We start from the raw sequence: 71,186 nt of genomic DNA, 5'->3' as shown, positions 1-71,186 counted from the left end.
TGGCAGGAGGGTGTCACCCGCACAGGACACATATCAAATGAAAGAGGGGGCGCAGGGCTATCAGAAACAGCCGGCGGAGGGAGTCGCGAGACCACCCCACTGGGGGATCCACACCCCGAAAGTGATGAAGGTGGCGCAGATAGAGCCAACAGAGCCAACAGGACAAAATAAATAGGCTGCATTATGCAGCACAGTTGAGAAAGTGCCTTGTCCCATATACTGATGAAGTATATACAGGATTTGAGAACAAAATTGTTTCCGGCGGTGATATTTGGGGGATTTTTGGGGACGTCACAGGAAGTGCTGTGAAGTCACTTCCTGTTTCCGGCAGTGGCATTTGGGGGAAATGATGTCATTTGGGGGAAGTGATGTCACAGGAAGTGATGTCACTTCCCGTTTCCGGCAGGTGACGTGGGGGAAATGATGTCACAGGAAGTGGTGTCACTTTCTGTTTCCGGCGGTGGCATGACGTCACCGGAAGTGACGTCACCGGAAGTGACGTCACTTCCTGTTTCCGGCGGCGCGTGCGCACACCCCTACCTTCCCCCCCCCAAGGTGTCCCTGGCTGGCCTTCAGACATTATGGTCACCCTAGTGATGTGACATCACCCTATGGGTTGCTCAGTGCTTGCACAGGGGACCACCTTCACTTTTAGATGGGAGCAGGGCTTTTGGGGGGCAGGAACACACAGGAACACAGTTTCCGCTGGCTTGGTGTCAGGGGGTGTGGCCTAATATACAAATGAATTCCTACTGAGCTTTTCCTATAAAAAAGCCCTATGTGAAACAATGGTGACATCAGGGGTGTGGCCTAATATACAGATGAGTTCCTGCTGGGATTTTTCTACAAAAATAGTCTTGGATGGGAGTAACTCTGCACTTGATTGCATTGTAAATCAGCTGAAATTGCTTTATTGCTTAAGTATAAGAAACTCAGCCTCAACCACACTTCTTCATACTAAGCTCTGCACTGAGGCTCCGGGGAGGAAGACTGAAGGTTTTTGTCTCACTTCCCCATCAGATCTGACCATTGTGTGCGTGTTGCCATACCACATGCCACAGTAATAACCTGCCTCATCTCCAGCCTGTGTGTTCATGATGGTTAAGTAGCCAATGTTCCCAGAGGTTGAACCAGTGAACCGATCTGGGATCCCATCTCCCCTGCTGCTGGTACCATAGAGGACAAATCGAGGGGCCTGACCAGCTCTCAGTTGAAACCAATAAATGGTGTTCATGCTACTGCTGACGGTGCAGGAGAGTTTAGCTGTTTGTCCCGGAGACACAGACTGTGAGGCAGGCTGAGTCAAAGTCGGCTGTGGAGTGACACCTTGACAAAAAGAAAAAAAGCAGAAACTATGATCCAAATCCATTTTCTGCTCTCCAAACATCACAAAATTCATGTTTCAGATATCAATCAATCACACCTTTATTGGCATAACCAAAAGAGATATACAGAGACTTGTCAGCCAAAATAGTCAAATATGTCGGTTCAAAGTATAAAAGGCTAAAATAAGATTAAGAATCACAATGTTTCAGATATAAAATATGGATTGCTTTTTTGCTGGACCACAAGACTGTGAGAAATGAACTTCTCAGACCCCTACCTGAGCAGTAACTAAGAAGTACAAGGCAAATCAAAGTGTACACCATGGTGAGTTCTCCAAAGTAGTTTCTCTTTCAGACAATCAGACCAAATGTTCATCCCTCCTTGGTTAAATCCTCCAGACTTGAGTAGGTCAGCCCCTTTATGCAAATATGATCTAGAAGAAGAAGAAGATGAAGATATTGGATTTATATCCCACCCTCCACTTCGAATCTCACCATCTCCTTTATCTTCCTCCCCCACAACAGACACCCTGTGAGGTGGGTGGGGCTGGAGAGGGCTCTCACAGCAGCTGCCCTTTCAAGGACAACCTCTGCCAGAGCTATGGCTGATCCAAGGCCATTCCAGCAGCTGCAAGTGGAGGAGTGGGGAATCAAACCCGGTTCTCCAAGATAAGAGTCCGCACACTTAACCACTACACCAAACTGGCTCTCATCTATGATGAACGGCTTGCTAAAAGCTTCATTATCTGCCCAGAGAATTATGTGACTTTCTGGCAAAGTCTATAAAGACAAATTTGCATACGGGGAATTTTTAAAAGTAGTGCAGGCAGCATTAGTTTTGTCTATGATAGAAATGAGGCTGTATTAGCATGATTTGCTCTGACTGGATAGCCCAAGCTAGTCCGATCCTATCAGATCTTGGAAGCTAAGCAGGGTCAACCCTGGTCAGTATTTGTATGAGAGACCATCAAGGAATACCAGGATCACAACGCAGAGGCAGGCAATGGCAAACCACCTCTGAATATCTCTTGCCTTGAAAATGCTATGGAGTCACCATACATCAGCTGTGACTTATTGGCAAAAAATAGTATGATTCACAATGCTAAAGGTTGGTGGAAGATACAAGCAACAGCTATTCACAAGCAGTGACTCCTTTCTGATCTGAAACATGTCACTTGTAATCTGGAACAGCAATTAGGAAAGTAACAGTTAAAGCAAAACTTATGTTTGTGTGTAACATTCAAATCACAGAAACAGAACCTCATGCTCACTTGTAGAAACAACTAGAAGCATTCCTCTTAAATTTGGGAGTTTACAATGGAACTACTCAGAGCCTTGACCCATTTGAATAACAGAGATGAAAGGGACAAAGGTTCCATCTTCTTTGGCCTGTGAGTGTCTCTGTATTGTGGTTCTCAGTCTAGAGTTGGAGAGACCAAATTACTGCAGAGTCTTGGCAGCTAGCTCGATCTTGTCAAATCTCGGAAGATATGCAGGGTCGGCTGTGGCTAGTATTCGGAGGGATGCCCTCCAAGGAATACCAGGGTCATGACGCAGAGGCTGGCCATGGCAAACCACCTCTGAACGTCTCTTGCTTAAATGACAACTTTAGCTTGCCACTTAGTGGTGCAACACTAAAAGAGTTAGAACTTCTGGCTTCCAGACAAACGTAGGATCTCCTGGCTATACTGCACACAACAATAACAACAATTTTGCCTGGTAAATAGCCTCACACTAGGCTTCTATTAAAGGGGTAGGACTTTTTTTCTGTAGAAAGTTGGCCTTCTTATTCTGTGGACTTCTAATCTGCTCTAGCTGTTGTTATGCTTGGTTCAGCTCTCCAAGGAGAAAGAGGGAGCATTTTTGTCTTAGTTCCTCATCAAATAGCACCACTGTGGAGTGGGCTACCACTGGGCTACATGTAACAGTAATAATCTGCCTTGTCTTCAGGCTGGGTGTTTGTGATGGTAAAATAACTGACACTCCCAGATTCAGAGGCAGTGAACCTGTCTGGAATACCATCTCCTCTGCTATAACCTGCACACTGTGTGAAGAAAGGTCTCTGTCCAAACCTCTGTTGAACCCAGCAGATATAGTTTTTGTTACTTCTTGCAGTGCAGGAAAGTTTAATCATTTGTCCGAGTGCAACAGATTGTGATGGAGACAGAGTCAAAGTTGGCTGTGAACTGGTACCTTTACAAAAAAGAAAAAAGAAAGGAAAACTTGTGACTTTGATTCACTTTGTCTCATTTCAACCATCACTGTAATTCTTTATTCTCAGTCTACACAGAAAATATTCATAGTTTTCTTCTCACCCTATGTCATATTAGGCTTACCTGACCAGTAACTGAGAAGTGTGAGGAGAAACAAGGCCCAGGCCATGGTGAGAGTTAAGTCTGAAGTTGTGAGGGAAAAGTGTGTCTGGCTGGGACCTTCCCCTTCTTTCTTAAAAGCCCAAATAACAAAAGAATGATACAGTCATGCAAATGTCTTGGCTTTACTAATAATGGCACCCTCCAATGAGGTACGACACTCTAGCCACTTTTTTTTTTTTTAGAAGCCCCAGCAGACATACACATGACCAGATCATTGAGAATCTAAGGTGAAGTTTCTGCTTCTCCAATCAACACAGGATCCACAGGAGAACGGGCAGGGCAGACTTTTTCAATGTGGAGGTTTTCTAGATATCATTGTCACTGCCAAGTTCCAGGAAAGTAGTTCCTGGCAGTCCCCTAGTTTGAATCATCAATGTTAATTCTCTGAAGCCATATTTGATTTTCCACCTCCCAACAGTTGGGCGCATGCTCAATGAAAACCCCGCAGCAGGAATCACCGTGTGATTGCTCAGCAACTGAATGAGAGCAAGATGACTTTGGATCTACTTGATCAGTTGTGCGGATGCTCCAAGAAAAGAGCGTGATAGCATTCAATGTCTGATCATTCAACAACAGGATGAGATCAGGACGAGTCTCATTCCTGGATGCTCATCTGATCGGCCCTGCATCAAATCAATATTCAGTGGTTCAAATCTGAGCACTGCATGCCCGCTTTTAATGTGACATGTGACCGCACGCTATGTATGTTTCATTCCGCTCTCTGAGGAGAAAGAAGGGTTTTTTTCTCAGTTCCTCATCAGGTTTTACCACTGTGGAACACCCTACACTGCCATACCATATGTAACAATAATAATCTGCTTCGTCTTCAGGCTGAGTGTTTGTGATGGTTAAAGTACCAACATTCCCAGATTCTGTGGCAGTGAACCTGTCCGGGATCCCATCTCCCCTGCTACCACCAGCACACTCTATGAAGCGGGGTCTCTGTCCAGAACTCTGTTGAACCCAGCAGCCCCCAGTTTTGTCAACGCTGACAGTGCAAGTAAGTTCCACTGTTTGTCCAGGAGACACTGACTGTGAGGGAGGCTGAGTCAAGGCTGATTGTGATCTGGCGCCTTTATGAAAAAGAAAATAAAAGTGTTCAGAAATAATTCCAGCTGCATTGTGTCTTTATTATAATTGCAAAATAGGAATAGCTTTGCTGTAAACCCATCTAAAAAGAAAGCCCTGTACCCTTACCTGACCAGTAACTGAGAAGTGTGAGGAGAATCAAGACCCAGGCCATGATAAGAGTCAAGAGTACGTTTGATTGTGTGAGGGGAGAGGGAAATGTCTAGCTGAGACCTTCCCCTTCTTTCTTAAAACATCCCAAGGACTGAGGAAGAGCTCCCTCATGCAAATATTTTCACACCCATCAGCTTGAAAAAGAAGATATTGGATTTATATCCCATCCTAAACTCTGGATCTCAGAGCGGTCACAATCTCCTTTACCTCCCCCCCTCCCCAAACAGGCACCCTGTGAGGTAGGTGGGGCTGAGAGAGCTCTTACAGCAGCTGCCCTTTCAAGAACAACTCCTACAAGAGCTCTGGCTGACGCATTCCAACAGCTACAAGTGGAGGAGTAGGGAATCAAACCCGGTTCTCCCAGATAAGAGTCCGCACACTTAACCACTACACCAAACTGGCTCTCTAATAGAAACAGGCCCTTTCCAATAAGGAGATGCTGACATCCTAATCAGGCCAATGATCTTTCTAACAGGACTCTTGCAAATTTACGTGACATTTCTACCTAAATATGTATTCCTTGAATGTTTCCTTGCATTGTCAAGCACAGCTCTCCCCGCACCACCACCAGTTGCTTGATATCCAAGTTCAGACCCAGCTGGGGAAGAGGGCGAAATTCACAGGCAGGAGTTCCCACACTTGCCAATTCCCACATTCAGCTCTTCATACGTTTGATGGGGAAATGGTTTGGGTGAGGGAAGAGTTCAGCTTTTATTCCCATCAGCTGATTCTCTCCTGCCACTGCCCCTTCCTCTGCATTAGGATTACACTTAAGGGATGCAAAGCTGGGAATCTACAGATCAAGATCTGACTCAAACCATCCCATTCATAAATCTCAAAACTGCCTTGTATCTGAACAGCTTCCCTCCTCTCCACATTTCAGAACCATCCATAACCTTCCACTCAGAGTTTCAGAAGAGTTCCATCATGCTCTAGGTCTGGGGTTAATGATTGCTAAGATCCAGAGATGTGCAAGGGGAAACATGAACTAATAATGCTGTTCTGCTTGCACTTGCCTCCATTTATCATAATGTGCCCTAAAAGTGTTTGACATATGTAAGCAGGCAAACAGTTTGAGATACGTTGTTTCACTTAACAGAGTTGGTATACAGGGCTGGCCCTAGACTATCTGGCACCCTGGGCAAGGCTAACTTCTGGCAACCCCCCTCCCCCCCCACTGATAACCAATTTTCAAAAACAGATGAATTGTGGGAAGAATGGAAAGCACAAAACTTGAACTGACCAAGATAGCCCAGGCAAACCTGATCTTGTCAGCTCTTGGAAGCTGAGCAGGGCCAACTCTGGCAAGTATTTGGATGGGAGACCTCCTTCACTAAGTCACACGTGGAACACTCAATTCAGCACCCCCAGAAGACCCAGCACCCTAGGCAATCACCTAGTTTGCCTAGTGGAGGGGCCAGCTCTGTTGGTATAAGGCAGTAGCAAAATATTGTTTTTTAGCCATAAATAAGCAGACGTTTTTAACAAAGTAGAGATGGTTAATAAGGGTTAATAATGCCATTTTTAAGGTTTGACATTGGTGGAATTTGAATATGAGAATGCTATTATGGAGTCAGAAATTGTGGACTGTGACTAGAGATTTTATATACTGTTATTGCTGGTCAATTGCCCATAATAAATTGAAATTGGAATTGGGAAAAAAATCTGTTTTTAAGGTGGTTGATTGTTTGTTTCAAGGCATTGCTTGTGCTGAGACCCTAGTGCATGAGGAAATCTTGCAGCGGCCATGCAGTGTAAAACAAATGCATGAACTGGGGTGGGAGAGACCTCCATGCATTGAGCTGCATGTTTGTGCAGAGCTTATGCATGTGAGAGCAAAATGTTGATAGCAGGGGTCATTTTGCAGAAAAATAGGTGGTGGAGCTCATCCAGGGATTGTTATGCAGCTGCACCTACTATTCAATGGGCAAGGTGGGAAGGAGGAGGGGGAACCCTCAGAAAGGTTCAGGAGCTGTGCTCCAGTGAGCTCCTGCTGAATCCAAGGCCTGGTTGATAGGTTGTTTGCACACGTATGGGGCATCTCTTTTGCAAAAACAACACATTCCAACTTTTTTTTTAAAGGCACTTAAACCAGACTTCTAGCAACTGACCCAACGGTTTTTTTAAATATATATATAGGGCTTTTTTTGAGCAGGAATGCAGTTCTGGCTGGCTTGGTGCCAAGGGGTGTGGTCTAATATGCAAATGAGGTCCTCGGTTTTTCCCACAAAAAGCCATATACAGAACAGTGGTGACATCAGGAGGTGTGACCGAATATGCAAATGAGTTCCTGCTGGGTTTTATATATATATATATATATATATATATATATATATATATAGTCAGAATGGGGAGCGAGGGGGCTCCCAGCCAGATGTTAGCTCTAGTTAATAAAGCATCTGGATGGAAGTATGCAAGCAACTTTCCTGCCAGCTGGAATGGAAACAGAGTACTGACTTTTGACTTTCTCAAAGGGACCGCAGGAAGCACAAATATGGGTAGAATATTAGTGATCCTGGATCTGTTTATTCACGTCTATTCTGCCTTTCCTCTAACAGGCTTGGGAGGAAATACATCATTCCCTCCCCCATTATCTTCACAGCAACCCAGTGAGGTAGGCTATGCTGAGAGAGAGAGAGTGACTGGCCCATGACTGTGCTTTGAACTTCACAACTCAGGGGTTATTTCAGCCCAGGTCTCCTTAAGGTTGGCCGAAGATTTCTGAGGTACAAAGCTGCATCAAACTGACAGGGTTTCATCTCTGTGCTTGAAGGAGCTTGAAGGATGAGGGGAGAAATACATATTTTAATAGTCAATTTTCTGCTTCACTTCATGCCACAGGTGCAAATCTGGCAATGGCTGTCTATGATAATTTAACTCTAACATGGACCAGCATCTCCCCCTGCAGGCCAAAGTGGAAAGAAGAGCAAGCATCTTTTATAGAGCGTACTCCACACAAACAAAATTAGCGCTTCTCAGTCCGACCTCCAACTGCAGCTACCAGGGAGGCACCCATGTGCTTCTCGATATACACAGTTAACACGCTGTGTGAATAGGACAACGCATGTATTTTCCCAGGTTTGGTGCACACAAATAGCATACCTACAATATAATCTGGGTTTCTTATCTCATATGCCAAAGTAGGAAAATGTGACTAAGTCGCACAAAATGTTGTGCATGTATTGGAAGGATAACTAGAAGCATATTCTCCTGGTAGGCAAGGTTGGAGTACCAAAAAAGAGCTGACTGAAGAGAGCTATTCACATTGTTGTCAAAGTGCTAATTAACCAAAAAGGAAATAGCCACTGAACTGAGCAGCTGGAAAGATCATGCAAATTGGAACTGGAACAGTAGAAAAAACTTCTGTGCAACTTGTAAATTGGAATTTTTTAAATTATTTATTTTCATTCATACCCCACCTTTTTCACTGGGACTCAAGGCTGAGATACATAAAAGTTACTCTGAAAATTTGGTGTGACTTAAGGGTTTGTTTCTCAGAAAAGAGAAAAGAAATAGAAATTGAAAAGAAATGGAGATATTCAAATTGACCCAGAGTGTTCTTGGAATCAGCTCTGATTCTTAAAAGTCAGTAACAGGGCTGTTCCCATATTCCAGGGGTGGCCAACGGTAGCTCTCCAGATGTTTTTTGCCTACCATCAGCCCCAGCCATTGGCCGTGCTGGCTGGGGCTGATGGGAGTTGTAGGCAAAAAATATCTGGAGAGCTACTGTTGGCCACCCCTGCCATATTCTATCATGGTGTGGTGGTTAAGTGCGCGGACTCTTTATCTGGGAGAACCAAGTATGATTTCTCACTCCTCCACATGCACCTGCTGATGTGACCTTGAGTCAGTCACAAGTTCTCATAGAGCTGTTTCTCTCAAGAGCAGTTTCTGTCAGAGCTCTCTCAGCTCCATCTACCTTACAGAGTGTCTGTTGTGGGAAGCAGGCCCATAGCCATGGGGGGCACAGGGGCATGGCCCCCCAACCCCCCTTGGACCTTTATGGCCCCTCCTTTCCCTGGCCCCCACTCTCCACATCACCAAGCCCAGCTGCAGCGCCACCTCCTTCAGGAACTCGGCCCGCCGCTGCTCTACTCCGTGCCACCCTCCCCGTGCCTTCTGCTCACTGTGCTCCGCATGGGCCGCCCTCGCCCCCAGAGCAGTAGGGACCCATTCCCTCCCCGGCAGGGCTGCACACACACAGGATGCTCCAGACCACGTAGCCAGTGGGGGAGAAGCACGCCTCTAGCCACCCGGCCGCCTGGTTGCCTTGAAGCCCTGAGTAGGTGGTAGAGGTGCCAGCCTCCAGGCGGGACCTGAGCAAGGTTCCCTGCTGAATAGTGGGCGCACATACACAACATTCCCTTTAGTGTTGGTGTTCCCTTTAGGGTTGGTGGGTGAGTGAATGAGTGGGCGAGAGGAGGGAGAGGTGCCATGCGGAGGGGGGCGGGGTCACCAGAGCGGTGGAGAGAGCGGGAGCTGCCAGGGGGGCCCTCCATCCAAAATTTTTTTTCAGTGCCTCCCCCAACTGGAATTTTCTGACTATGGGCCTGGTGGGGAGGGGAAGGGAAAGGTGATTGTAAACTGCTGTGGGACTCCTTCAGGTAGTGAAGAGTGGAGTATAAATCCAATCTCCTCCTCCTCCTTTTTCTTGGCAGGTGGATTGGTAGTCTCACATAAGAGAAGGGAGAGACTGGATGACCTTTCTTCCTTCTATCTCTATGATTAAACTCAGAGATGAAATCTAGCACTTCAGTTCTTCTTGGCTCAAGAGTAGGAATTTTTGCACCATTTCATTATCAGGTTTGAGCAAGACAAAGCATCTTACCAGGGGTCAGGCAGCAATTTTTCTGCAGGGCAGTTTGGCCAGGGACCCTGGAGGGGTTTTGCCATCTTCTAGGCATGGAACAGGATGTGGGGGGAGGTACTTGTGAATTTTCTGCATTGTGCAGGGGGCTGGACTAGATGACCCTGGAGGTCCCTCTCAACTCTATGATGTGATGACATTGAGCATTAATAATCAGCTTCATCTGCAGTCTAGATTTAGTGATCGTGAGTAGGGGATGCTCTCACATTCAGAAGCAGTGAGCCCTATGACTGCTCTTCTCTGCTGCCATCAGCAAGAAGCAAGGGGGCTGTCTAAACCTCTGCTGTTACCTCTGAATGTTGTACAGGCTACCAAATACCACACCCCAAAATGCTGGCAACTGACTTAAAGATTAAAAAAAAAACCTCTGACCAACACAGGATCTCTTTTTCTTCTCAGTTCCTAACCATACTAATAGTCTTGAAAATTAATATGCTGGATTTATGGAACTCAGGTAACTGTGGAGCAGACAGAAGAGGATGGGAAACAGTCTTGCTTCCACCTTACCATAGAAGGTAGAATCAGCCAGAGATTTCTTGTGGAGAAATACTCCAGTCCACAGAGATAGCCCTTGGTTTTTTGCATCAGTTGATCAGGTAAGACAGCAGAGTGAGTTGGCCCTTGGATACTGTAAGAAAAGAGAGTTCTCATTACAAGAACCACAAATATTATTGCCCTGTCCATATCCCAGACGACAGCCTGTGGGGTGCATGGTCATGTTAGGTCACAAATATCTACATGGGCCAATACTTTGGGGACAGGACTATAGTATGTCTCTGATTTATTATTATTATTATTATTATTATTATTATTATTATTATTATTATTATTATTATTATTATTATTATTATTATTATTATTATTATTATTATTATTATTATTTCCTTTTGATTCAGAGCCCAGTATGTAAACTCTCTTGCATTCTGCTTGTGCCAGTCTGTCTTCTGGTCTGCGTAGATTCTTCACTGTGTCTTTGGCAAAAGGGGGATACCCCTGCATCCAGCAAGGGGGTAGGAGCCTTTCTACTCTTTGCAACTCTGTACTTCAAACAGCATTCGGTACACAAAACAATTGAATGGATTTCCTCACCCTGGGAAGGAGGGTTTTTGTCTTCGTTCCCCATTAGATTTCACCACTGTGATACTTCCAGTTGCTGCTATCGTACCACATGCCACAGTAATAAACACCCTCGTCTTCTGCCTGGACATTTAAGATGGTCAAGTAGCCGACATTCCCAGAGACAGTTGCAGTGAATCGATCCGGGACCCCTTCTCCCCTGCTGCCACCAGCATAATGGAGATAGCGGGGCTTCTGCCCATCTTTCTGTTGATGCCAGTAAATTTCGTACTGGGTACCACTAACAGTGCAGGAGAGCTTGGCTGTTTGGCCCAAAGACACAGACTCCAAGGCAGGCTAAACCCAACTCGGCAAGGAAGTGACACCCTGACAAAAAGAAGAAGCAAAAACCATAAACCTGCAGTCCTTTTCTCTGAGACACCACCACAGCAATTGCAATTGCGCAACACAAATAGTGTTGCTGTTGGTCCTGAATGTACTCTTTCATACCCTTACCAGTGCAGTAAGTAAAAAATGCGAGGAAAAAGAGATCCCGGGCCATGGTGCAGTGGGAAGAAGTCTGAGTTCCAGAGGTGAAGATGCCTAGCCCAGATCCTTCTTTCATTCTTTAATCCCTCCGGAAGTGAGGAATTGCCCCTCATGCAAATTTCATTGCAACTATTGGCCTGACTACAAACAGCAAAACACCAATGAGGAGATGTGGTATTTGAAGCAGGCTCAAGCTTAAAGAACAAATTTGCATGAAAGAAATTACTTAAGAAGAAGAGAGAAATGTTTGGGAGATTTCTTTGCAGAGATCATTGATTAAGTTTGCCTTTTATACTGAATTATTTACAAACATTTCTTAGGTCCCTGTTTTTTGGATTTTCATGAAAGCAGCCTGCCTAAAAACAGCTGCAGCTGTGCTCTCAAGACTGACTAAAGTCCTTTTTAAAGGAGGATTGACTAGCTGGTCTTTGAAAGCCTTTCCTATCCAAAGCTGGCTGCAGAGTAAAAGGAAATAGTGCAATCTTCTTCTTCTTCTTCGCATTTTAATGTGTGTGTGTATGTGTGTGTGTGTGCCTGCACCTAGAAGCCATAGCAACCTCTGGTGGCTGACCCCTACTGGGGGCCTGAAGGATATTCAGAGAGGTGACTGAATAAAGCCTGTCCCTGTCCTCTCGATCTGGTATTTTAAGGAAGTCTCCCATCTAGCTACTAAGCACAGTGAACCCTGCTTAGCCCCCAAGATCTAACATGCCTGGGTTATTCAGGTTAGGGTGGATACAGTGCAGTCTTAACAGATATCTGCTTCAGCATGGGCCCTGGTAATGGTTAACAGCCCATGCTTGCCAGAAGTGGAGTCAGCAAACTGAGCTGGTACCTTCTCCAGGGGTGCCACAAAGGAATATAAAATGTGGGGCCTACGTAGCTCTTTGCTGTCACCAGTGAAAGTTATATGGATTACCAGGGCTATTTCTGTAGAAAAAGCCCAGCAGGAACTCATTTGCATATTAGGCCACATCCACTGATGTCATCATTGTTTCACACAGGTCTCTTTTGTATAAAAAGCCCAGTAGGAATTTATTTGCCTGTTAGGCCACACCCCCGACACCAAGCCAGCTGGTGATTTCTGAGAAAGTAGGAAGGCCAAGGGGTAGGGGAATGTGTATATTTCTCAGTAGTTTTATTATACAGTAAAGAGACAGTTTATAATATATAAAACAAAACATAACAATACAAGTTTGATTAACAGAGTTCTTTCAGCATATGTGTTCCTCACTGAAAAATGTAGCCACTTCCCCAGCGATCTGGGTCAGAAGGCAATTTTTCTACAGGCAACTTTGACCGGGGATCCTGGTGGGGTTTTTCTTCCATCTTCTGGGCATGGAGCAGTGGTCACTGGGGGTGTGGGGGGAAGGTATTTGTGAGTTTCCTGCATTGTGCAGGGGGTTGGACTAGAAGACCCCGGAGGTCCTTTCCAACTCTATGATTCTATGATCTGTACATTGCCCCCAGCCAAAACCAAACAGGTTGCAGTTCCATATCATGCCACAGATGTGTGTTTGGCAGGAGATCTCAAAAATTATTTAATTCAAAGCAGCGGTTGTTTTATAGAAAAATAGGTGGCAGAGCTCATTAGCATAACTCATTAGCATATGCCCCCCCCCAGCCAAAAGCAAACCGATGCAAGAAAGGAGAGCCCTGGGCAAGCTAGGCATCACTCACCTGCGGCACTCCTTGGCTGCCCCCCCCACACACAAGTCAAAAGGCCAGCAAGCTACCCACCACCCAAAATCACATAAGAAGTGGAGAAAGGATGGTGTGGGCTTCTCGAGTCCAGGGGTTAATGAGGGCTGCTGGGGGTGTAGCAAAGCTCCTGGTAGCTGGCTGGCTGCCCGCTCTCCAAATCCAGGGATTGTTACACAACTGCACCTACTATTCAATGGACAAGGTAAGGTGGGGAGGAGGAGGGGGAACCCTCAGAAAGGTTCAGGAGCTGTGCTCCTGTGAGCTCCTGTTGAATCTGAGGCCTGATGCAATGAAAGGTGGGGGGAAATGGACCATGCATTTTATATGCGAAACCTAGTAATGTGTAGTAATCTCATTGGGGTCTATTGGGTGAATGTACCTGCCTGGGAGATTTGTATGAGGTGGCCATTCAATCCCTTACAATGCTCCAATTTAAATGGCCTTCAGCACAGACCATGCTGATTTTGGTTTTCCAGGGCCCAGGAGGGCAACTGAAGGTTTTTCTCTCAGTTCCCCATCAGAGTTTGGCACTGTGTAACCTGCTGCCAGCCCACGAAACACAGTAATAATCAGCCTCATCTTCAGCCTGGGCATTAGCGATGGTTAAATAGTAAATGCTCCCAGAGCCGGACTCAGTGAACCGATCGGGGATCCCTTCTCCCCGGGTGCTGCCATGGATGACTAAGTGAGGTCCCTGTCCAAGTCTTTGTCGAACCCAGTGGAAGGTATCAACACTTCCACTGACGGTGCAGGGGAGTTTAGCTGTTTGTTCTGGGGACACAGTCTGTGAGGAAGGCTGAGTCAAACTTTCCTGTGAATGGACATCTTTATTTTAAAAACAGAGAGAGAGAGAGAGCAAGCAACATGAATTAATTTTCTACATATTCACAACACAAGTTGTTTTTTAGTTGGCTCACTCAGTGTTTGTACTCCCTATGCATACCTGAAAAGTAACTGAGGAGTTAGGGTTTCTCCAGTAGAACACAGCACTTGAGCCCGAAAGATTCTACAAACCCTAATGATGTTACCAGCCGTGAAAACCTGAAATCTTTGATAACTGAGGAGTGTCACCAGAAACAGGGCCTAGGCCATGGTGGAAGTCAAGAAGAGTTTTCAGTTCCCAGTAGAAAAGATATCCAGTTGAGAATGTCCTCAGGCTTTCTTGACCCCTCTAGGGACTTAAAATGGGCCCCAGCATGCAAATGTCTTCACAACCATTGGCTGTGCAAGAATAGACCTTCTCTAATGAGAACATGTGACTTCCTATTCAGACTTATGGCCCGAGAATTAACTGCACAGCATTTTTTTTTCTTATGCTAGGAAGTTTATAGGGCTACTAACTCTGGATTGGAAAGTAACTATACATGAGCCTTCTCTGTTGCACACCCCACCCTGCAATTTCAAGTGAATTTGAGGCAACACATTTTAGTAGCCTTTGTCATCTCCTGCACCCACACTTTTCTGCAACAGATGGAAATACACCTTAGGATCCTGCCAGAGTTTCTTTCCTCTGCTTTCACCTTTCCAGAGGGGCTTCATACTCTGCTCATGACACCCTCTGAGGTGTATTGTGCTGGTAGGTCTGGATCTGGCCATGGCTATTTATGGGGCCACCTCTCCCCCTATGCTCTGCCATAACAGATTTGCTCATTGGAGCTGGGTCTTCTGCAGGTGACAACCTGCTCAAAGGCAAAATCAACAACTTCCTGTACATGAACCTTCTCTCTTGTCACCCCGACCTTGAGAAATGGTCTTTCTGAGGAGATCAGGAAGGCTCTTACATGGCTTTCCACAAAACTATGCAAAACAGAATTATTCAAGAGGGCTTTTCTACAGAGGCGATAGACTAGCACAGTATCAAAGGATTCATAATGTCAGTCAGAAAAAAATTACTAGGGACTGTGATCTATCCTACTATATAAAGCTCATTGGAACTAGGATCCTGCTGTGGAATTTGCATCATTTAATGTGTCATGTTAAAGCTTATGCTTTCCTTCTGTTTTCAGTCTTCTGGTTGGTTCTACAACCCTAATCCTATTGCATTGTTTATTGAATCTCCGATCTGTCCATTGTATGGACTTACTCTGTGTAATCCAAGTGAGAAAGGCAGACAATCAATCAATCAATATTGGAAGGATGTTGGTGCCTGGGAGGAGGAAGTGGGAACCAACAGGCTTTGTCTCCTTGTAAGGAATCTCTCTGATTAAAGATGCTCCAGCCGTGGATCAAACTGAGCTCTGTCGTTATACTTGGCTCCCCTCTCGGAGGACGAACGGAGAAAGTTTTTGTCTCAGTTCCTCATCAGGTTTTACCACTGTGAAACTTCCACGCACTACTATCATACCACATGCCACAGTAATAATTGGCCTCATCTTCAGGCTGGGTGTTTGTGATGGTTAAAGAGCCGATGTTCCCAGAATCAGATGCTGTGAACCTGTCCGGGACCCCATCTCCCCTGCTATAACCTGCACACTGTATGTGACGGGGACTCTGTCCAGATTTCTGTTGAAACCAGCAGATATAGCTTTTGTCACTGCTGACAGTGCAGGAGAGTTTTACTGTTTCTCCAGGAGACACCGACTGTGAGGGAGACTGAGTCAAGGTTGGTTGTGAACTGGCACCTTTATGGAAAAGAAAAAGAAAAAAAAACCTGTGTGTTCACAAATAATTCCAGCTGCATTATGTTCTTACTGTAAATCTGAAATAGGAATAGCTTTGCTGTAAACCCATCTAAAAGGAAAGCCCTGTACCCTTACCTGACCAGTAACTGAGAACTGTGAGGAGAATCAAGGCCCAGGCCATGGTGAGTCAAGAGTGAGTTTGAACGCTTGAGGGAAGCGGGTCACTAGCTGGGACCTTCCCCTTCTCCCTTAAAACCTCCTCAAGGACTGTGGTACAGCCCTGGCATGCAAATGACTTCACACTCATTCAGCTTTAATAGAAGCAGCACCCTTCCAATAAGGAGGTGCTGATGTCCTAGTCAGACCAATGGGACATCTGCAAATTTGCATGGCATTTCTACCTTAATACCTTTGCATAGGTGCAGGGTTGGATTAACAGTTGGGCAAAGTAGGCACTGGCCTATGGGACCCCTTGTCTATAGTGGCCCTGGGGCAGCTTTCCCCCCCACTTGCAGCCCTTCCAGCCTGCACGCACAGCCAGCAACTGAGCCGCTCTTTGCCCTGCTTACATGGTGTGGCTGCTGGCATTGTCTCCAAGTTTGCCTCTCTCTACTTCTCCCCCACAGCTTTGTTAAAGGGGCTTTTGAGAAGGTGACTGCAAGTTGCAGTGGGGGCCGCAGGCAGCGGCACGGGTGCTCCAACTCTGAGCTAATTTGCAAGGGAGACCCCAAGATTTTGACTGCCTAGGGGCCTTCACAGGGTTTAATCCAGCTTCCTCCCTGTTGTGTCCTAGGCTCAAATGGGAGAACTGTTACTTTTGGAGGGAACTGTTACTTTTGGAGGGAAGCTGAACAAGCCAAAGCTTGTACTCCACACCAGGGTTCCAGAGAAGGCCTAAGCGTGCCCAATCAGGGAAAGGATTGAAACATAAGTAGCCAATCAACAGCTAGGCTCATACTGTACCCTGATAGGCCCTTAGGCCCCTGTAAATAGCCAATCCATGTACATAGTTAAGGACCAATCAGAAGGGGGCAAGAATTGTATAAAGGAGCGGGAGGTTTGAATAGAGCTCAGTTTGTGTTTGTGTTCCTGAAGTAAAGCTTGCTGAAATCACTCTCCGACTCTGGTCTCTTACTGCGCCAACCCCAGTACTTTACACTCCCCATCAGTCATTTTTTACCCTGGTTCAGGCCCACCTGGGGAAGAGGCACTATAAAAGCTGAATTTATGGAAGATGAGTTATCAAGGAGAAATTACTGACTAAGAGAGGGTTAGTGGTCTATTTCCCACCAGCCTCTCCTCTGTTGCAAAGGCCCCTTGAACAGCATCACAGGTAGAGATGTGGACAATTTATTAATCAAGAGAGCACCTTCCAGTCTGGCTGTTTATTCTCAAACTTCCAAGGGGGTGTCTGTGTGTGTGGCACATCTTCTCTTTAAAGATCAATACTATGTGACGTGTTACTCCCCCACTCATCCCAAAAAGATTAATTTATGGTTTGCTGAGAGGAGTTTATGGGGAGTGGGATAGGCATGGGGTGGACACCTCTGTGCACAAGTCTACATTTTACTTCAACTGTCGTGTGGAACACATGGAATCCCTTTGATTTTTTTCCATGGTAGACAAGAATACTCACAGACTAGTGAACAGTTCTGGTGTGCTCTCAGGTGTCTGTGTATGTCAAACTTTGCTTATTACTAGCTTTCAGATACGTTCAGTGTTCACGTCAATGGAAAGCTGCTTCCAGTGTCCCTGACAATCAATGCTTATTTCACAGGAGAGAATTTTGTTAAAATGAGACTAGTCAGAAGGAAATGAAAAGAATTAATTTAGAGAGTCCGGTCCTTCCAAGTCACCTAGTCGGTTTGGTGGAGTGGTTAAGTGTGTGGACTCTGGGAGAACCGGATTTGATTCCCCACTTCTCCACTTGCAATTGCTGTTGGCCTTGGGTCAACCATAGCTCTTGTAGAGCTGTCCTTGAAAGGGCAGCTTCTGTGAGAGAGCTCTCAGCCCCACCCACCTCACAGAGTGTCTGTTGTGGGGGAGGAAGATAAAGGAGATTGTGAGACACTCTGTGACTCTCAGAATCAGAGTGGAAGATAGGATATAAATCCAGTATCTTCTTCTTCTCCTCCTTCTCCTTCTTCATGAGATGTACACCATATTTTCAACAGTAAAAACCGAAGCAAAGAATGCATTCAGATATAATCTGCCACCTCCGCATCTTCAGTTATTAATCTTTTCATTCCTTTGTCAGCCAAAGGCCCAACTGCCTCCCTGGCCGATTTCCTCCTATTCTTCTAATTCTCATCCTGCTTTTTCATAACTCAACTTGCTTTTGTTTTTGCCAGAACCTGAGTTGGATTTTTTTCCGTTCACCTCATTCATGACAAACCTTCCACTTTTTCAAGAATGACTTTTTGTCTTTTATGGCTGCCTATCCCACAGATATCCTTTTAGACTCGTGATTCTTTTCCTGACTGAAGGTTTACATTCTTATCCGGACCTCAATTAGTGCAGTTCTCTTTTTTTTTTAAATACTAATTTTTTATTTTATTGTTCTGTTTAGTCTGTTACATCAAATATTCGTAGCTATATACATTTCAGTCTCTCCCTCCCTCCCTCCCTTTACTCTTAGTCTTTTCGCCCCAGGGCCCAGCCATGGGCACAAAGTCTTAATCTTCCACTGAATGTCTTTTCTTCCTTCTTTCAATATCCAATCTAGGTAGGTCTTTCATCTGGTCTTGATTCCATTAGATTTCCCTTCCCATTTTGCCTCTTTGTTGATTGACGCCACGATGTCTGACTGTATAAATTCAAACAGATAGTTGTGCCAGATTTCTACTGTCCATTTACTTTTGCCTTTCCAGCCCAGAGCTATAACCGCCTTTCCCACCAATATCATAGCCTTAGCTAAATTTTGAATACTCCTATCCATTATCGGGCCTCCTATTGTACTTAACAACATTAAAATCTATAGTTAGTGTTATATTGCATACTTTTCTAATAATTTCGATAATTTCCTTCCAAAAGGTCTTTACTTCTGAACATTCCCACCACATGTGTGCATACCAACCTTTAAAATGTTTACAGTGCCAGCATAACGGCTTAATCCTGGAATCATGAATTAGAGCAATTCTCAATCATTTCTAGGCAACTTAGAAGGACTGGACTCTCTCAATTCTTTCTTTTAATTTCCTTCAGAGGAGAGTAACTCTGTACAGCATTGCACTTTAGTATAGAATGCGGCTTTGTAAGTTGTAATATGGTGTGGGACTAGCCTAGGTTTGAGCTCTGAGAAAGTAGGAAGGCCCGGGGGGGGGGGGGGAATATATGTATCTTTCTGAACAGTTTTATTATACCATCAACAGACTGTTGATAAATGAAACCAAACAGAGTAATACATGCTTGATTAACAGTTATTTTAGCATACCTGTTCCTCACCAAAAAATACATCCACTTTCCCAGAAATCTGCACAGCAACCCCCGCCAAAACTAAACAGTTTGCAGTTTCATATTGTGCCACAAATGTGTGTTTGGCAGGGGTTCACAAAATTTATTTAATTCATTGAAAGGTGGGGAAAGATGGACCAAGCATTTTGCATGAGAAAGCTAGCAATGTGTGGTGATCTCAATGGCGCCTATAGGGTGGATGTTCCTGCCCTAGAGAAGAGATTGGGCCAAGGTGGCCATTCAGTCCCTTCCAGTGCTCCAACTCACTGACCAAGCTGTGTTTCATAGTCATTTTGGTTCCCCAGGTCCTGGAACAGCAGCTGAAGATTTTTGTCTCAGTTCCCCATCAGAGTTCAGCACTGTGTAACATGCTGCCAGCCCATGCAACGCAATAATAATCAGCCTCATCTTCAGTCTGGACATTAGCAATGGTTAAATAGTAAGTGCTGCCAGAGCCAGAAGCAGTGAATCGATCGGAGATCCCTTCTCCCCGGGTGCTGCCATAGATGACAAAGTGAGGGCCCTGTCCAGGTCTTTGTCGAACCCAGTGGAAGTAACTTCCACTGCCAGTGCAGGGGAGTTTAGCTGTTTGTCCTGGGGACACAGACAGTGTGGCAGGCTGAGTCAAACTTTGCTGTGAACTGACACCTTTACAGAGAGAGAAAGAGAAAGCAAGCAACATGAATTAAATTTATTTCTGTGCTTTTGTATATTCACAAATTGCTTTATACTTGGCTCATGCAGCTTTAGTTCTCCATACACATACCTGAAATATAACTGAGGAGTGTCACCAAAAATAGTGTCCAGGCCATGGTGGAAGTCAGAAAGAGTTTTCAGTTCCCAGTGGGAATGTCCTCGTCCTTTCTTGACCCACAGAGGAACTTAAGAAGGGCCTCATCATGCAAATATCTTCACAGTCATTGGCTCTGGAAGCAACAGATCTTCTCCAAGGAGGACACGTGACATCCTAGTCAGACCTATGGCCAGAGAATTAATTGCATGATATATTTTTCTCCTCTGCTTGGAAGTTTCCTCACTTTGTCAATAACAAACAAGAAACAGAAACTTGCAGTTTCAAAAGCCGGCAGGGCACTAAGTACAGAACAACATATAGTTTTGGAAAGCACATCTGCGGGTTCTGTGGGGCAGAAGAAATTGCAGAGAAAGATCTGCAGGCAGGACTTGGAAGGTTCCTGCCTTCCCACACTTGCCGGTTCCTGCATGCAACTCTTCCTATTTCTACTTACTTGGCTGTCTGGACTGTGAGAAGTGATCCCCTGGATGACATGCTGGTGGGGGAATTGTTCTGATGAGGGAAGAGTTCAGCCCACATTCCCACCAGCTGATTCCCCACTGCCACCCTGCCCTCCATCAGCCTTACAGTTAGGAATGCGATGCTGGAAATCCACTAATCGGGAGCTGACCTCAACCATCCCTGTTCATGAATTTAAAAAAAAATGTCCTGTATCAAAACAATTTCCCCCTGCTCTACATTTCAAAACTGTCAGAAGGCTTCAGGTCTCATGTTGTATCCTGGCACTTTGCTGTTAGGTTTTCACACTGCTTTTTCTTTTTTTTTTAGCAGGAATGCACAGGAACACAGTTTTGGCTGGTTGGCATAAGGGTGTGTGGCTTAATATGAAATGAGTTCCTGTTGGACTTTCTCTACAAAAAAGCCCTGTGTGAAACAGTGGTGGCATCAGGGGATGTGGCCTAATATGCAAATGAGTTCTTGCTTTCTAAAAAAAAAGCCCTGGTTTTTCATTTAGCTAGCAGGAGGGGCCAAGGAAGCAATGTGCCTGTCTTCAACTTATAAAACCACCCCCTGTAGAAAGGTCATCTTTGGATTATTAGACTTTGTGATTCGGAGAGGTGGAACAGGTTGGGAGAGAGCCAACAGTCAAGCCCAGCGAAGATTTAGCAGGGATCTGACGGAAGAGCTGCAACATACCCATCCAACGGTTTTGAGTTTTCCAAAGGAACTCTCTCAAAAATGTGAGTGGCTGAGCACAGAAATAGTCTCCCATCATGTAGTTGGGCACATCTGCATTTTAAGACATTGGTTTTCAGGGCTGAGAATGTGTTTCAGAAGAGTTCCATCACACTGTAGGCCCATGGCAAATAATGGCTAGCATCCAGTGAGGTGGGTGTGCAAATGTAGACAGCACAGTTTGGCTTGTACTCGCCTCCATGTATTTCATAGTTTCCCAAAACGGGTTTGCCCAAGAGGTTGTATAAGCAGAAAAACAGTTTGGGATACACAATGTTTTACATAACAGAGTTGTTCGAAGGTGATGGTGGTAGTGGTTGCACATGAAGAGATCGTCCAGGGAATCCAACCCAGTATACTTGTATATAACTAAGGCATAGATTGGCATGGGAGAGACCTTCATATCCTGAGCTGGATATTTTCACATATGTACGTAAAACCAGAATTTTGATAAATGATCTCTACATTCATGGGACATCCGTTTTTCAAAAATTATCTAGACCAAACAGACCCAGAAGGTTAAGAAGAGGGGTTCCTGGCCAGATGTTAGCACCACAGTTCTAGATAATGAAGCATCTGGACTGAAGTATGAAAGCAACTGTTGGTCCAGCAGGTCTAGAAATGGGCAACCAACTTGTGGCTTTCTCAAAGGGACAGCAGGAAGCACAAATATGGCTAGAACATTAAGAATCCTGAATCTGTTTATCCCTGTCTATTCTTCTCTTCCTCTAAGGATCACTGGATGGAATACTGCATTCCTCCCACTTCCATCTGAGCCCCACAACATTCCTATGAGGTAGGATATGCAGAGAGAGAGCTATACAGCTTGAACCCTGGTTTCCCCAGTGCTAATCTGTCATGAGACTGGTTGAGAAGAAGAAAAAGAAGAAGAAAGGGAGGAGGATGGATTTATTCCCCGCCCTTCACTACCCCAAGGAGTTACAATCTCCTTTCCCTTCCTTTCCCCACAACAGACACCCTGTGAGGTAGGTAGGGCTGAGAGAACTGCTCTTGAGAAAACAGCTCTGTGACTGATTCAAGATCACTCAGCGGGTGCATGTGGAGGAGTGGGGAATCAAACCCAGTTCTCCCAAGTAAGAGTCCTCACACTTCAAGCTTAATGAGGTACGAAGTTGCATCAAGCCAAATGTGCTTGCCTCTGCACTTGAAGAAGCATGAAGGACCAGGAAAAAAGAAACATGTTTTACAAAACAATTTTCTGCTGCACTTCAAGCCACAGTTGCAGGATGGGCAAGGGTTAACTGTGAAAATGCTAATGTGGAGCAATATCGCCCCCTGCAGAGCAAAGCTGAGAAGAGCAAGCCACCCTGGTAGCCGGCTCTCCATTCAGACACAAAATTAACCCTTTGCAGTCCTGCCTCATGTACCAGGAAGACACTTTGTGCTTCTTTGTATGTGAAGCCAACATGTTGTGCAAACAGGACAGCGAATGTATATTTTCCCCAAGCTTCAGCAAACATAAATAAAATATACACAAAATATCAAATCATGAAAATATGCCCATTGACTAAGTCTCACAAAATTTAAGTGCGTGTATTGGGAGGATAACTAGAAGCCTGCTCTCCAAGTACACAAGGTAGGAGTCCCAAAATCATATTGATAGAAAAAAGCTACTGACATTCTTGTGAAACCAGTCTGCAGGGATGGCAGGTACTTCTACATCAGCCAGTGGGGTGAGAAATTGGACACTGGGATGGACCTTGACACAGGAGGAAAAAAGGAGCTCTCATCATAGGAAGCACAAATGCTATTGGTCTGTCTATATCCCAGGAGACAAACTGTGGGGTTACATAAGGATGGTAAGACAGATTGTTTCATTAGTGACAGTTGGTCTTACGAAGGGTGAAAATAAGAGTTTCTGTACAAGAAAGACTTCCTTGTATAGAGGGGTCTGCCTATCTCTCTGTTGATACCATTAAATAGTGTACTGGGAACCACTAACAGTGCAAGAGAGCTTGGCTGTTTGGCCCAGGGACACAGACTCTGTGGCAGACTGAACCCAACTTGGCAAGGAAGTGACACCTTGACAAAACGAAGAAGCAAAACCCATAAACCTACAGTCATTTTCTCTCAAACATCACCACTTCAACTTCACAAACATCTTTGCTACTGGCCCTAAAATTGCTCTTTTGTGCCCTTACAAGAGCAGTAAGTGACAAATTCAAGGAAAAAGTGATACCAGGTCATGATGAAGTGGAAAGAAGTCGGAGTTCCAGAGATGAAGATACTTAGCCTGTAGAAAGAAGAACTTGCTTCATTCTTTAATCCCTCAGGAAGTGAGGAATTGTCCCTCATGCAAATTCCATTGCATTCCTTGGCTTGACAAGAAACAGCAAAACACCAATGAAGAGCTATGGGGTTTGAGACAGATGCATGCCCATGGAACAAATTTCCATGAAAGCAACTCCTTTAAAAGAAGAGAGAAAGTTTTGGAAGATCTATACGTTCTATTTACAAACGTCATTAGTTCTGGTCTTTTTTATTCAATTATTTTTAAAATGTTTCTTAGCTCTCTGTGCTCAGACATTCATGACAGTGGTCTGCCTCAAGACAACTGCAGCTGTGCTCTTGTGACTGACTGAGGTCCTTTTGGAAGGAGGACTGAGCAGCTAGTCTTTGAAAGCCTCTCCTAGCCAAGGTATTCCCTTTTGGGACCATTGCTTCAGATCAAGGGGGACGCAGGGGTTTAGGGTCCCCAGCATTCTGCACAGTCTCAGAGTCTCTGGGGTTCTTTGACTTGGTTGACCCTGTTCTCCATCCCTTCCCCCAGGACCATGCCCCCCTCATCCCAATGGGACATCTGCGGATTTGCATGACATTTCTACCTTAATAACTTTGCATAGATGGTTCCTTGATTTGTCAAGTACAGCTCCCCGCTCCCCCATCAGTCACTTTATACCAAGGTTCAGACCCAACTGGAGAACAGGGACCACAAAAGCTGAATTTATGGAGGATGAGTTACCAAGAAGAAATGATCGACTAAGAAAGGGTCAGTGGTCTATTTCCCACCAGCCTCTCAGGGCTGTATTAACAAATAGGCTGAGTAGGTACTGGCCTATGGGCCCCCACGCCTTTAGGGCCCCTGGGCTGGCTCCCCCCCACCCCCCAGTTTCCCCCCTGCTTGCAGCTCTCCCAGCCTGCATGCACAGCCAGCAACTGAGCCGCACTTTGCCTGACTTTCCTGGGGCAGCTGCTGCTGGCATCATTGCCAAGTTTGCCTCTCTCTGCCTCTCCTCCAGCTCTGTCAAAGGGGCTTTTGGGAAGGTGCCTGCAGGCTGCAGCAGGGCCACGGGCGGTGAAGCAGGCACTCCGACCCTGAGATAATTTGCCCCGAGATTTCGACTGCCTAGGGGCCTTCACAAGGTTTAATCCAGCACTGCAGCCTCTCCTCTTTTGCAAAGGCCCCTTGAACAGCATCACAAGTAGAGATGTGGACAATTTACTAATCAAGAGAGCACCTTTCAGTCAGACTGTTTATTCTCAAACTTCCAAGGGGTGTGTGTGGCACATCATCTCTTTAAAGAGCAATACCATGTGACAAGTTACTCCTCCACCCCAAAAAGGTAAGATTAATTTATGGTTTGCCAAGAGGAATTTATGGGGAGTGGGATAGGCATGGGGTGGACACCTCTGTGTGCATCAATGCACAAGTCTACATTTTACTTCAACTATCTTCTGGGACAAATGGAAATCCCTTTGAATTCTTTGCGTGTTGGACAAGGATACTCACAGAATGGTGAGCAGTTCTGGTGTGCTCACAGGTGTTCCTGCATGCAAAACTTCGCTTACTACTAGCTTTCAGATCCATTAGCTGCTTTGTGAGATGTGCACCACATTTTCAAGAGTAAAAACCAAAGCGTGAAACATATTCAGATATAATCTGCCACCTCCTAATCTTTTCATTCCTTTCTCAGCCAAAGGCCCAACTGCCTTTCTTTTCGATTCACCTCATTCATGAAAAAACCTTCTACTTTTTCAAGGCTAGCTTTTTTCCTTTTATGGCTACCTTTACCTTTTTATCACAAAGATATCCTTTTAAACCAGGGGTGGCCACACTCTGGCTCGTGAGCAACATGTGGCTCTTTCACACATATTGTGTAGCTCTCAAAGCCCCCACCACCCCTTTGACCAGCCTGGAGAAAGCATTTTTTCTCTTTAAATCACTTCTTCTAAGCCAGCAGCTTAGAGAATGCATTTAAATTAAAGTTGCTTTCTTTTCACCTCTCCTTCTCCCATCTATTTACCTCCTTCCCTCCCCCCCTTTCCTTCCTTGTGACTCTCAAACATCTGACAGTCATATCTTACTGCTCTCAAACGTGTGACATTTATTCTATGTGGCTCTTACATTAAGCAAATTTGGCCACCCTTGTTTTAGACTTTGTGATTCCTTTCCTGACTGAAGATTTACATTGTTATCTGGACCTCAATTAGTATAGTTCTAACTCATTTCTTGGACTTGGAAGGACTACACTCTCTAAATTCTTTCTTTTAATTTCCTTCAGACTAGTCTCGTTTTACCGAAGTTCCCTCCTTTGAAATCAACATTGATTGTCAGGGACACTGTGGGCAGCATTCCGTTGACATGAAAGCTGAACTTAGTAGCACTGTGGTCAGTGCTCGAAACCCTCTGTCACTTGCATCTAGTCTTGAGCCCCTCTGAGATGTGGGGAGTACAAACCAGAATTTAGCATTAAAGATCAGGGCTTAGGGACACTAGAAGAGCAATCCTACGCAGAGGGTCTCCAGCCTGAGTGCATTGATGTAAATGGGCTTAGAGTGGAGTAATTCTGCAGGGGATTGTGCTTTAGTATAGAATGAGGCCTTGTAGGGTGTAATATGGTGTGGGAATACCCTGGGTTTGAGCTCTGAGAAAGTAGGAAGATCCAGGGGGAAAATATGTGTATCTTTCTGAACAATTTTATTATACCATTAACAGAGTGTTCATAAACAAAACCAGAGTAATACATGCTTGGTTAACAGTTATTTTAACGTATCTGTTCCTCACAGAGCCAGTTTGGTGTAGAGAGCCAGTTTGGTGTAGTGGTTAAGTGCGCGGACTCTTATCTGGGAGAACCGGGTTTGATTCCCCACTCCTCCACTTGCACCTGCTGGAATGGCCTTGGTTCAGCCATAGCCCTGGCAGAGGTTGTCCTTGAAAGGGCAGCTGCCGTGAGAGCCCTCTCAGCCCCACCCACCTCACAGGGTGTCTGTTGTGGGGGGAGAAGATATGGGAGATTGTAAGCCGCTCTGAGTCTCTGATTCAGAGAGAAGGGCAGGGTATAAATCTGCAATTCTTCTTCTTCTTCACCGAGGAACATCCACTTTCCCAGCGTTTGGCAGGGGATCTCAAAAATGATATAATTCAAAGAAAGGTGGGGAAAGATGAACCATGCGTTTTGTATGGGGAGGCTAGCAATGTGTGGTGATCTCACTGGGGCTTATAGGGTGGATGTTCCTGCCCTGGAGAAGAGATTAGACCAAGGTGGCCATTCAGTCCCTTCCAGTGCTCCAACTCACTGATAAAGCTGTGTTTCATAGTCATTTTGGTTTCCCAGGTCCTGGGAGGGCAACTGAAGGTTTTTGTCTCAGTTCCCCATCAGAGTTTAGCACTGTGTAACATGCTGCTAGCCCATGCAACACAGTAATAATCAGCCTCATCTTCAGTCTGGACATTAGTGATGGTTAAATAGTAAGTGCTCCCGGAGCTGGAAGTAGTGAACCGATCGGGGATCCTTTCTCCCCGGGTACTGCCATAGATGACGAAGTGAGGGCCCTGTCCAGGTCTTTGTCGAACCCAGTGGAAGTAACTTACACTTCCACTGACAGTGCAGGGGAGTTTAGCCGTTTGTCCTGGGGACACAGACAGTGTGGCAGGCTGAGTCCAACTTCGCTGTGAATGGACACCTTTACAAAAAAAAAAATGAGAGAGAGATCAAACAACACGAATGAAATTCCTTTCTGTGCTCTTGTATATTCACAAATCGCTTTATAGCTGGCTCACGCAGCATTTGTACTCCCCACACATACCTGAAAAATAACTGAGGAGTGTCACCAGAAACAGGGCCCAGGCCATGGTGGATGTCAAGAAGAGTTTTCAGTTCCCAAGACAAAAGCTTTCTACCTGGGACTGTCCACAGCCTTTATTGACCCGCAGAGGAACTTAAGAAGGGCCACATCATGCAAATCTTCACACTCATTGGCTCTGGAAGAAACAGACTTTCTCCAATGAGGACACATAACATCATAGGCAGACCTGTGGCCAAAGAATTAATTGCATGGCATTTCCCACCCCCTGTGCTTGGAAGTTTCTTCACATTGTCAATAACAAGAAACAGAAACTTGCTGTTTTCACATGCATTTGAGCAGGGCACAGAGTACATTTGTTGGTTCTGTAGGGCAGAGGACGTCTCAGGGAAAGATCCACAAGCAGGACTTGGAGGGTTTCTGCCTTCCCACACTTGCCAATTCCCACATGCAACTCTTCCTATTTCTAGTTACTCAGCTACCTGGGGTGTGAGAAGTGATCTCCTGGAGGACATGCCGGTGGGAAATTGTTACAATGAGGGAAGAGTTTGGCCTCCATTCCTACCAGCTGATTCCCCACTGCTACCATCAGCCTTACAGTTAGGGATGCAGTGCTGGAAATCTACTAAGCAAGAGCTGACCTGAATCATTCCTGTTCATGAACCCCCCCCCCCCCAAAAAAAAAAAAGTCCAGTATCAGAACAAGTTCCCTCCACCCTGCATTTGAAAACCCCCAGAAAGCTTCAGGTCTCATACTTTATTTCAGTACTTTGCTGTTAGGTTTTCATTTTGCTGGCAGGAAGGGCCAGGGAAGAAAGATGCCTGTCTTCCAAGACCTCAGATTCAGCAGGGGCACACAGGAGCACAGCTCCTGAACCTTTCTGAGGGTTCCCCCTCTTCCTCCCCACCTACCTTGTCCTTTGAATAGTAGGTGCAGCTGCATAACAATCCCTGGATTAGAAGAGTGGGCAGCCAGCCAGTCACCAGAGGCTTTGCCACACCCCCAGCAGCCCTCATTAACCTCTGGAGAAGCCTGCACCACCCTTTCTCCACTTCTTATGTGATTTTAGGCAGCGGGTGGCTTGTTGGTTTTTTGACTGTGGGGGGGGATGGCCAAGGAGATCCCCAGGTGAGCGAGGCCTGCTTGGGCTGGCTGGATCTTTTTTCTTGAATTGAGTTGCTTTTGGCTGGGGGGGGGGTGGCATATGCTAATGAGCACCACCATATATTTTTCTACAGGACGACTTCTGCTGTTTTCCATTTATAAAACAACCCCCTTTAGCAAGGTGATCGTTTTGGATTGCTAGACTTTATGGCTTGGTCAAGTGGGACAGGTTGGGAAGGGGCCAATAGCCAAGCCCAGCAAAGATTTAGCAGGGGTCTGCCAAAGAACTGCAACATACCCATCCAACAGTTTTGAGTGTTCCAAAGGAACTCTCTCAGAAATGTGAGCGGTTGAGCACAGATATAGCCTCCCATCATGTAGCTGGGCACATCTGCATTTCAAGACATTGGTTGTCAGGGCTGAGAATTTGTTTCAGAAGAGTTCCATCACACTGTAGGCCCATGGCAAATAATGGCTAGCATCCAGTGAGGTGGGTGTGCAAATGTAGACAGCACAGTTTGGCTTGTACTCTCCTCCATGTATTTCATAGTTCCCCAAAACATGTTTGCCCAAGAGGTTTTATAAGCAGAAAAGCAGTTTGGGAAACACAATGTTTTACATAACAGAGTTGTTCTAAGATGGTGGTAGTGGTTGTTATTGTTTCCAAAGCACTGCTTGTGCAAGGCTCCTAGCACATGAAGAAATCATCCAGGGAATCCAACCCAGTATACTTGTATCTAACTAAGGCATAGATTGGCATGGGAGAGACCTCCATATCCTGAGCTGGATGTTTTCACAGAATATATGTACGTAAAACCAGAATTTTGATAGATCATCTCTACATTCATGAGACATCTGTTTTGCAAAAATTACCTAGACCAAACAGACCCAGAAGGTTCAGAAGAATGGTTATAACAAAGAGGGAGGGGTTCCTGGCCAGATTTTAGTACCACAGTTCTAGATAATGAAGCATCTGGACTGAAAGGTGCAAGCAACTGTTGGTCCAGCAGGTCTAGAAATGGGCAACCAACTTGTGGCTTTCCCAAAGGGACAGTAGGAATCACAAATATGGCTAGAACATTAATGATCCTTCCTTGGAGGCTCTCCTTCCTTGGAGGTTTTTAAACCAAGGCTAGATGGCCATCTGACAGCAATGAAGACCCTGTGAATTTAGGGGGAGGTATTTGTGAGTTTCCTGCATTGTGCAGGGGGTTGGGCTAGATGACCCTGGAGGTCCTTCCAACTCTATGATTCGATGATCCTGAATTTGTTTATCCATGTCTATCTTTCTCTTCATCTAAGGATCACAGGATGGAATGCACCATTCCACCCACTTCCATCTGAGCCCCACAACATTCCTATGAGGTAGGTCCTGCAGAGAGGGAGAGAGAGAGCAATACAGCTTGAACCCTGGTTTCCCCAGTGCTCATCTGTTATCCTGACTGGATGCTGAGACTGGATGAGGAGAAGAAAAAGAAGAAGAAAGGGAGGAGGTAGTGGAGGAGGAGATGGATGGATTTATTCCCCCGCCCTTCACTACCCTAAGGAGTCTTAGAGCTGCTTACAGTCTCTTACAAACGTCGACTGCGGGGTGACATGATAGAGGTTTACAAAATAATGCATGGGATGGAGAAAGTAGAGAAAGAAGTACTTTTCTCCCTTTCTCACAATACAAGAACTCGTGGGCATTCGATGAAATTGCTGAGAAGACAGGTTAAAACAGATAAAAGGAAGTACTTCTTCACCCAAAGGGTGATTAACATGTGGGATTCACTGCCACAGGAGGTGGTGGTGGCCACAAGCATAGCCACCTTCAAGAGGGGTTTAGATAAAAATATGGAGCAGAGGTCCATTAGTGGCTATTAGCCACAGTGTGTGTGTGTATATACTTTTTTTTTTTTTGGCCACTGTGTGACACAGAGTGTTGGACTGGATGGGCCATTGGCCTGATCTAACATGGCTTCTCTTATGTTCTTATGTAATCTCCTTTCCCTTCCTTTCCCCACAACAGACACCCTGTGAGGTAGGTGGGACTGAGAGAGCTCTGAGAGAATGGCTCTTGAAAGAACAACTCTGACAGAACTGTGACTGATTCAAGGTCACTCAGCAGGTGCATGTGAAGGAGTGGGGAGTAAAACCCAGTTCTCCTAGGTAAGAGTCCACGCGCTTCAAATTTAGTGAGGTACGAAGTTGCATTGATCCAAACGTGTCTGTCTCTGTGCTTGAAGAAGCATGAAAGACAAGGAAAAAAGAAACACATTTTACAAAATAAATTTCTGCTTCACTTCACGTCACAGTTGCAGGGTGGGCAAGGGTTAACTGTGAAAATTCTGACGTGGAGCAATATCTCCCCCTGCAGGGCAAAGTGGAGAAGAGCAAGTCACCCTGGCAGTCTGCACTCCATTCACACAAAATTAACCCTTTGCAGTCCTGCCTCTTGCCTCATGTACCAGGAAGACACTTTGTGCTTCTTTATGTGTGAAGTCAACATGCTGTGCAAACAGGACAGTGCATGTATATTTTTCCCAAGCTTCAGCAAACACAAATAAAATGCCCACAAAATATTCTGGGGTTCCTATCTCATAGATTGAATCATGAAAGTATGCCCATTGTCAAAGTCTCACAAAATGTAAGTTCATGTGTTGGGAGGATAACTAGAAGAACGCTCTCCAGGTACACAAGGTAGGAGTCCCAAAATCATAATGACTGAAAAAAGCTAGTGACATTCTTGTCAAACCAATCTGCAGGGATGGCAGGTACCTTTTACATCAGCCAGTCAGGTGAGAAATTGGACACTGGGATGGGCCTTGGATACTGGAGGAAAAGAGGAGTTTTCATCATAGGAAGCACAAATGCTATTGGTCTGTCTATATCCCAGGAGACAGACTGTGGGGTTGCATAAAGATGGTAAACCAGATTGTTTCATTAGTGACAGCTGGTCTCATGAAGATTGAAAATAAGAGTTTCTGTACAAGAAAGAGTTCCTCTTACCAAATACTTTGGGAACAGGACAAATACTATGTCTCTGAAATGCTTTTTTTGCTCTTGATTCAGAGCTCAGTATGTGAACTCTCTTGCAGTCTGTTGGGGCCACTCTGTGGTCTGGATTGCATGGATTCTTTGCTGTGTATTTGGCAAAAGGGGATGCCCCTGCCCCCTACAAGGGAGTGGGAGCCTTTTTCTCCTTTGCAGCTCTGTATTTCAAACAACATTCAACACACAAAACAATTGAGTGGGCTTCCCGCCCTGAGCATGAAGGTTTTTGTCTTAGTTCCCCATCAGACTTTACCACTGTTATACTTCCAGTTGCTGCTATCATACCACATGCCGCAGTAATAATCACCCTCGTCTTCTTCCTGAACATTCAAGATGGTCAAGTAGCCAATGTTCCCAGAGACAGTTGCAGTGAATCGATCTGGAATCCCTTCTCCCCTGCTGCCACCAGCATAATGGAGATAGCGGGGCTTCTGCCCACCTCTCTGTTGATACCAGTAAATAGCATACTGGGTACCACTAACAGTGCAGGAGAGCTTGGCTGTTTGGCCCAGGGACACAGACTCGGAGGCAGGCTGAATCCAGCTTGGTAAGGAAGTGATACCTTGACAAAAAGAAGAAGAAGCAAAACCCATAAACCTACTGTTGTTTTCTCTCAAACATCACCACTTCAACTACAATTGCACAACACAAACATCTTTGCTACTGGCCTTGAAATGGCTTTTTTTTTGTACCCTTACCGGAGAAGTAAGTGAGGAATGCAAGGAAAAAGAGATCCCAGGTCATGATGAAGAGGGAAGAAGTCTGAGTTCCAAAGGTGAAAATACCTAGTCAGGATCTTCCTGCTTTCTCTTTTAATTCCTCAGGAAGTGAGGAATTGTCTCTCATGCAAATTCCATTGAATTCATTGGCTTGACAAGAACAAGCAAAACACCAGTGAAGAGCTCTTGGATTCAAGACAGGATCATGCCCATAGAACAAATTTGCATGTAAACAATTCCTTTAAAAGAAGAGAGAAAGTTTTGGAAGATCTATATGTTCTATTTGCAAATGTCATTAATTCTGGTTTTCTTTTTAAAAAAAATTATTTTTAAAATGTTTCTTAGCTCTCTGCTCAGATATTCATGACAGTTGTCTGCCTAAAGACAGCTGCAGCTGTGCTCTCATGACTGACTTAGGTCCTTTTGAAAGGAGGATTGAACAACTGATCTTTAAAAGCCTTTCCTATCCAAAGTGGTCCCTTTGGGGACCATTGCTTCAGGTCAAGGGACAGGCAGGGATTTAGGCTGCCAAACACTCTGCACATTCTCAGAGACTCTTGGATTCTTTGCTCTGGTGCTGACCCTGTTCTCCCTCCCCTTTCCACAGGACTATGCCCCCCTCATTCCAAAGGAAGTATCTCTTCTTCACATTCTTTCCTTGGTTGCAAGTGTCACACATGTGGGGCATTCCACTAACAAGGCTAACCACTGATAAATCTTTGGTAAGGCCCAAACCTCTTAAGTCAAACCTCTACCAGATCTGTCTCTATGGATTTTCTTGCTTGTAGCTGTGTATTTTGCAGCTGTCAAAAAAGAATCAAAGCCAAGGTATGCAAAACAATGCTTTTCCCATATCTTTGGAATCTTGTATTACAACACCGGAGAGATAAATGCCCACTTTCCGTAAACCATAAGAACATAAGAGAAGCCATGTTGGATCAGGTCAATGGCCCTTCCAGTCCAACACGCTGTGTCACACAGTGGTCAAAAAAACCCAGGCACCATCAGGAGGTCCATCAGTAGGACCAGGACACTAGAAGCCACCCCACTATGCCCACCCCCTCAAGCACCAAGAATACAAAGCATCACTGCCCCAGACAGAGTTCCAACAATACGCTGTGGCTAATGGCCACTGATGGACCTCTGCTCCATATGTTTATCCAATCCCCTCTCAAAGCTGTCTGTGCTTGCAGCCACTACCACCTCCTGTGGCAGTGAATTCCATCACCCTTTGGGTGAAGAAGTACTTCCTTTTATCAGTTCTAACCCGACTGTTCAGCAATTTCATTGAGTGCCCACGAGTTCTTATATTGTAAGAAAGGGAGAAAAGTTCTTCTTTCTCTACCTTCTCTATCCCAGGCATAATCTTGAAATCCTCTATCATGTCACCCCTCGGTCGACCAAAGGAACTTACAACTTTATTAGTATTTGAATGCATGGCATTGAGATGAGAATTGCTCATGGACTTATTCTAAAATATTTGGAAATCTTTTAGGGAAACTTATGTGCTGATTGGACACCACGGTTATTTTTTTCCTACTTTATATATACTTCTCCTCCATCTTTCCCTTTTTATTTGTTGCTGCACACACAGATAGCAACTGAGCTGCTCTTTGCCTGACTTGCCTGGTGCAGCTGCTGCTGGTGTCGCTGCCAAGTTTGCCTTTCTCTGCCTCTCCCCAACAGCTTAGTCAAAGGGGCTTTTAAGAAGGTGCCTGCAGGCTGAAGCAGGGCTCATGGGTGGCAAGGTGGGCCCTCTGACTCTGAGATATTTTGTGGGAGGCGGGGCTGAGATTTTGACTGCCTAGGGGCCTCCACAGGGTTACATCTGCCACTAGTGGTTCTGCATCTGCTTGCCACTGAAAATATCCCAGGTTCAAACCCACCCACCCACCATATCTCCTGTAAAGAGAGTCAAGGAGGAATCAATGAGAAACTCACTAGAAATTCTCTGGAAACTTGCTGCCAGTCAGAGCAGGCAACACCAATGTTGATAGACAAATGGTCTGTTGCTGCCAATGGCAGTTTCACATGTGTATGTGTTCCTGGTGGTATTCACTTACTCCCTTTCTTTTCCTTCAGCTCACACCACAAAGACTGGCTCTTACCACCCTCTCTATCACTGACCCACTTTTCTTGTGAGAAAAGCCATGTTCTGATTCCTCCTTGAGGGTTCTTCAGCCCCACTCTGTGCCACATCTACCTCACAGGGTTGTTGTGATAGTGATATGGGGCTCTGGCTAGACTCGAGCAAGGAGTTGAGGAGGACACAAATCCCGGGTGTTGTGGAGAGGAAAGGCTATGGACATAATCAAGGGAAGGGGCAAGCATAATCAGGGAATTTAAAAAAAAAAAGATGTCTATGAACCTAACCCACTGTGCTGATATCTAGCTGATCTGCATGATTTTACGCAACAATGGAAAAACAGACATTTCAGTGAAAGTCTGACTATGAATGTGCCAAAAGCAGCCACGAACATCATCAAGTAAAGCAGCATTTGTAAGGAAGCTTGCACTAGGGGTGTCTATTATGTTACACCTGGGACAAAACATACCTGAAAAAATACCTTATCAGTGCTTTTCAGGTATATTCAGCATTCCAAATATATCTGGGGATTTTTCAGAAAATGGAAAAAAATGGTCCCACAAATCTGGGATCTCAGGAAGATCAGGATCCAATATATGTAGGCTCTTTGGACCTATTTTTTCTTTTCTTTCCTTTCCTTTCCCCACTCCATTTGTTTCCGGGGTGTGTGCGTTTGTGTGTTCCCTGGCTGGTTTTGTCAATTTCAAGTGTGTTTTGACACTTTGAAGGGGATTTTCACCCCTTTGCCTGCCTTGCTTTGTGTTCCCTTTGGGAGCTTTAGGCAGCACTTGAAATTAGGTCTGCTGGGCTTGCAAAATCCCCCCACCCTCATTTGAATTTATTATGATTCTGTGATTTGATATCAGCCTTTTGAGCTTGCACTGCCACAGTGGCACTGGGTTCTGCCAGGCACTCTATACATTACAACTGGTTTGCCTGGGCTTGCCTCCTCACACACACCTCCAGTTTCCATTGCAGAGATTCTGTGGTTTTGTTTGTTTATTTAGTAGGCTTATATTCTGCCCTTTCCCACAATGGGCTCAGGGCAGATCACAACATACACTGAACAACAATAAAAACCTACCATTTAAATTTAAAACAATACAATAAAATTAGTAAATCAAACAATAAAGCAAATAGGTGCATCATCAAGCTGGAAGGGCACATTTCACAGGATACAGCAGTTCCCGGCCCAAAACAAATGATCGTGATAATAAATAGAATAGCACCATAGTCTGTAAAGCATGATGTCCCAAAAAAAGGAGGTCAATTGATGGAATAGTCGCTGGAATAGGACGCCCACTGCCTCAACCAAAGACCTGGTGGAACAGCTCCATTTTACAGGCCCTACGAATTGATAGCAATTCAGATAGGGCCCGGATCTCCATAGGGAGCTGATTACACCAGGCAGGGGCCAGAGTCGAAAAGGCCCTGGCTCTGGTCGAGGCAAAATGGACATCCTTCGGGCCAGGGATGGTCAGGAGGTGTTGTGTAGCAGACCGCAATTACCTCTGGGGCGTGTATGGATTTGCACTGCCACTGCCACAGTGGACCTGGGTTCTTCTGAGGTTCTGCACATTTCCATTGGTTCTGCTGAGCTTGCAGAACTGCCCTCTCCACCTTGAGTTTTTACTGCAGACATTTTCTAGTTTGATTTTGGTTCTGTTGGCTTGGCACATTGGCTTGCAGTTCTATTGGGATTACTGGGTTCTGCAATGGTTCTATTGGACTTGCTGTTGGTTTTTGAGTAATTGGTACCTGCAGGCATGGTTTGTTGTGTGTGTGTGTGTTTTCCCCCTCCATAGGAAATAGTGGAGAGCAGCTGAGGGCACCCTGTTCAGGGGCCTATAAAATTCTGTCTCTTGGTCCAATCGATTTGAAACCGGGGGGCTATTTAAAGGATTGGCACCAGCAGCTCTCCAGTAATTTTGGTTCCTATACCTTTAAAAACAACCACCCAGCCTCCCAAAAAGTTTCCCCACAGGTCATAATGGACCCCAAAAAATCAGAAACTTGAGGGGGGGAGCAGAATCCAAATGTCATACTTGCAGCTGGAATTCAGGAATGTTGGGATTTTTTTAGCTTCCAAACTCAAAAAGAAAATGTATTGGGTTCCTTGTTTTTTTGTACACCCCTACCTTGCTCTCCTACTTTTCTTTGAGAGATGATGTTATAGCAAAGGATAGAAACATAAAGTTGGAAGGGACCTCCAGGGTCATCTAGTCCAACCCCCTGCACAATTCAGGAATCTCACAAATACCACCCCCTAAATTCACAGGTTCATTGCTTTCAGATAGCCATCCAGCCTCTGTTTAAAAACCTCAAGGAAAGATCATGCTGGAGCTTCTGTATTCCCCTTTCTCAAGCGACTTCACACTCTGCTGGGGATGATTTATGATTTCTGAAACGGATGGTGTAGGTGGATCTGAGTGTGACTGGCAGGAGGGTGTTGGTGCCTGGGAGAAGGAAGCAGGAAAAGAAAGGCTTTCTCTTTGCCTAGAGACATCTCAGCCACAGTTTAAACCCTATCTAACCATGATGCTGGCTGCTGTTCTGCTTGGTTTCCCTCTTGGTGGAGAAAGGAAGAAGGTTTTTGTCTCAATTCCTTATCAAGTTTTATCACTGTGGAACTCGCTACCCCCGCTGGGCCACATGTAACAGTAATAATCAGCCTCATCTCCAGGCTGGGTGTTTGTGATGGTTAAAGAGCCGACATTCCCAGAATCAGATGCTGTGAACCTGTCCGGGACCCCATCTCCCCTGCTATAACCTGCACGGTGTATGTAATGGGGTCTCTGTCCAGATCCCTGTTGAAGCCAGCAGATGGTATTTTTGTTACTACTGGCAGTGCAGGAGAGCGTCACCATTTGTCCAGGAGCAACAGATTGTGAGGGAGGCTGTGTCAAAGTTGTCTGTGAAGTGGCGCCTTTATGAAAAAGAAAAGAAGGGGGGAAAGAAAAACCTGTGATTGATTCATTTTGTGTCATCTCAGATATTACACTAATAATATGTTCTTGCCTTATGCATAAAATATTGATAGGTTTCTTCTCAGCATATGTTTCAGTCTTCTCAGCCTAAGCTTTCTCAGCTTCTACTCCCTTACCTGACCAGTAACTGAGAAGTGTGAGGAGAAACAAGGCCCCGGCCATGGTGAGAATCAAAGGTAAGTCTGAATTTGTGAGGCAAAGGTGTATCTAGCTGAGACCTTCCTTTCTTCCTTAAAACCCCAAAGAAGCAAAGAGGGACCTGTATCATGCAAATTTCTTCCCTGAGGAGTTGTGACACACTAGCCTGGCCAATGACCAGAGAACACATTTGCATGACATTTTGATCATGGCACAGATGTTCTTTAACTTGTTGAGCTTGCTTTGTCCCCCTCATCAATACAGCATACACACACATGTCTGTCTGTCTGTCTGTCTGTCTGTCTGTCTGTCTGTCTGTCTGTCTGTCTGTCTGTCTGTCTATCTATCTATCTATCTATCTATCTATCTATCTATCTATCTATCTATCTATCTATCTATCTATCTATCTATCTATCTATCTATCTATCTATCTATCTATTCCCCTACACATGGGGAGGCTGCAAAAACTGAGCCTGTGGAGGGTTGGGTTCCTTTGGACAAAATTCAGCTGAGGGAAGTGTTAAACATCCCTGCCATCCCACTGACTCTTCACGGCAAATGGCCCCTTACCCCACATTAGAAGTACAACTAATGATGTATTGTTAAAACTGTATACATCCCCCAGAACAGAACAGGAAGGAGCCAAACAACTCCCATCTCATTAGACAGGAAGTAGGTACAAACTTGGGCCACTCTAATGATATGGGATTAGGGACATGGACACAGAATGAGGCTTAATGAGGTGTAGAATTGTGGAGGAGTGGCTGGGTTGGGTCTCTGTGCTTGAGTGAGAAGGATCAGAAAAAATATATACACATCTGTACTCAACAATTTCCTGCTTCACTTCATGCTACAGGTGCAAGGCTGGCAGAGGCTCTCTAAAATCATTTAATGCTAACAAATGTTCCCCTACAGGCCAAAGTGTGTTAAACTGGCATTAGATTAGTTGTTTGCTGCATTTCACACGTAATTTCAAGTGAATTTGGGGCACCACATCTGAGTGTCATCTCTCACAACTACGTTTTTCTACGAGAAATGGAAACAAACCGCAGGATCCTGCCAGAACCTCTTTCCTCTGCTTTCATCTTTGTAGAAGGGCTTCACGCTCTACCCATGACACAACCTGAAGTGTATTGTGTTGGTTGGCTGAATCTGGACCTGGCTATTGGTGAGACCACCTCTCCCCACAATGCTCCACCATGACAGATTTGCTTATTGGGGCAGGGTCTTTTGCAGGTGCCAACCTGCATGAGGGCAAAATCAACAAGTCCCTGTAAAGGTGCCTTCTCCATTGTGTGCCCCCACCCACCCCATGGAACAGGCTCCTTGAGGAGGTCAGAAAGGCTCCCTCTTGCCTGGCTTTCCACACACTATTCAAAACTGAATTATTCAAGAGGGCTTTTCTACACAGGTGATAAGAATTGCACTGTGCTAAATGATTCACACATTTTCTCAGATAAATTATTAAGGCACTGTGGTAATTACTTGCTGAACCTAGGACTCTACTATGGAATTTGCATCATTTAAAGCAAAGGTGTCAAACTCATGAGGGCTGGATCTTATATAAATGAGGCCTTGCTGGGCCGGGCCATGTGTGTCATACATTGTAATGCCAGGTAACAGAGATACAAACTTTATCAAGAACACAAAGATTTTTTAAAAGCTTAAAATAAAACATGCTTAAAATATTAGCACTCATAGGTATTAAAGGTGCTTTCTTTGTATCTCTCCTGTGTGATCCAGGGAACTGGCCAAAGCAAACTCTGTCTCTTTCCTTCCTTCCTTCCTCGGGAGACCAGAAGGGGAAGGAGCCTCAGCCAAAAGAAGGAAGAGACGCTTGACTCGGTAGTTGTGTTGTGCAACTGAGAGAGCCTGACAAAGAAAGCTATTCCTCCCCGCTTCCTCCCCAAGGGCGGAGCCTAAGCCAATGGAGAAAATAGAGGTTTTGCTCTGTAGCTCCTGTGTAATTGAGCAAGTCTGGCAAAGCAAGCTGTGACACAGAAGGAAACAAGACAGAGGGAGAAGAAAGTAGATGACAGTCAGTTGCTCGGGGGGGGGGGCCTGATACGAGCCCTCTGGGGGGCCTGATTTAGCGCTGGGGCTCCATGTTTGACACCCCTGATTTAAAGTGTCATGTTAGCTTTGCTTCAGTTGGTTCTACAGCTCTAATCCTATTGCCCTGTTGTATTGATTTACTTGGTGTAATCCAAGTGAGAAAAGCAAACAACCAGTTAATCAATATCGGAAGGATGTTGATGCCTGGGAGGAAGAAGTTGGAACAGAAGGGCTTTCTCTTCCAATGGGGAATTTCTCTGAATAAAGACACTCCAGCAATGGATCAAATTGAACTTTGTAGTTATACTTTTTTCCATCTCTGAGGACAAACAATATTGGAAGGATGTTGGTGCTTGGGAGGAGGAAGTGAGAACTGAAGGGCTTTCTCTCCTTGTGAGGAATCTCTCTGATTAAAGATGCTCCAGCCACAAATCAAACTGAGCTCTGTCGTTATACTTGGCTCCCCTCTCTGAGGACGAACGGAGAAAGTTTTTGTCTCAGTTCCTTCTTAGGTTTTACCACTGTGACACTTCCACGCACTACTATCATACCACATGCCACAGTAATAATTGGCCTCATCTCCAGGCTGAGTGTTTGTGATGGTTAAAGAGCCGACATTCCCAGAATCAGATGCTGTGAACCTGTCCGGGACCCCATCTCCCCTGCTATAACCTGCACACTGTATGTGACGGGGACTCTGTCCAGATCTCTGTTGAACCCAGCAGATATAGCTTTTGTCACTGCTGACAGTGCAGGAGAGTTTTACTGTTTCTCCAGGAGACACCGACTGTGAGGGAGACTGAGTCAAGGTTGGTTGTGAACTGGCACCTTTATGGAAAAGAAAAAGAAAAAAAAACCCGTGTGTTCACAAATAATTCCAGCTGCATTAAGTTCTTACTGTCAATCTAAAATAGGAATAGCTTTGCTGTAAACCCATCTAAAAGGAAAGCCCTGTACCCTTACCTGACCAGTAACTGAGAACTGTGAGGAGAATCAAGGCCCAGGCCATGGTGAGTCAAGAGTGAGTTTGAACGCTTGAGGGAAGCGGGTCACTAGCTGGGACCTTCCCCTTCTCCCTTAAAACCTCCTCAAGGACTGAGGAACAGCCCTGGCATGCAAATGACTTCACACTCATTCAGCTTTAATAGAAGCAGCACCCTTGCGATAAGGAGGTGCTGATGTCCTAGTCAGACCAATGGGACATCTGCAAATTTGCATGGCATTTCTACCTTAATACCTTTGCATAGGTGCAGAGCTGGATTAACAGTTTGGCAAAGTAGGCACTGGCCTTTGGGCTCTCATGCCTTTTGGGGCCCTGGGGCAGCTCCCCCCCCCCCACTTGCAGCCCTTCCAGCCTGCACACACTGCCAGCAACTGAGCCGCTCTTTGCCCGACTTGCCTGGTGTGGCTGCTGGCATTGTCTCCAAGTTTGCCTCTCTCTTCTTCTCCCCCACAGCTTTGTTAAAGGGGCTTTTGAGAAGGTGCCTGCAAGCTGCAGTGAGGGCCACAGGCAGCAGCATGAGTGCTCCAACTCTGAGTTAATTTGAAAGGGAGACCTCAAGATTTTGACTGCCTAGGGGTCTTCACAGGGTTTAATCCAGCTTCCCCCCCATCAGTCATTTTTTACCCTGCTTCAGACCCAGTTGGGGAAGAGGCACTATAAAAGCTGAATTTATGGAAGATGAGTTACCAAGGAGAAATGACTGACTAAGAGAGGGTTAGTGGTCTATTTCCCACCAGCCTCTCCTCTGTTGCAAAGGCCCCTTGAACAGCATCACAGGTAGATATGTGGACAATGTACTAATCAAGAGAGCACCTTCCAGTCTGGCAGTTTATTCTCAAACTTCCAAGGGTGTGTGTGTGGGGGGGGAGGCACATCTTCTCTTTAAAGATCAATACCCTGTGACATGTTACAGATCTCTGTTGAACCCAGCAGATGGTATTTTTGTCATTGCTGACAGTGCAGGAGAGTTTTACTGTTTGACCAGGAGACACCGACTGTGAGGGAGGCTGAGTCAGGGTTGGTTGCGAAGTGGCACCTTTAGGAAAGAGAAAAATTGAAATACGTATCCTTGATTCATTTTCTAATGTTGCAAATGCCACTATGCTCTCATTTTAAATGCAAAATTCAAACAGATTTGTTGTTGCATCTGGAAATTAGACAGGAATCCAGAGCAGGTCCACTCAGAATCCTGCTATGCTATGGGGTCTATGCTATGAGGTTTACTCCCAGGAAAGGATTCTTAGAATTGCACTTAATACTCACCTAAACAGTAACTGAGTAATGCGAGGAGACACAGGGCCCAGGCCATGGCTAGAAGCAAAATCTGGCAAATGTGCATCTAGCAAGGGCATCTTCCTTCTTTCTTAAAACCCCCAGGATCTGCAGAGGAGCCGTGTCATGCAAATCTCTTTACATCCATTGGCTTTACTAGAAACACCACACCTTTATTGAGGACATGTGACTTCTAGCCAGGCCAGTGATCAGAAGATGATTTCTGCGAAGTTTTATCCCTGCTTGAAACTCTCCTTGCTTCGTCATTGACAAATTGTCAAGCACCAAAGAGGTGAGGCACTTGCACAAATCAAAGTGGTGAAGGCTGCAGCCAACTGAAGGTAGACTCTTGTTCCTTCAAAGGGACACCTGTAGGGTATTTTGGTTGGAAGACGCTGCAGTAGGGTTGCCAAGTCCAATTCAAGAAATATCTGGGGACTTTGGGGGTGGAGCCAGGAGACATTGGGAGTGGAGCCAGAAGCAAGGTTGTGACAAGCAAAATTGAACTCTGAAGGGAGTTCTGGCCCTCACATTTAAAGGGACTGCACACCTTTTAAATGCCTTCCCTCCATTGGAAATAATGAAAGATAGGGGCACCTTCTTTGGGGGGTCATAGAATTGAACCCCCTGGTCCGATCTTTTTGAAACATGGAGGATATTTTGGGGAGAGGCACTGGATGCTATGCTGAAAATCTGGTGCCTATATCTCAAAAAACAACCCACCCAGAGCCCCAGATACCCATGCATCAATTCTCCATTATACCCTATGATATAACCCCAAAGCGGGGAGAGGGCCTCCAGACTGGGGGATCCCCTGCCCCCCACCTGGGGATTGGCAGCCCTAAGCTGCAGCAGGCAGGGCAGGCAGCAGGTAGGAGGCAGAGGGATGGATCCTTCCCAGGCTCGCCAAGTCTCACTCTTAACTTCTCCCAGCAATGTGTTCTCCTCTCCCCTCGTCAGGCTTTTCTTCACAAGCAGCAGCAGGAGGGAAGAGAGGGTTGCCAGCTCATGGCTGGGAACTACATTGATATTTTGAGGTTGGAGCCTGAGGAGGATGCGTTTTAGTGAGGGGAAGGACTTCTATGCGGTATAATGCTGTAGTCTGCAGCTTCCAAAGTGGTCATTTTCACCAGATGAGCTGATCTCTGTGGCCTGGAGATCAGTTGGAATCCCAGGAGATCTCCAGCCAACACCTGGAGGTTGGCCACCCTGGGACGGAGTATATGAACCCTCACCTTTGTTAGGAAGAGTTAACCCAAGGGTCATTTTGTAGAAAAAGAGGTGCCAGAGCTCATTAGCACAAACACTCTATAACCCCTCAAAAGAACAGCAGTCTAGCTCGCTTCCCCCGAGCCCTGCCGCCATAAGCCTCAAGGGGGCTCATTTTGCGGCATCTCCCGGCGGGAGGGTGGCACCCGCACGGGACACATATCAAATGAAAGAGGGGGCGCAGGGCTATCAGAAACAGCCAGCGGAGGGAGTCGCGAGACCACCCCACTGGGGGATCCACACCCCGAAAGTGATGAAGGTGGCGCAGATAGAGCCAACAGAGCAAACAGGACAAAATAAATAGGCTGCATTATGCAGCACAGTTGAGAAAGTGCCTTATCCCATATACTGATGAAGTAAATACAGGATCTGAGAACAAAATTGCACCAGAAGACACAAACACAAAGCTCCCTTACACTGAATCAGTGCTTGGGTCCACCAAAGTCAGTATTGTCCACTCCAGTCACAAACACAAAGCTCCCTTACACTGAATCAGTGCTTGGGTCCACCAAAGTCAGTATTGTCACATAAGAACATAAGAGAAGCCATGTTGGATCAGGCCAATGGCCCATCCAGTCCAACACTCTGCGTCACATAAGAACATAACAGAAGCCCTGTTGGATCAGGCCAGTGGCCCATCCAGTCCAACACTCTGCGTCACATAAGAACATAAGAGAAGCCCTGTTGGATCAGGCCAGTGGCCCATCCAGTCCAACACTCTGCGTCACATAAGAACATAACAGAAGCCCTGTTGGATCAGGCCAGTGGCCCATCCAGTCCAACACTCTGCGTCACATAAGAACGTAAGAGAAGCCCTGTTGGATGAGGCCAGTGGCCCATCCAGTCCAACACTCTGCGTCACATAAGTAAGTAAGAGAAGCCCTGTTGGATCAGGCCAGTGGCCCATCCAGTCCAACACTCTCCATCACATAAGAACATAAGAGAAGCCCTGTTGGATCAGGCCAGTGGCCCATTCAGTCCAACACTCTGTGTCACATAAGAACATAAGGAGGGAGGGAGCGAGGGAGGGAAGGAAGGAAGGAAGGAAGGAAGGAAGGAAGGAAGGAAGGAAGAAAGGAAGGAAGGAGGGAGGGAGGGAAGGGAGGGAAGGGAGGGAAGGAAGGAAGGAAGAAAGGAAGGAAGGAAGAAAGGAAGGAAGGAAGGAAGGAGGGAGGGAGGGAGGGAAGGAAGGGAGGAGGGAGGGAAGGGAAGAAGGAAAGAAGGAAGGAAGGGAGGGAGGGAGGGAGGGAAGGAAGAAAGGAAGGAAGGAAGGAAGGGAGGGAGGGAGGGAGGGAGGGAGGAGGGAGGGAGGGAAGGAAGGGAGGAGGGAGGGAGGGAAGGAAGGGAGGGAAGGAAGGAAGAAAGGAAGGAAGGAAGGAAGAAAGGGAGGAGGGAGGGAAGGAAGGAAGGGAGGAGGGAGGGAAAGAAGGAAGGGAGGGAGGAGGGAGGGAGGGAGGGAAGGAAGGAAGGGAGGGAAGGAAGGAAGGAAGGAAGGAAGGAAGGAAGGAAGGAAGAAAGGAAGGAAGGAAGGAAGGGAGGGGGGAGGGAGGGAAGGAAGGAAGACCGCCCCCTCCCGCCAGCCCCCCCCGCTTTCGGCCCCCACCCTCCCTGCTTACCTTCTTCCAGGGCGGGTGATGGCCTCTCCTCCCGGCAGCTGGTGCTGCTGGCGAGGCTGGCAGCGGCTGCGGAGGCCGGGGACGGCCTCCGCTGGTCTCTGGAGGACCTCCAACGACCAGCGCCGGCCTCTCCGCGGCCTCCGCGGGTCGGCGCTGGTCGCTGGAGGCCCTCCAGAGTCTCTGGAAGGCCTTCCGGGACCAGCACCGGCTGCTGCGCGGCCTCTCCGCGGCCTCCGCTGGTCGCTGGAGGCCCTCCAGAGTCTCTGGAGGGCCTCCAGCGACCAGCGGAGGCCGCGGAGAGGCCTTCGCTGGTCGGCGCTGGTCCCGGAAGGCCCTCCAGAGTCTCTGGAAGGCCTTCCGGGACCAGTGCCGGCTGCTCCGCGGCCTCTCCGCGGCCTCCGCTGGTCGCTGGAGGCCCTCCAGAGTCTCTGGAGGGCCTCCAGCGACCAGCGGAGGCCGCGGAGAGGCCTTCGCTGGTCGGCGCTGGTCCCAGAAGGCCCTCCAGAGTCTCTGGAAGGCCTTCCGGGACCAGCGCCGGTTGCTCCGCGGCCTCTCCGCGGCCTCCGCTGGTCTCTGGAGGGCCTCCAGTGACCAGCGGAGGCCGCGGAGAGGCCTTCGCTGGTCGGCGCTGGTCCCGGAAGGCCCTCCAGAGTCTCTAGAAGGCCTTCCGGGACCAGCGCCGGCTGCTCCGCGGCCTCTCCGCGGCCTCCGCTGGTTGCTGGAGACCCTCCAGAGTCTCTGGAGGGCCTCCAGCGACCAGCGGAGGCCGCGGAGAGGCCTTCGCTGGTCGGCGCTGGTCCCGGAAGGCCCTCCAGAGTCTCTGGAAGGCCTTCCGGGACCAGCGCCGGCTGCTCAGCGGCCTCCAGCGCCGGCTGCTCCGCGGCCTCCTCCTCTCCGCGGAGAGGCCTTCGCTGGTCGGCGCTGGTCCCGGAAGGCCCTCCAGAGTCTCTGGAAGGCCTTCCGGGACCAGCGCCGGCTGCTCTGCGGCCTCTCCGCAGCCTCTGCTGGTCGCTGGAGGGCCTCCAGCGACCAGCGGAGGCCGCGGAGAGGCCTTCGCTGGTCTGCGCTGGTCCCAGAAGGCCCTCCAGAGTCTCTGGAAGGCCTTCCGGGACCAGCGCCGGCTGCTCCGCGGCCTCTCCGCGGCCTCCGCTGGTCGCTGGAGGCCCTCCAGAGTCTCTGGAGGGCTTCCAGCGACCAGCAGAGGCCGCGGAGAGGCCTCCGCCACCGCCGCCGGGCACCGCGCGCGGGCGGGGAAGGCAGCGAGTGAGAGAGGGAGCGTCCCTGCGTGTGAGCAGGGGCCCTGCGCGTGTGCAGGGGCCCTGCGCACGCGCAGGGATGCTCCCTCCCTCACTCGCCGCCTTCCCCGCCGGCGCCCGCGGCCCACCGCCTCCGGGGCTGGCTAAACCGGGACCTCTAAATGGTCCTGGTATAGCCAGCCCGGGAGGCGGGAATAGGGGGCCAGAACCGGGACATTCCCGGGCGCCCGGGACGGTCTGGCCACCCTACAAACCTTCTATTCTCAATGTTTAGTCTGGTACCTTGTGGTCAAGTTTTCATATCCCAAGCAGGAGGGGCTGGAGCAGCTGGGTACCTGTTTTCTATTTAAATAACCACCCTCTGCAGCAAAGTATCCTCCCACCATTTTGGAAGGTTTAGCAAATATGAGCAATTTTGAGTTGAACAGGGGGCTAATCGTGCTTCAGGTATTTTGATACACTTTTGCTGCATTTTATCTGTTTTCAGAACTGAGAATAGGTTTCAAAAGACTCTAGGCTTGTACCAGACAGCTACTTGGATCCACTGATGAGCATGTGGAAACATAGACAGTGCAATTCTGCTTGCAGCCTCCTCCATATATCTTATTGTGCCCTAAAAGTGTTTGCACACTTGTATAAGCAGGAAAAAAGTGTTGTATAAGCAGGAAAAAAGTTTGGAATATGCTATGTTTAACTTAGTTACAAGGCTATAAGGTTTCAAAAGTCAGGATACACAAGGATCTTGACAGGCTGCAAAATTGGGCTAAAACAAATACAATGAATTTTAATGGGGATAGATATAATGTTCTGCATTTAGGTAGGAAAATTCAAATGCAGAATTATAGGATGGGGAGACTTGTCTTGGCAGTAGTATGTGCAAAAGGATCTAGGGATCTTAGTGGACTGTACACTGAACGTGAGTCAGCAGTGTGATATAGTAGCTAAAAGGGCAAGTGGAATTTTGGGCGATATCAACAGAAGTAAATTGTCCAGATCATATGAAGTGATGGTGGTCTTTCCTTACACATCCAAGGAAATGCTGATTGCCACTTTGGGGGTCAGGCAGCAATTTTCCTCCAGGGCAGTTTGGAGAGGGATCTTAGAGATTTTTTTGCCATCTTCTAATGTGGAACAGATGTCACTGGCGTGGTGGTGGAGGTATTTGTGAATTTCCTGCATTGTGCAGGGGCTGGACCTAGATGACCCTGGAAGTCCCTTTCAACTCTATGTTTCTAAGAGTTACATCAAATTGTAGGACTGTAGTAAACAATGGCTGGGATCTAGTGATGAGCAAGACAGTATCTGAGGAAGTGAGCTTGCACAGAAAAGCTCATACCTTGAATAAAATTTTGTTAGTCTTAAAGGTACCACTAGACTCAAACTTTGTTCTGCTGCTTCAGACCAACATGGCTGTGCGCCTGAATCTATAGACCAGGGCTGTCAAACATGCAGCCTGAAGGTCAGATTAGGCCCCTAGAGGGATCCTATCAGGTCCAGGAGCAACTCACTATCATCTTGCTTCTTTCTGTATCACAGCTTGCTTTGCCAGGCTTGATCAATTGTACAGGAGCTACATAGCAAAGCCTCTATTTTCTCCATTGGCTGACCAGCATATGAAGCAACTTATGTACAAAAGTTCACAATGCCCAGCCATTTCATGTTTTCTCCTGGGTCTTAGGCTGAGAGCATTGACCATGAGATTTCTGCAATCAAAAGTAGGTTTGCAACTTACAGATACACACTTGAACAACACCTGAACAGCCTATTCAAGATTGCCACAGCACAGACATCATCTCCAGAGTTTGATGCAATAATTCAGAGGAAGAGGTGTCAGTTTCAGAAACTGTTTAATAAAATAATGCAAAAGTGCTAATCTTTTAAGCAAGTTTTTTTTCTAAAAAAAATTAATTGTGTTTGTCTGTGTCCTTTATAAAGTTTACATACGCACTGATATTACATTTTATTACATACATGGCCCAGCCCGACAAGGTCACATTTATATCAGATCCAGCCCTCGTAACAAATGAGTTCGACACTCCTGTTATAGATTGTATAGTTTTGCTTGCACTCTCCTCTATGTGTCTTATCATACCCTAAAAGTGTTTGCGCAACATGTTTCATAAGCAGGAAGACATTTTAGGATCTGTAATGTTTAACTTAACAATGTTTTTTATATTCCACCCCCCCCCCCCCCCCAAGAAAGTACTGCTTGTGCAAGGACTCTAGTGCATGAGGAAATCTTCCAGTGGCTCCAAGCCAGTGTCCTTGTGTATTACTAATGCATGGATTGGGGTGGAAGGGACCTCCATACATTGAGCTGAATGTTTGCATAGAGGTTATGCATGTAAAAGGGGGATTAAGGATCTCTGTTTTGCAAGAATCACACATTCTAGCTTAATTTTTTTTAAATATAGATTTTAGACCAAAATCCTAGCAACTCATCCAGACGTTTTTTAAAAGGATGTCTAGAACTGAGAGGAAGGGGTTCCTGTCCAGATGTTAGCCTTGCAGTTCTAGATAATGCAGCATCTGGATTGATGGGTGCAAGCAACTGCTGAGTCAGTGAGACTGGAAACAGACAGATAACTTGTACCTCATCAAAGGGGCAGCAGGAAATAGAAATATGGGTGGAACATTAATGATCTATTCATTTCTATTCTGCCTTTCCTCTAAGGGGTTCAGGATGAGCCCCTCACTTCCTTTTGATTTTCACAACCCTTTGAGATAGGTTAAGCTAAGAGAGAGACAGACAGACAGATAGACAGAGGCAGAGAGAGACTGGCTCACACCTAAGTGACCCTTTGAATTAAGATTCCCTAATGCCAGTCTGCCGTACTAAATATATACTGAGATTGGTAGAGGCTAAGTGAGGTACAAAGTTGCATCAGGTTGACAGGGTTTCATCTCTGTGCTTGAAGGAGCATGAAAGACCGGAAAAATAATAATTTTTTAACGAAACAATTTTCTGCTTCATTTCATGCCACAGGTGCAGGTCTGGAAAGGGTGGTCTATGATAATTTAACTCTAGCATGGAACAACGTCTCCCCCTGCAGGCCAAATAGGGGAGAACAGCAAGCATCCCTTATGGTGTTTACTCCATTCACACACACAAGATTAGGTCTTTTCAGTCCTGCCTCCTACCTCATGTACCAGGAAGGCACTCTGTGTTTCTTAATATGTACAGTCAACATTCTGTGTGAACAGGGCCATGCTTGTATTTTTCCACCTTTGGCACATGCAAATAAAATAACCACAAAATAATCTGGGTTTCCTATCTCATAAACCAAAGCAGGAAAATACGCCTGTTGACTATATCACACAAAGTGTTAAGTGCAAGTATCAGGAGGAAAACTTGAAGCATGCTTTCCTGGTACAAAAGGTTGGAGTCCTAAAATCATAATGACTGACATTTCTGTCAAGGAATTCAAGGAAATGACTGTTGAACTGAGCAGTTATAAAAACCATCCCATTTGGAATTAGAATCAAAGGAATTATTTTTTGTATACCTCGTAGATATTAATTACTTTTATTTATTTATTGTTATTTATAGTCCACCTTTCTCACTGGGACTCAAGGTTGAAATTGTTGGTATGGTTGGTTCCCCTCTCTGAGGAGAAGGACAGAGTGTTTTTGTCTCAGTTCCTCATCAGATTTTACCATAGTGGAACACCCCAGGACTGCTCTGCCACATGTAGCAGTAATAATCTGCCTCATCTTCAGGCTGGATGTTTGTGATGGTTAAAGAGCCGACGTTCCCAGAATCAGAGGCCGTGAACCTGTCTGGGATGCCATTTCCCCTGTGATAACCAGCACACTGTATATAGCGAGGACCCTGTCCAGATCTCTGTTGGGCCCAGCAGACAGTATTTTTGTTACTGCTGACAGTGCAGGATACTTTTACCATTTGGCCAGGAGACACAGACTGTGAGGAAGGCTGAGTCAAAATTGGCTGTGGAGTGGCACCTTAATGAAAAAGAAAGAAAAACTTGTGAATTTCATGCCAACTCAAATATTCCAGCAATATTATGTTCTTGTTTTATGCTTAAAATATGCAGTTTTCTTTTCAGCCTATGTCAAATTAGACTTCTACACACTTACCAGAGCAGTAACTCAGAAGTGTAAAGAGAAACAAGGCCCAGGCCATGGTGAGAGCCAAGAGTGAGTTTGAATTTGTGAGGCAAAGATGTCACTAGCTGGGACCTTCCCATTCTTTCTTAAAATCTCAAAGAATTGAAGAATGACCCAGTAATGCAAATTTCTTCACACCCATTGGCTTTTCTAGAACTGGCATACTTCTAATAAGGAGAAGTGAACTCCAATCAGGACACTGGCCAGAGAACAGATTTGCATGACATTTTGATCATGGCATAGAAGTTTTGTGACTTTGTGGAGCACGCTTTGTTTCTATCATCAGCCAGCTTATATACAGACACGAGGAACTGTAAAATTTGAGTATGGCTAAGTTGGGTCTCTATGTCTGAGTGGACAGCAGGGAACCGGGGAAAAAAATACACATATATTCATTTATACTTAACAATTTGCTGCAAATCTGGCAAGCACTCTCCAAAAATATTTAATACTAACAAAAGAGGGGGGAATGGAGTAACATCTCCTCCTCCGGGCTGAAGTGAGAAGAGCCAACATTAGGAAAACAATGGCATTTCATGCACAAACCACTGAAAACAAGGGTTGGAGCCGGAGTTGAACACTGAGAGCGTTTTCGCACTGACCTTAATCGGGAGCAACGTCCCTCTTCACCGCGCAGCGTCTGCGCGGATTTCGCACTAATTGCTCCACAGAACCCGGAAGAGCCGCAAAGTCCCACGGCTTTTGCGGCACAAATGTAAACTGGCCAAAAACCAAAGGCAACTGGGTTTGCCAACCTCCAGGTGGGGCATGGAGATCTCCTGCTTTTACAACTGATCTCCAGCTGGTAAAGATCAGCTCCCCTGGATAAAATGGCTGCTTAGAAGGGAGGACTCTATGGCATTGTACCATGCTGAGGCCCTTCCCCTCCCCAAACCCTGCCCTCTTCTGGGTCCACCCTCAAAATCTACAGGTATTTTCCAGCACAGGCCTAGCAACCCTAAAGGCAACTCTCCCATATATAGTATTTTTCCTACAGCTGACTCAAAAAAGGCTATGACATATTTTAACACCATGCTGTATTCCTTTACTCCACAGCTAAGTTTAACTGGTGAACTTGCTTTCTGAGGGGTGATGTGCTCAGAGTTAATGTGTCAGATGTTCCTGCTTTGGAGAAGAGATTTGGGCCAGTTAGGCTTCTGTTCTCCCCTTCTACAGTTTAAGCACCATTGAGTGCAGACACAATTAAGCTCTGAAATCAAACTGACCTCTCTAACCTAGGAAGGATGTGAATGCTTTTTTCTCAGGTCAACAGATGCATTCGGTATAAACAACGTGGCATGTAAACTTGTCCCCCTCCCCACAGCACAGTAATTCTCTGCCTCATCTTCAGCCTGAATGTTAGTGATGGTTCAAGAGCCCACGGTGCCAGAGGTGGACTCAGCAAACCCAGATGGGATCCCTTCTTCATGGGTGCCACAAAGGACTAGGAAGTAAGGGGCCTGACAAAGTCTTTGCTGTTCCCAGTGTAAATTGCACAAGACCCAATGTGATGATGTCACTTCCGTATGATCTCATCATCACTTTGGAGACATCTCTGCACAAAGACACTGTTTGGGGGCAGGGCTTCCCCTGCTGGCCAGCTGGCTGGCAGAAGGCAGAAGCAAAAAAAAAAAAAAAAATCAGGGGAATCCCCGTGCAGACCCAATCCTAGCTGCAGGAAAGATGAGCAGAGCTAGATGGGGCTGAATGGACCTCCTACTTCTTCTCCAATAATTTAATTAGAAGATATTGGATTTATATCCCGCCCTCCACTCAGAAGAGTCTCAGAGCGGTTCACAATCTCCTTTACCTTCCTCCCCCACAACAGACACCCTGTGAGGTGGGTGGGGCTGGAGAGGGCTCTCACAGCAGCTGCCCTTTCAAGGACAGAGTCTCAGAACGGCCTACAATCTCCTTTACCTTCCTCCCCCACAACAGACACCCTGTGAGGTAGATGAAGATATTGGATTTATATCCCACCCTCCACTCCGAAGAGTCTCAGAGCGGCTCACAATCTCCTTTACCTTCCTCCCCCACAACAGACACCCTGCGAGGTGGGTGGGGCTGGAGAGGGCTCTCACAGCAGCTGCCCTTTCAAGGACAACCTCTGCCAGAGCTATGACTGACCCAAGGCCATGCCAGCAGGTGCAAGTGGAAGAGTGGGGAATCAAACCCAGTTCTCCCAGATAAGAGTCCGCACACTTAACCACTACACCAAACTGGCTCTGGCAATCAAATTATCTCCAATAATTAAATTATCTCCAGTGACTGAATTACCTCTAAGTTGACTCCCACTCTGAAAAATTCTGGCTAGGGACATGAGTGTCCCTAGCTAGAAATTGCTCCTTTCAAAGCCCCACTAACTGAAGAGCAGCCCTGCCACGCAAGTGTCTTCACACCTATTGACTTTGCTAGAAATGGCTCACCTTCAGTTAGGACATGTGGCATTCTAGACAGTCCAAATCTCAGGCATAGAACATCTACTGATGCATGGAAGTTTCTTTGCATTGCTGAGCACTAAAAGACGCAGCATTTGGGTATCTTGCCGTCACTAAAGCTGACAAGGAACTAGTGTTGCCAGATCTCCCAACCCTGGCCACTGGACAGATCCAAGTTGGAAACCTGCTGGGGGGTGGAGCTTGGGGAGGACAGGGACCTCAGTGGGGATACATTGCAGCTGTTATTTGCAGCAAAGGCATCTCAGCTTGGTATTTTGTTGCAGAAATATTCAATTACATAAAAAAAGACTGGACTGTCGTTCCACTGCAGAGTATTATTCCAGTGCTTAATGAGTTTAGATTGTAGGTGGGAAAGTAAAGCTGAAATCCCCCCTCTTCTAGGAATCTCCTTGGATACCCTTGATGAAGCCACATGCTCTGTGCTTAACCTACTTCACAAGGTTGTTGTAATTCTGAAATGGTGGTGTGGGGTAGACTGGAGCAAAGACCTGAGGAGTATTTCCAAGGTGATGACAGTAATGAGAAAGGTATGGCAGTGAGGGTAGGGTAAGAAAAAATGCATAGATACTTGGGGGCAGGAATGCTAAAATCAACATCCCACATAGATCCTAATAATGCCAGGTTAGATTGTGAAGGGTCATGAAAATTAAAAAGACTCACACTCCACTGAGAGGCTGTCCTGGAACTGGCAAAAACCAACCAGAAGTGTAATCAAGTGAATGTGATGCAACACATCTTACCAGCATTTGAATGGCATTTCTCACACTCATGCTTCTCTGTGACAGATGGCAGTATACCTTTCTAGAAGGACCGTACACTCTGCTCATGACACCATCTTATGGGGATTGTGTGGTGGGGTCTAGATCTGGAAGTGGCTATTGGAAGCATGCTGGTGCCTGGGAAGAGGAAGTGGGACCAGGAGGGTATTCTTTTCCTATGAAGAAACTCTATGATTAAAGGCACTCCAGCCAGAGATCAAACTAAACTCTGCAGGTATGCTTGGTTCCCCTCTTTGAGAAGAAAGAGAGAAGGTTTTTGTCTCAGTTCCTCATCAGGTTTTACCACCGTGGAACTGGCTACCGCTGCTATACCACATGTAACAGTAATAATTGGCCTCATCTTCAGACTGGGTGTTTGTGATGGTTAAAGAGCCGACATTCCCAGAATCAGATGCTGTGAACCTGTCTGGGATTCCGTCTCCCCTGCTACCACCTGTACACTGTATGAAGCGGGGGCTCTGTCCAGATTTCTGTTGAACCCAGCAGACGGTATTTTTGTTACTGCTGACAGTGCAGGAAAGTTTAACCGTTTGTCCAGGAGCAACAGACTGTGAGGGAGTCTGAGTCAAGGTTGGCTGTGAAGTTGCACCTTTATGAAAAAGAAAAAGAGAAAAAACTGTGACTTCAATTCATTTAGTATTATATAAAATATTACAGCAATATTATGTTCTTGCTTTACATGTAAAATATTAATAGCTTTCTTTTCAGCCTCTGTTTCAGTATTCTTAGCCTAAGCCTTTTCAGCTTCTACACTCTTACCTGAAGAGTAACTGAGAAATGTGAGGAGAAACAAGGCCCAGGCCATGGTAACAGTCAAGGATGAGTCTGAATTTGAGAGGCAAAGGGGTATCTAGCAGATACCTTCCCTTCCTTCCTTAAAACCCCAAAGAAGCAAAGAGGGACCTGGTCATGCAAAGTTCTTCACACGTATTGGCTTTACTAGAAACAGCACACCTCCTTGGGGAGGTGTGGCACTGTAGCCCGGCCAATGGCCAGAGAGCAAATTTGTAAGACATTTTGATCATGGCATAGATGCTCGATGACTTTGTTGAGCACACTTTGTCTTCCTCATAAACCAGAATATATATATCCCTATGCATGGTGTGTGTGCAAAAACTGAACCTTTGGAAGATGGGTTCCTCTGGAAAAAACCAAGCTGAGGGAAGTGTTAAGTATCCCTGCCATCCCACTAATTCTCTGCTGCAAATGGTTCCTTGTCCTACATTAAAATTATAAGTAAAGATGTGCCATTGAAAATGTACAAATCACTAAAATTGGACCAGAAAGAGCCAAACTTGTATCATCTCATTCCATCTCATATCATTAGACAGAAAGTAGGAAGTAACAAACTTGGGACACTTTAATGACATAGGATTAGGAACATGGAGGCAGAATGAGGCTTAATGAAGTACAGAATTGTGTAGAACTGGCTGGGTTGGGTTTCCATGCCTGAGAGAGCAGGAAGGACCATATATATATATATATATATATATATATATATATATATATATATATATATATATACATACATACACACAGGGAGAGAGAGAGAGAGAGCCCCGTGTCACAGAGTGGTAAAGCTGCAGTACTGCAGTCGGAGCCCTCTGCTCACGACCTGAGTTCGATCCCAGCAGAAGCTGGTTCAGGTAACCGGCTCCAGGTTGACTATTGCCTTTGCGCTGCTTTTGACATGCAAGTTTGAGTTAATTTGAGGCAGCACATCTCACCAGCATTTGAGTGTCATCTCCTGCACCCTCACTTTTCTGTGGCAGATGGAAATACATCTTAGGATCTTGCCAGTGCTTCTATCCTTTGCTTTCACTATTCTAGAGGGACCTCATACTCTACTGGTGACACCCTCTGATGAGTATTGTGTGAGTAGGTCTGGATTTGGACATGGCTGTTGACAAGACCACCTCTCCCTCTGTGCTCTGCCATGGCAGATTTGCTCATTGGAGCAGGCTCTTCTGCAGGTGCCAGCCTGCACACGGGCAAAATCAACATCTGCCTGTACATGAGCCTTCTCTCTTGCACATCCCGCTTTGTGGAATGGCCTGCATGAGGAGGATAGGAAGGCTCCCTCTCTCCTGGCTTTCCACAAACTATTCAAAACCGAATTACTCAAGAGGGCTTTTCTACACAGGCTAAAAGACTTACACTGTACTAAATGATTCACAAGGTTACTAAGAAAAATTATTAGGGTCTGTGGCCTATGCTACTGTATAGGAGAGCCAGTATGGTGTAGTGGTTAAGTGCGTGGACTCTTATCTGGGAGAACCGGGTTTGATTCCCCACTCCTCCACTTGCACCTGCTGGAATGGCCTTGGGTTAGCCATAGCTCTGGCAGAGGTTGTCCTTGAAAGGGCAGCTGCTGTGAGAGCCCTCTCAGTCCCACCCACCTCACAGGGTTTCTGTTGCGGAGGGAGAAGATATAGGAGATTGTAAGCTGCTCTGAGTCTCTGATTCAGAGAGAATAGTGGGGTATAAATCTGCAATTCTTCTTGGAAACTAGGATCCTGCTACAGACGTCTGCATCATTTCATGTGTCATATTAATATTTATGCTTTGCTTCAGTTCTGTTTTTGGACTTCTGGTTGGTTCCACAACCCTAATCCCATTGCATTGTTTATTGAATCTCCAGTCTATATTGACTTTTTCTGTGTAATGCAAATGAGAAAGGTAGAGAATAAATAATGTAAATAAATAGGAAAATAAATACATAAATATTAAAAAGAATGCTGGTGCTTTGGAAGAGGAAGTGGATCCAGAAGGGTTTTCTCTCCCCGTCAGGAATTTCTATGGTGAAAGACATTCCAGCCACAGATGAAACTGAGCTCAGTCATTATATGTGGTTCCACTCTCTGAGGAGAATGAGAGAAGGTTTTTGTCTCAGTTCCTTATCAGATTTTACCACCGTGGAACTGGCTACCACTGCTGTACCACATGAGACAGTAGTAATCTGCCTCGTCTTCAGGCTGGGTGTTTGTGATGGTTAAAGAGCCAATGTTCCCAGATTCAGAGGCGGTGAACCTGTCTGGGATGCCATCTCCCCTGCTGCCACCTGCATACTGTACGAAGCGGGGGCGCTGCCCAGATCTCTGTTGAATCCAGCCGATGGTATTCTTGTTGCTGCTAACAGTGCAAGTGAGTTTTACCATTTGGCCAGGAGTGATCTTAATGACAACCACCTTAGAGGCCTTCAAAGGCAACTGGGTTTGCCAACCTCCAGGTGGGGCATGGAGATCTCCTGCTTTTACAACTGATCTCCAGCTGGTAAAGATCAGCTCCCCTGGATAAAATGGCTGCTTAGAAGGGAGGACTCTATGGCATTGTACCATGCTGAGGCCCTTCCCCTCCCCAAACCCTGCCCTCTTCTGGGTCCACCCTCAAAATCTACAGGTATTTTCCAGCACAGGCCTAGCAACCCTAAAGGCAACTCTCCCATATATAGTATTTTTCCTACAGCTGACTCAAAAAAGGCTATGACATATTTTAACACCATGCTGTATTCCTTTACTCCACAGCTAAGTTTAACTGGTGAACTTGCTTTCTGAGGGGTGATGTGCTCAGAGTTAATGTGTCAGATGTTCCTGCTTTGGAGAAGAGATTTGGGCCAGTTAGGCTTCTGTTCTCCCCTTCTACAGTTTAAGCACCCTTGAGTGCAGACACAATTAAGCTCTGAAATCAAACTGACCTCTCTAACCTAGGAAGGATGTGAATGCTTTTTTCTCAGGTCAACAGATGCATTCGGTATAAACAACGTGGCATGTAAACTTGTCCCCCTCCCCACAGCACAGTAATTCTCTGCCTCATCTTCAGCCTGAATGTTAGTGATGGTTCAAGAGCCAATGGTGCCAGAGGTGGACTCAGCAAACCCAGATGGGATCCCTTCTTCATGGGTGCCACAAAGGACTAGGAAGTAAGGGGCCTGACAAAGTCTTTGCTGTTCCCAGTGTAAATTGCACAAGACCCAATGTGATGATGTCACTTCCGTATGATCTCATCATCACTTTGGAGACATCTCTGCACAAAGACACTGTTTGGGGGCAGGGCTTCCCCTGCTGGCCAGCTGGCTGGCAGAAGGCAGAAGCAAAAAAAAAAAAAAAATCAGGGGAATCCCCGTGCAGACCCAATCCTAGCTGCAGGAAAGATGAGCAGAGCTAGATGGGGCTGAATGGACCTCCTACTTCTTCTCCAATAATTTAATTAGAAGATATTGGATTTATATCCCGCCCTCCACTCAGAAGAGTCTCAGAGCGGTTCACAATCTCCTTTACCTTCCTCCCCCACAACAGACACCCTGTGAGGTGGGTGGGGCTGGAGAGGGCTCTCACAGCAGCTGCCCTTTCAAGGACAGAGTCTCAGAACGGCCTACAATCTCCTTTACCTTCCTCCCCCACAACAGACACCCTGTGAGGTAGATGAAGATATTGGATTTATATCCCACCCTCCACTCCGAAGAGTCTCAGAGCGGCTCACAATCTCCTTTACCTTCCTCCCCCACAACAGACACCCTGCGAGGTGGGTGGGGCTGGAGAGGGCTCTCACAGCAGCTGCCCTTTCAAGGACAACCTCTGCCAGAGCTATGACTGACCCAAGGCCATGCCAGCAGGTGCAAGTGGAAGAGTGGGGAATCAAACCCAGTTCTCCCAGATAAGAGTCCGCACACTTAACCACTACACCAAACTGGCTCTGGCAATCAAATTATCTCCAATAATTAAATTATCTCCAGTGACTGAATTACCTCTAAGTTGACTCCCACTCTGAAAAATTCTGGCTAGGGACATGAGTGTCCCTAGCTAGAAATTGCTCCTTTCAAAGCCCCACTAACTGAAGAGCAGCCCTGCCACGCAAGTGTCTTCACACCTATTGACTTTGCTAGAAATGGCTCACCTTCAGTTAGGACATGTGGCATTCTAGACAGTCCAAATCTCAGGCATAGAACATCTACTGATGCATGGAAGTTTCTTTGCATTGCTGAGCACTAAAAGACGCAGCATTTGGGTATCTTGCCGTCACTAAAGCTGACAAGGAACTAGTGTTGCCAGATCTCCCAACCCTGGCCACTGGACAGATCCAAGTTGGAAACCTGCTGGGGGGTGGAGCTTGGGGAGGACAGGGACCTCAGTGGGGATACATTGCAGCTGTTATTTGCAGCAAAGGCATCTCAGCTTGGTATTTTGTTGCAGAAATATTCAATTACATAAAAAAAGACTGGACTGTCGTTCCACTGCAGAGTATTATTCCAGTGCTTAATGAGTTTAGATTGTAGGTGGGAAAGTAAAGCTGAAATCCCCCCTCTTCTAGGAATCTCCTTGGATACCCTTGATGAAGCCACATGCTCTGTGCTTAACCTACTTCACAAGGTTGTTGTAATTCTGAAATGGTGGTGTGGGGTAGACTGGAGCAAAGACCTGAGGAGTATTTCCAAGGTGATGACAGTAATGAGAAAGGTATGGCAGTGAGGGTAGGGTAAGAAAAAATGCATAGATACTTGGGGGCAGGAATGCTAAAATCAACATCCCACATAGATCCTAATAATGCCAGGTTAGATTGTGAAGGGTCATGAAAATTAAAAAGACTCACACTCCACTGAGAGGCTGTCCTGGAACTGGCAAAAACCAACCAGAAGTGTAATCAAGTGAATGTGATGCAACACATCTTACCAGCATTTGAATGGCATTTCTCACACTCATGCTTCTCTGTGACAGATGGCAGTATACCTTTCTAGAAGGACCGTACACTCTGCTCATGACACCATCTTATGGGGATTGTGTGGTGGGGTCTAGATCTGGAAGTGGCTATTGGAAGCATGCTGGTGCCTGGGAAGAGGAAGTGGGACCAGGAGGGTATTCTTTTCCTATGAAGAAACTCTATGATTAAAGGCACTCCAGCCAGAGATCAAACTAAACTCTGCAGGTATGCTTGGTTCCCCTCTTTGAGAAGAAAGAGAGAAGGTTTTTGTCTCAGTTCCTCATCAGGTTTTACCACCGTGGAACTGGCTACCGCTGCTATACCACATGTAACAGTAATAATTGGCCTCATCTTCAGACTGGGTGTTTGTGATGGTTAAAGAGCCGACATTCCCAGAATCAGATGCTGTGAACCTGTCTGGGATTCCGTCTCCCCTGCTACCACCTGTACACTGTATGAAGCGGGGGCTCTGTCCAGATTTCTGTTGAACCCAGCAGACGGTATTTTTGTTACTGCTGACAGTGCAGGAAAGTTTAACCGTTTGTCCAGGAGCAACAGACTGTGAGGGAGTCTGAGTCAAGGTTGGCTGTGAAGTTGCACCTTTATGAAAAAGAAAAAGAGAAAAAACTGTGACTTCAATTCATTTAGTATTATATAAAATATTACAGCAATATTATGTTCTTGCTTTACATGTAAAATATTAATAGCTTTCTTTTCAGCCTCTGTTTCAGTATTCTTAGCCTAAGCCTTTTCAGCTTCTACACTCTTACCTGAAGAGTAACTGAGAAATGTGAGGAGAAACAAGGCCCAGGCCATGGTAACAGTCAAGGATGAGTCTGAATTTGAGAGGCAAAGGGGTATCTAGCAGATACCTTCCCTTCCTTCCTTAAAACCCCAAAGAAGCAAAGAGGGACCTGGTCATGCAAAGTTCTTCACACGTATTGGCTTTACTAGAAACAGCACACCTCCTTGGGGAGGTGTGGCACTGTAGCCCGGCCAATGGCCAGAGAGCAAATTTGTAAGACATTTTGATCATGGCATAGATGCTCGATGACTTTGTTGAGCACACTTTGTCTTCCTCATAAACCAGAATATATATATCCCTATGCATGGTGTGTGTGCAAAAACTGAACCTTTGGAAGATGGGTTCCTCTGGAAAAAACCAAGCTGAGGGAAGTGTTAAGTATCCCTGCCATCCCACTAATTCTCTGCTGCAAATGGTTCCTTGTCCTACATTAAAATTATAAGTAAAGATGTGCCATTGAAAATGTACAAATCACTAAAATTGGACCAGAAAGAGCCAAACTTGTATCATCTCATTCCATCTCATATCATTAGACAGAAAGTAGGAAGTAACAAACTTGGGACACTTTAATGACATAGGATTAGGAACATGGAGGCAGAATGAGGCTTAATGAAGTACAGAATTGTGTAGAACTGGCTGGGTTGGGTTTCCATGCCTGAGAGAGCAGGAAGGACCATATATATATATATATATATATATATATATATATATATATATATATATATATATATATATATATATATATATATATATACATACATACACACAGGGAGAGAGAGAGAGAGAGCCCCGTGTCACAGAGTGGTAAAGCTGCAGTACTGCAGTCGGAGCCCTCTGCTCACGACCTGAGTTCGATCCCAGCAGAAGCTGGTTCAGGTAACCGGCTCCAGGTTGACTATTGCCTTTGCGCTGCTTTTGACATGCAAGTTTGAGTTAATTTGAGGCAGCACATCTCACCAGCATTTGAGTGTCATCTCCTGCACCCTCACTTTTCTGTGGCAGATGGAAATACATCTTAGGATCTTGCCAGTGCTTCTATCCTTTGCTTTCACTATTCTAGAGGGACCTCATACTCTACTGGTGACACCCTCTGATGAGTATTGTGTGAGTAGGTCTGGATTTGGACATGGCTGTTGACAAGACCACCTCTCCCTCTGTGCTCTGCCATGGCAGATTTGCTCATTGGAGCAGGCTCTTCTGCAGGTGCCAGCCTGCACACGGGCAAAATCAACATCTGCCTGTACATGAGCCTTCTCTCTTGCACATCCCGCTTTGTGGAATGGCCTGCATGAGGAGGATAGGAAGGCTCCCTCTCTCCTGGCTTTCCACAAACTATTCAAAACCGAATTACTCAAGAGGGCTTTTCTACACAGGCTAAAAGACTTACACTGTACTAAATGATTCACAAGGTTACTAAGAAAAATTATTAGGGTCTGTGGCCTATGCTACTGTATAGGAGAGCCAGTATGGTGTAGTGGTTAAGTGCGTGGACTCTTATCTGGGAGAACCGGGTTTGATTCCCCACTCCTCCACTTGCACCTGCTGGAATGGCCTTGGGTTAGCCATAGCTCTGGCAGAGGTTGTCCTTGAAAGGGCAGCTGCTGTGAGAGCCCTCTCAGTCCCACCCACCTCACAGGGTTTCTGTTGCGGAGGGAGAAGATATAGGAGATTGTAAGCTGCTCTGAGTCTCTGATTCAGAGAGAATAGTGGGGTATAAATCTGCAATTCTTCTCTAGGATCCTGCTACAGACGTCTGCATCATTTCATGTGTCATATTAATATTTATGCTTTGCTTCAGTTCTGTTTTTGGACTTCTGGTTGGTTCCACAACCCTAATCCCATTGCATTGTTTATTGAATCTCCAGTCTATATTGACTTTTTCTGTGTAATGCAAATGAGAAAGGTAGAGAATAAATAATGTAAATAAATAGGAAAATAAATACATAAATATTAAAAAGAATGCTGGTGCTTTGGAAGAGGAAGTGGATCCAGAAGGGTTTTCTCTCCCCGTCAGGAATTTCTATGGTGAAAGACATTCCAGCCACAGATGAAACTGAGCTCAGTCATTATATGTGGTTCCACTCTCTGAGGAGAATGAGAGAAGGTTTTTGTCTCAGTTCCTTATCAGATTTTACCACCGTGGAACTGGCTACCACTGCTGTACCACATGAGACAGTAGTAATCTGCCTCGTCTTCAGGCTGGGTGTTTGTGATGGTTAAAGAGCCAATGTTCCCAGATTCAGAGGCGGTGAACCTGTCTGGGATGCCATCTCCCCTGCTGCCACCTGCATACTGTACGAAGCGGGGGCGCTGCCCAGATCTCTGTTGAATCCAGCCGATGGTATTCTTGTTGCTGCTAACAGTGCAAGTGAGTTTTACCATTTGGCCAGGAGTGATCTTAATGACAACCACCTTAGAGGCCTTCAAAGGCAACTGGGTTTGCCAACCTCCAGGTGGGGCATGGAGATCTCCTGCTTTTACAACTGATCTCCAGCTGGTAAAGATCAGCTCCCCTGGATAAAATGGCTGCTTAGAAGGGAGGACTCTATGGCATTGTACCATGCTGAGGCCCTTCCCCTCCCCAAACCCTGCCCTCTTCTGGGTCCACCCTCAAAATCTACAGGTATTTTCCAGCACAGGCCTAGCAACCCTAAAGGCAACTCTCCCATATATAGTATTTTTCCTACAGCTGACTCAAAAAAGGCTATGACATATTTTAACACCATGCTGTATTCCTTTACTCCACAGCTAAGTTTAACTGGTGAACTTGCTTTCTGAGGGGTGATGTGCTCAGAGTTAATGTGTCAGATGTTCCTGCTTTGGAGAAGAGATTTGGGCCAGTTAGGCTTCTGTTCTCCCCTTCTACAGTTTAAGCACCCTTGAGTGCAGACACAATTAAGCTCTGAAATCAAACTGACCTCTCTAACCTAGGAAGGATGTGAATGCTTTTTTCTCAGGTCAACAGATGCATTCGGTATAAACAACGTGGCATGTAAACTTGTCCCCCTCCCCACAGCACAGTAATTCTCTGCCTCATCTTCAGCCTGAATGTTAGTGATGGTTCAAGAGCCAATGGTGCCAGAGGTGGACTCAGCAAACCCAGATGGGATCCCTTCTTCATGGGTGCCACAAAGGACTAGGAAGTAAGGGGCCTGACAAAGTCTTTGCTGTTCCCAGTGTAAATTGCACAAGACCCAATGTGATGATGTCACTTCCGTATGATCTCATCATCACTTTGGAGACATCTCTGCACAAAGACACTGTTTGGGGGCAGGGCTTCCCCTGCTGGCCAGCTGGCTGGCAGAAGGCAGAAGCAAAAAAAAAAAAAAAAATCAGGGGAATCCCCGTGCAGACCCAATCCTAGCTGCAGGAAAGATGAGCAGAGCTAGATGGGGCTGAATGGACCTCCTACTTCTTCTCCAATAATTTAATTAGAAGATATTGGATTTATATCCCGCCCTCCACTCAGAAGAGTCTCAGAGCGGTTCACAATCTCCTTTACCTTCCTCCCCCACAACAGACACCCTGTGAGGTGGGTGGGGCTGGAGAGGGCTCTCACAGCAGCTGCCCTTTCAAGGACAGAGTCTCAGAACGGCCTACAATCTCCTTTACCTTCCTCCCCCACAACAGACACCCTGTGAGGTAGATGAAGATATTGGATTTATATCCCACCCTCCACTCCGAAGAGTCTCAGAGCGGCTCACAATCTCCTTTACCTTCCTCCCCCACAACAGACACCCTGCGAGGTGGGTGGGGCTGGAGAGGGCTCTCACAGCAGCTGCCCTTTCAAGGACAACCTCTGCCAGAGCTATGACTGACCCAAGGCCATGCCAGCAGGTGCAAGTGGAAGAGTGGGGAATCAAACCCAGTTCTCCCAGATAAGAGTCCGCACACTTAACCACTACACCAAACTGGCTCTGGCAATCAAATTATCTCCAATAATTAAATTATCTCCAGTGACTGAATTACCTCTAAGTTGACTCCCACTCTGAAAAATTCTGGCTAGGGACATGAGTGTCCCTAGCTAGAAATTGCTCCTTTCAAAGCCCCACTAACTGAAGAGCAGCCCTGCCACGCAAGTGTCTTCACACCTATTGACTTTGCTAGAAATGGCTCACCTTCAGTTAGGACATGTGGCATTCTAGACAGTCCAAATCTCAGGCATAGAACATCTACTGATGCATGGAAGTTTCTTTGCATTGCTGAGCACTAAAAGACGCAGCATTTGGGTATCTTGCCGTCACTAAAGCTGACAAGGAACTAGTGTTGCCAGATCTCCCAACCCTGGCCACTGGACAGATCCAAGTTGGAAACCTGCTGGGGGGTGGAGCTTGGGGAGGACAGGGACCTCAGTGGGGATACATTGCAGCTGTTATTTGCAGCAAAGGCATCTCAGCTTGGTATTTTGTTGCAGAAATATTCAATTACATAAAAAAAGACTGGACTGTCGTTCCACTGCAGAGTATTATTCCAGTGCTTAATGAGTTTAGATTGTAGGTGGGAAAGTAAAGCTGAAATCCCCCCTCTTCTAGGAATCTCCTTGGATACCCTTGATGAAGCCACATGCTCTGTGCTTAACCTACTTCACAAGGTTGTTGTAATTCTGAAATGGTGGTGTGGGGTAGACTGGAGCAAAGACCTGAGGAGTATTTCCAAGGTGATGACAGTAATGAGAAAGGTATGGCAGTGAGGGTAGGGTAAGAAAAAATGCATAGATACTTGGGGGCAGGAATGCTAAAATCAACATCCCACATAGATCCTAATAATGCCAGGTTAGATTGTGAAGGGTCATGAAAATTAAAAAGACTCACACTCCACTGAGAGGCTGTCCTGGAACTGGCAAAAACCAACCAGAAGTGTAATCAAGTGAATGTGATGCAACACATCTTACCAGCATTTGAATGGCATTTCTCACACTCATGCTTCTCTGTGACAGATGGCAGTATACCTTTCTAGAAGGACCGTACACTCTGCTCATGACACCATCTTATGGGGATTGTGTGGTGGGGTCTAGATCTGGAAGTGGCTATTGGAAGCATGCTGGTGCCTGGGAAGAGGAAGTGGGACCAGGAGGGTATTCTTTTCCTATGAAGAAACTCTATGATTAAAGGCACTCCAGCCAGAGATCAAACTAAACTCTGCAGGTATGCTTGGTTCCCCTCTTTGAGAAGAAAGAGAGAAGGTTTTTGTCTCAGTTCCTCATCAGGTTTTACCACCGTGGAACTGGCTACCGCTGCTATACCACATGTAACAGTAATAATTGGCCTCATCTTCAGACTGGGTGTTTGTGATGGTTAAAGAGCCGACATTCCCAGAATCAGATGCTGTGAACCTGTCTGGGATTCCGTCTCCCCTGCTACCACCTGTACACTGTATGAAGCGGGGGCTCTGTCCAGATTTCTGTTGAACCCAGCAGACGGTATTTTTGTTACTGCTGACAGTGCAGGAAAGTTTAACCGTTTGTCCAGGAGCAACAGACTGTGAGGGAGTCTGAGTCAAGGTTGGCTGTGAAGTTGCACCTTTATGAAAAAGAAAAAGAGAAAAAACTGTGACTTCAATTCATTTAGTATTATATAAAATATTACAGCAATATTATGTTCTTGCTTTACATGTAAAATATTAATAGCTTTCTTTTCAGCCTCTGTTTCAGTATTCTTAGCCTAAGCCTTTTCAGCTTCTACACTCTTACCTGAAGAGTAACTGAGAAATGTGAGGAGAAACAAGGCCCAGGCCATGGTAACAGTCAAGGATGAGTCTGAATTTGAGAGGCAAAGGGGTATCTAGCAGATACCTTCCCTTCCTTCCTTAAAACCCCAAAGAAGCAAAGAGGGACCTGGTCATGCAAAGTTCTTCACACGTATTGGCTTTACTAGAAACAGCACACCTCCTTGGGGAGGTGTGGCACTGTAGCCCGGCCAATGGCCAGAGAGCAAATTTGTAAGACATTTTGATCATGGCATAGATGCTCGATGACTTTGTTGAGCACACTTTGTCTTCCTCATAAACCAGAATATATATATCCCTATGCATGGTGTGTGTGCAAAAACTGAACCTTTGGAAGATGGGTTCCTCTGGAAAAAACCAAGCTGAGGGAAGTGTTAAGTATCCCTGCCATCCCACTAATTCTCTGCTGCAAATGGTTCCTTGTCCTACATTAAAATTATAAGTAAAGATGTGCCATTGAAAATGTACAAATCACTAAAATTGGACCAGAAAGAGCCAAACTTGTATCATCTCATTCCATCTCATATCATTAGACAGAAAGTAGGAAGTAACAAACTTGGGACACTTTAATGACATAGGATTAGGAACATGGAGGCAGAATGAGGCTTAATGAAGTACAGAATTGTGTAGAACTGGCTGGGTTGGGTTTCCATGCCTGAGAGAGCAGGAAGGACCATATATATATATATATATATATATATATATATATATATATATATATATATATATATATATATATATATATATATATATACATACATACACACAGGGAGAGAGAGAGAGAGAGCCCCGTGTCACAGAGTGGTAAAGCTGCAGTACTGCAGTCGGAGCCCTCTGCTCACGACCTGAGTTCGATCCCAGCAGAAGCTGGTTCAGGTAACCGGCTCCAGGTTGACTATTGCCTTTGCGCTGCTTTTGACATGCAAGTTTGAGTTAATTTGAGGCAGCACATCTCACCAGCATTTGAGTGTCATCTCCTGCACCCTCACTTTTCTGTGGCAGATGGAAATACATCTTAGGATCTTGCCAGTGCTTCTATCCTTTGCTTTCACTATTCTAGAGGGACCTCATACTCTACTGGTGACACCCTCTGATGAGTATTGTGTGAGTAGGTCTGGATTTGGACATGGCTGTTGACAAGACCACCTCTCCCTCTGTGCTCTGCCATGGCAGATTTGCTCATTGGAGCAGGCTCTTCTGCAGGTGCCAGCCTGCACACGGGCAAAATCAACATCTGCCTGTACATGAGCCTTCTCTCTTGCACATCCCGCTTTGTGGAATGGCCTGCATGAGGAGGATAGGAAGGCTCCCTCTCTCCTGGCTTTCCACAAACTATTCAAAACCGAATTACTCAAGAGGGCTTTTCTACACAGGCTAAAAGACTTACACTGTACTAAATGATTCACAAGGTTACTAAGAAAAATTATTAGGGTCTGTGGCCTATGCTACTGTATAGGAGAGCCAGTATGGTGTAGTGGTTAAGTGCGTGGACTCTTATCTGGGAGAACCGGGTTTGATTCCCCACTCCTCCACTTGCACCTGCTGGAATGGCCTTGGGTTAGCCATAGCTCTGGCAGAGGTTGTCCTTGAAAGGGCAGCTGCTGTGAGAGCCCTCTCAGTCCCACCCACCTCACAGGGTTTCTGTTGCGGAGGGAGAAGATATAGGAGATTGTAAGCTGCTCTGAGTCTCTGATTCAGAGAGAATAGTGGGGTATAAATCTGCAATTCTTCTTGGAAACTAGGATCCTGCTACAGACGTCTGCATCATTTCATGTGTCATATTAATATTTATGCTTTGCTTCAGTTCTGTTTTTGGACTTCTGGTTGGTTCCACAACCCTAATCCCATTGCATTGTTTATTGAATCTCCAGTCTATATTGACTTTTTCTGTGTAATGCAAATGAGAAAGGTAGAGAATAAATAATGTAAATAAATAGGAAAATAAATACATAAATATTAAAAAGAATGCTGGTGCTTTGGAAGAGGAAGTGGATCCAGAAGGGTTTTCTCTCCCCGTCAGGAATTTCTATGGTGAAAGACATTCCAGCCACAGATGAAACTGAGCTCAGTCATTATATGTGGTTCCACTCTCTGAGGAGAATGAGAGAAGGTTTTTGTCTCAGTTCCTTATCAGATTTTACCACCGTGGAACTGGCTACCACTGCTGTACCACATGAGACAGTAGTAATCTGCCTCGTCTTCAGGCTGGGTGTTTGTGATGGTTAAAGAGCCAATGTTCCCAGATTCAGAGGCGGTGAACCTGTCTGGGATGCCATCTCCCCTGCTGCCACCTGCATACTGTACGAAGCGGGGGCGCTGCCCAGATCTCTGTTGAATCCAGCCGATGGTATTCTTGTTGCTGCTAACAGTGCAAGTGAGTTTTACCATTTGGCCAGGAGACACAGACTGTAAGGAAGGCTGAGTCAAAGTTGGCTGTGGAGTGGCACCTTTTGGAAAGAGAAAAATTAAAACATGTCTCTTCATTTTATTTTCTATTGTTGCAAATACCACTATATCATCTGCATGTTCTTATTTTAAATACAAAATACAAGCAGTTTTGTTGCTACCTATGTGAATTAGACTGGAATCCAGAGCAGGTCTACTCAGAAACTTGCACCGGTCTATATTATGAGGCATACTCCTAGGAAAGAATTCTTACGATTGCACTTATACTTACCTGAGCAGTAACTGAGCAATGTGAGGAGACACAGAGCCCAGGCCATGATGAGAAGCAAAATCTGTTTGAACTCCCAAGGCAAATGTATATCTAGCCAGGACACCCTCCTTCTTTCTTAAAACCCCCAGGAACTGCAAAGGTACCCTGTCATGCAAATTTCTTTACACCCATTGGCTTTACAAGAAATGCCACACCTTCATTGAGCATATGTGACATTCTGTCCAGTGAACAGAACATAGATTTCTTTAGAATAGGCAGCTCTGTGCGTAGCTGCATAGAGATGTGCATTTTACAAGTGAATGATGGGATCCTTGAAAGTTCCTTCAACTGCTTCTGAGAATTTGACTGGGATACTTGAAAAAATATGAGCTATTTGGCATTCCTGTTGTCCATGCCCATCACTAGTTTTGATACACATTTGTTGCATTTGGAAACACTGACATCACCATCCTAGAGTTACACTCCTCTAAGTGGACATGATTGCCAAGATGAAAGATGATGGTTTATGTAAGATATCATGTCTTATGTATGATAGCAGTTGATCATTGTATTATGTTAGTGTCTGTTTTTGCCTTAATAAATTAATACAATGTTATTAAAAATTTGATTGCCAAGCAGATTAGTCTTGATCAAACTCCCTTGCCCTTGTGTGGCAAGCCTGATGTCGCTTCAATGTTTTCCATTAAAATTCTTCTCAGGTATCACGCAAAGCAGTGCTGGACTTGGAAAATTGTGCTACAGGGCCAGTTTTGTGTAAGTATGTAATGTAAAGTGAACCATGAAGACCCAATCATGGGGCTTTTAAGGCAAGAGACGAGCAGAAGTTATATGCTGTTGTCTTCCTCTGCGTAACAGCCCTGGTCTTCCTTGTTGGTCTCCCATCCAAGTACTAACCAGGGCAACCCTGCTTAGTTTCCAAACTCTGATAAACTCAGGCTGATACAGGAGAACAGGAGAGGCCAAAAATCATTAGGTCACTCTAAATCTTGCCCTCTCTGAACTGATTCCAAGTAATGCCTTTTTGGTCTGCTTGAAGTTTCATGAGATAGAAAGCTATGCAATCCTCTGATGGACTGGCCCTAAATAGTCTTCAGCGGACCTAATTTTGGGTAGGAGCTCACAGAGTTCCAGAACCTCTAAATTTTATTGTGCTCTATGGAGAGCCAGTTTGATGTAGTGGTTAAGTGTGCAGACTCTTATCTGGGAGAACCGGGTTTGATTCCCCACTCCTCCACTTGCACCTGCTAGCATGGCCTTGGGTCAGCCATAGCTCTGGCAGAGGTTGTCCTTGAAAGGGCAGCTGCTGTGAGAGCCCTCTCCAGCCCCACCCACCTCACAGGGTGTCTGTTGTGGGGGAGGAAGGTAAAGGAGATTGTGAGCCGCTCTGAGACTCTTCAGAGTGGAGGGCGGGATATAAATCCAATATCTTCTTCTTCTTTCTTTCTTCCCTCCCCCACAATACTCGCTTCTGGGCTCATTGTTCAAACCCCCTGTGAGAATTTTGCTGAACTCTTAAGATTTAGCAAACTTTCTAATATTTTCCCCCACAAAAAAATGGGAAAATAACCAAAACAGATAAATTAGACAGATGGAAATCTTCATCATGCCACTGTGGCTACACAGGAGAAAGAGTAATGTTAAAAGTATGACGGGAGTAAGGTTTTATTATGACAATTATAATTCAAGAAGCATTTTAAATTAGATGCTGAGTTGATATAATTTAGTACTCCTTCCAGTGATGTCATGGGTGTGTGGAATATGAGCTCTGCCACTTCTTTTTCTGTGAAATGACCCTTGGTCTTCAGTGAACAACAAACATCTCTGGGTGAATTTGAGTTACAACAAATTGATATATCTCCCATTGTGGCTTTTCTTCAACAGATAATTATGTAGCTCGGGTGCTGCTAGACCTTCTTTGTTCTCCTCTCTAGAGAGACCTTGCCCTCTACTTGTGGCACCCTCAGACTGGTGTTGTGTGCATGGACCTAAACGTGGCAGGCGGAAGAGGGTTGGTGCCTGGGAGAAGGAAGGTGAGATCAGCAGGGCTTTCTCTCCCCATGGTAGACCCCTGTGCTTAAAGACACTCCAGCTACAGATCAAATTAAATTCTGTAGTTACACTTGGTTCCTCACTCTGAGGAGAAAGAGGGAAGGTTTTTGTCTCAGTTCCTCATCAGATTTTATCACCGTGGAACACTCTACCACTGCTGTACCACATGACACAGAAGTAATCTGCCTCATCTTCAGCCTGGGTGTTTGTGATGGTTAAAGAGCCAACGTTCCCAGAATCAGAGGCAGTGAACCTATCCGGGATTCCTGGTCCCCTGCTATAACCAGCACACTGAACAAGGCGAGGTGTCTGTCCAGGTCTCTGTTGAATCCAGCAGACAGTGTATTTGTCACTGCTGACAGTGCAGGAGAGTTTAGTAGTTTGCCCAAGAGATGCAGACTGTGAGGAAGGCTGAGTCAGGGTTGGTTGTGAAATGGCACCTTTACAAAAAAAGCAAAAACTGTGAATGGTTTGTTTCATGTGCTCACAAATGATTACAACAGCATACTGTTCTTATTATAAATGCAAAATAAGTATAGCTTTTCTTTAAACCAGTGTAAACCTGCCCCCTTACCTGAGCAGTAACTGAGAATTATGAGGAGAAACAGGGTCCAGGCCATGGTCAAAGTCAAGAATGAGTTGAATGTGTGAGAGAAGTGTGTATCTAGCTGGGATGTTTCCCTTCTGTCTTAAAAGCTCCCCAAGGACTGAGGAACATGCCTGGCATGCAAATGCCGTCACACCCATTCAGCTGTAATAGAAACAGCACCCTTCCAATAAGAAGGAGCTCAGATCCTAGTCAGACCAATGACCTTTCTCATGCAACACTTGCAGATTTGAATGGCATTTCTACCTAAATACATGTGCATAGATGTTTCCTTGACTCTTCCAGCCTGGTGTTTCTCACCATACCAGTCAATTTAAATTTAGACCCAGCCAGGAGAAAAGGTTGAATCTATGCAGTATGAGCAATCCCCTTAATGCCAAGAAGGAATTATTGGAGAGAGGAGATTTTGGGAAGTGGGGTAGGCATGGAGTGGAAATGTGTTTATTGGTGCACAAACCTACATTTTACAGTTATCTTGTGAGACCCTTGGAAATC

General features: G+C 45.8%; 8 gene segments (V, D, J or C); all 8 read right to left on the bottom strand.

Moving 5' to 3' along the window:
* LOC132579009 (immunoglobulin lambda variable 3-9-like) overlaps window positions 1-3,708 on the bottom strand; it is a 153,143-nt gene extending 149,435 nt beyond the window's left edge. Inside the window, 1 exon segment of the V gene segment in view lies at window positions 3,662-3,708. Within this exon segment, the coding sequence occupies window positions 3,662-3,707 (46 nt within the window).
* Window positions 3,709-10,931: 7,223 nt separating this feature from the next.
* LOC132579008 (immunoglobulin lambda variable 4-60-like) lies at window positions 10,932-15,920 on the bottom strand. The segment is given in 3 exon segments: window positions 10,932-11,188; window positions 15,431-15,739; window positions 15,875-15,920. Coding segments are annotated over 3 exon segments (612 nt in total).
* A 10,879-nt stretch (window positions 15,921-26,799) lies between these two features.
* Window positions 26,800-27,323, bottom strand: LOC132579007 (immunoglobulin lambda variable 3-25-like). The segment is given in 2 exon segments: window positions 26,800-27,107; window positions 27,231-27,323. Coding segments are annotated over 2 exon segments (354 nt in total).
* A 4,287-nt stretch (window positions 27,324-31,610) lies between these two features.
* Window positions 31,611-32,114, bottom strand: LOC132579006 (immunoglobulin lambda variable 9-49-like). The segment is given in 2 exon segments: window positions 31,611-31,930; window positions 32,067-32,114. Coding segments are annotated over 2 exon segments (366 nt in total).
* Window positions 32,115-39,861: 7,747 nt separating this feature from the next.
* Window positions 39,862-40,362, bottom strand: LOC132579005 (immunoglobulin lambda variable 3-1-like). The segment is given in 2 exon segments: window positions 39,862-40,181; window positions 40,317-40,362. Coding segments are annotated over 2 exon segments (366 nt in total).
* A 13,045-nt stretch (window positions 40,363-53,407) lies between these two features.
* On the bottom strand, window positions 53,408-53,973 carry LOC132579004 (immunoglobulin lambda variable 2-18-like). The segment is given in 2 exon segments: window positions 53,408-53,724; window positions 53,895-53,973. Coding segments are annotated over 2 exon segments (363 nt in total).
* A 5,139-nt stretch (window positions 53,974-59,112) lies between these two features.
* Window positions 59,113-59,678, bottom strand: LOC132579002 (immunoglobulin lambda variable 2-18-like). The segment is given in 2 exon segments: window positions 59,113-59,429; window positions 59,600-59,678. Coding segments are annotated over 2 exon segments (363 nt in total).
* A 5,158-nt stretch (window positions 59,679-64,836) lies between these two features.
* Window positions 64,837-70,728, bottom strand: LOC132579001 (immunoglobulin lambda variable 3-21-like). The segment is given in 2 exon segments: window positions 64,837-65,153; window positions 70,659-70,728. Coding segments are annotated over 2 exon segments (363 nt in total).
* Window positions 70,729-71,186: the final 458 nt, after the last annotated feature.

This window comes from Heteronotia binoei, chromosome 11 (genome assembly GCF_032191835.1).
Source record: "Heteronotia binoei isolate CCM8104 ecotype False Entrance Well chromosome 11, APGP_CSIRO_Hbin_v1, whole genome shotgun sequence".
Classification (NCBI taxonomy): domain Eukaryota; kingdom Metazoa; phylum Chordata; class Lepidosauria; order Squamata; family Gekkonidae; genus Heteronotia; species Heteronotia binoei.
This window is presented reverse-complemented; position numbering and strand designations above follow the sequence as displayed.